The sequence below is a fragment of the Nesoenas mayeri genome (genome assembly GCF_963082525.1).
Source record: "Nesoenas mayeri genome assembly, chromosome: 17".
NCBI classification, from domain to species: domain Eukaryota; kingdom Metazoa; phylum Chordata; class Aves; order Columbiformes; family Columbidae; genus Nesoenas; species Nesoenas mayeri.
In genome coordinates this window covers 13,584,047-13,655,561 of record NC_137565.1, presented here as the reverse complement: position 1 = coordinate 13,655,561, position 71,515 = coordinate 13,584,047, and the positions used below count along the sequence as shown (strand labels likewise).

Sequence of the window (71,515 nt, the reverse complement as noted above, 5' to 3'; positions counted from 1 at the left end):
GCTGAGAACTTGGCGCCATCAATCCAGGGCTGAGTCCCAGGAATCATCCCTGGAATAGATGTGCCAGCAGAGCCTGGTTAACCCCTGTGCCAGCCCAGTGTGCAGGTGCAGACCTCAGACGAGGAGCTGTCTTGCAGGGCCACAGGAGCCCCTGTGGAAACTGCTTTGGGGGCTGGAGGAGAGGGACGGCGGCTCCCACCAGGCAGAGATACTCCGCATAGGGCTAGAGAGGTTCCTTGCTGATGTGGTCCTGGGGATCCGGAAGGTGGTTTTCCGTCTATTTTCTCTCATGTACAAATGCGAACTCCAGCTGAGCAGATCCCGGCCCTGTGCCAGACGAGTTTAGAGTTCCACTGTTTTAAAATATTTATTAATGTGAAGATGTAGTTAGCACTTAAGCTGAGGCAATACAGTAGAAGTCTTTTTGTTGGAATGGAAGTTAGTGATGCTGAAAAGCCATTAAGCTGTAAATATAAACTATATTAAGTGCTCAGTAGCAGCCTTAAATATCCCTTTGTTGGTTGCTTTTCTTCTGCAAGGCAGAGTGTCTGTTGAGGGGATTACTCACTGCTATCGCTCCGCAGCTTGCCCAGCTCTGCTCCAGAGCTTTGAGAGGGTCATGAATGGCTTTGCAGATGAGATTTCCTGAGCAGCACAGCACAGCGCTGGGTTTTCAGCAACTGATTATTGAACAGAGCGATGGCAGAGCAGCTCTGCTGCCCCTGGAGAGGCTGTGCTGGGATGCTGCGGGTGCCTGCAAGGCCTGGGCTCACCAACCACAGACTAGTGCCTCATTTCTCTCTCCTTGGTTCCTGGCATGTTGCAGCAGCTGCTTGCTTGCCCTCCTGTCTGGCAGGTTCCAAGCTTTGGACATGAACTGGCAATGTGCGTTCACAGCCCAAAGACCGATCGCACCCTGGGCTGCATCCCCAGCCCTGTAGGCAGCAGGTTTGGGAAGATCTTGCCGCTCTGCCCCACCCTGGTGAAACCCCCCTGCAGTGCTGGTCCAGCTCTGGGTCCTCAGCACAGGACACACATGGACCTGCTGGAGCCACAGAAATGATCCAAGGCTGGAACAGCTCTGCTGGGGACAGGCTGAGAGAGCTGGGGTGTTCAACTGGAGAAGAGAAGCTCCAGGGAGACCTTAGTATGGCTTTTCAGGACTTAAAAGGGACAGACTTTTCAGCATGGCCTGTTGTGACAGGACAAGGGGTGATGGTTTTAAACTAAAGGAGGGAGATTCAGGCTGGACATGAGGAAGAAGTTGTTGGCCCTGAGGGTGGTGAGAGCCTGGCCCAGGTTGGCCAGAGAGGTGGTGGCTGAACCATCCCTGGAGACATCCCAGGCCAGGCTGGACGGGGCTCTGAGCAACCTGAGCTGGTGCAGATGTCCCTGTCATGGAAGGGGGGGTTGTACTAGGTGAGCTTTTAAGGTTCCTTCCAACCCAAACCATTCTATGATTTTATGATTCTGTGATCCCAGGCTGTGTTCCCACCTTGCCCTGCAGGCACCAACACCAGGACAGGTAAGTCCAGGCAGAAGGAGGGCTCTGAACGAGATCCTGCACTGCCTGGATGAGTGCAGCCCATGGACAGGACTCACATTCAGCCTGTGCTGAGGAGCTTCTTCCCATCCAAATGGGCTCTTTGCCTAGAATGGGATCAGCTGTGATCCTCTCGTCCTTGTGGATAAGTCAGAAGAGATGGGCTTTTCTCAGAAAGTGCTGGCAGAGCTCAATGAGAGTGTCTCTTGTAATCACACTGGCTCTGAGCCTTCCCCTGTCTCCTCCTTCTGTGCAGGCTACGCATGGTGAGAGCAAGAAGGGGAGGAATGGGGTGATGCTGGCCATCCTCGGTGGTCTGTGGGTCATGACTGTGCTCAGCTCTTCTGCTGCTGCATTTTAACCCTCCTGTGTGCCCGGTCCCTGCTGGCATGCCAGCCCAGCTCTGCTGCCTGGAGCTTCACAAACCTCGTAATTTCTGCCTGAGCAGGGACTTGGCTCTTCCTTGGACCTTCATCCCAGTAGCTGGTTTTAACTGTGTTACCCCAGCCAAAAGGGCTGTCTGTGCAGCCTGTTCTGTGTCCTTCACAACCATGGACCTTCTCTGCACCCTTCTCAGCCCTCCCATGGACCCTCTGACAACAGGGCACCCTGTGAAGCAAAGGGAGGCAGCCTGGCTGTGCAGACCCTGCCTGCATCTGCTGTTTGGCCATGTCTTTCTGTGCTCCCAGCCCAACAGTGGCACTTGATTTAGTAAACTCCCTGTACCCGAGAGAGCTTATATTTCAATATTTAAGACCAATCTGAATAAAGATTGCAAAAATAAGAAACCTTCACTCTGGCTGCTGAGAGCACGAAGCTATATGGATTTCTTAGGCAATTAAATTTTACATAATAGTATAACTAGATTGTGCAAATTTAAAGAGCACCTGGAATATACAGGCATATTCTGAAATTTCTAATCCCATATTTCAGCCCTAGACCATTAATCTGTCACATTTCTTGCCTCTATTTCTTTTCTATCCACACTGCTTCAGAGTTGGGCTATTGCTGGTATATGCAGCTTTTCTACATTTACCTTTATCTCCTGTTCTGTCAGGTGCTTCTCCCCTGTGCAGTGGGCATGAGCACCCTCTCTTCAGATCTTGTGCTTGCTATCGTGTTTTGGTTTGTTTTTTTTCAGGAGAATGGAGCATAGCTTCTCAGCATAGCTTGTCACTTTGCGCCTACCTTGCTGGGAAGCAGTTCTGCAGCAGAGCTGGGACAGATGCTTGGGGATGGGAGCACCATTGGCAGGCACAGCACACACCTTCCTGGGAGAGGGGCTGCAGCCTTGTGACACCATCACACATGGAGCTGGTGTGCTGCTGGGGCGCATGGGCTGGATGGGCAATAGAGGGAATAAGCAGGTGAGGGCGGGTAGGTCACAAGAACTCACATCACAGAAACCTCTGACAAAACCCACTTGCTCACTCCCTGTTGTCTCTGCTGCCTGGCTGCTTGGTGGCTGAATGTCACCACCATGCGTGCAACCATATCTCCAATTTGCATACCCTCTCGTGCCCTTCAGAGCTCCCTGAACACCCTCCAGACCTCTGGGTATTGTAAGTAAAGGTGGTTGCTTCCCCTGGTGATTGCAAACACCCAGCTGGGACGTGGTCCATGCAAGGTCTGTGTCCTCCCCTTTGCACCAATCCCTGTGTAGCAGCTGCCACCTGCCAGCAGCACCTGAGCTGGGATGATGCTGCAGAGCCCCGTCATCCCCAGCCCCTGAGCCCAGCCATGACTTCTTCATTCTTCCCATCCCAGCTGTCTGTTCCCTGCCAACCTGGCTGCTGGCTTGCCCTTGGGACATGCCGGAGCGTGTAATCCCCTTTCCATTGCACAGCTAATTCTGGTGTGCTGGCCTATTCCCTGCTGCTCTCATCCCTGTGCTTACCCCTAAGCTGCTTTCCTGGGTCAGGCTGGGAGCAGCAATATTTCTGCTTGTTCAGAAAGAGCTCAGAGCAGGAGGGTGCTCTGTGCCTGTGTGGAGGTCTGTGAGTGTGAGCTGACTCCAGGAACCAGAACTATTGGTTATTCTTGATGATTTAAGGCTTGAGAGGCAGCCAGTGGGATCTGGCCCTTGAGCCTGTGGAGAATTGCGGGAAACATCTGGATGTTTTTTGCCTTCCCCAGCGTGGTGTTAGTGGCTGTGGATGTCTCTCCTTCACGGGGGCCCTTTCCTGCCTGGCATTAAAAATTACTTGTTGGCAAACAGTTCTAAACAGCCCAGCTATATGAATCCTGCTGCTCTGAGGGCTCAACAGGCTGCATGGCCAGTGAGGAGACTGCTTTGGCAGGCTAATACCCCAGGGACAGTCTGCATTTATTTGTGCAGTTGCAGGTTTTCTCCCAACTGTTTCCCTTTTGGGTCAGGCAGATTATTCCCTTTACTCATCACAAGAGTGTCTCTCCAGCTCTCCAAATGGACCCTTGCGATTTTATTTGGTGTTGCAGATGCTCAGATCTGTTGGAAACAGTGGCTGGTGTCGTTTTGTGCATTGCTTGCGGGAAACCAATGTTCAGCAGTAGACTTTTTTCTAGCAAAACAAAGGGCTGAAGTCGTGGTTATAAAGTTGGAGGCTGTTTGACAGAAGATCATAAAACAAACATGAATTGCAGGTCATATCTGTTGTTAAACCTCATCCCTTGTTTCTCCTGTGCCTTGGACAGCTGGCTGCCATGGGAGGTCTTGCCGTGGTAGCAGTGCAGTACAGCTCCTGCCTCCATACCCTCTTCCTGGGATTAATACAGCTGTTTTTGGTGGGAATTGTGTCTGTAGAAGCACTGGACATGATGGGGGCCTGACTTCGTTTTGGTACTCTGGCTGCTTGTAAAATGCTCATGTTATTTAAACGAAGAGACCCTGTCAATGACCAAGGGAATTGAAACCCTGCTCAGCTTCATCTAAAATAGGTCACAGGCTGAAATGATCGTGCAATGTCTCTGCCAGGCATTTCTGGGAAAAGCCTGTGGGGTAGCTCTGAATTAAAGGATCTTCAAAATGCTTTGGCTTTTTTTTCCCTTCTCTGCTGGGGCAGGAGAAGGTGCCAGCCTGGGTTGGCTGCAGCCCCGTCCCCGAGGTGCTTCTGGGGGCTCTGGGGAACAGGGCACATGGGACAGCAGGTCCAGGAGGCCGTGACACACATCCTACGATGCATCCAGATGTCTCTGTGGGCTCAGGGTCTTTCCAGCCCTTTGCAATGAACCTTCATTCAGCTTCAGCTGAAACTGCATCTACCTCTGGGAGCTCATTTGAAATCCAGCTGGAGGGAAAAGGGGAAAAAAATATAATTGACCTGTTTTTGTTTGCCTGTGTGCAGAATCCAGGCTCCTTTGCTGCTTTAAGGTCCTGGCCTAGATTGTAAAAGACAGATTATTTTCACATGCAATTGTTGGGGAATAAAGGCAGGTCTGGGACATTAATTTGCTCTTTGTCATTGGTGAAAGAACCAAGGGGTTTTGGAGCCTAGTCGCTCTGTGAGCAAGACAGGTAGGTTTGTGTTGTTTTATTTTTAAAACAAAGTTGGAGGGATCTACTTTGCAGAGCAAAATGAGAAAGAATGGAAGAAAATATGTGAATGCCGCCTCTGGAGAGCATTAAAAGTCTGAGTACTTCTGAGATGCTTTAGAAATTCAGAGCTGACCTTGCTCACTTTGTTTAAAAAAATAAAAAATAAATAAAATACCCATGTCCCCCCATCTGCAACGTTCTTTGTGTGGACTTCAGAAAGACTCTGAAATGTACTGGCTGCTGAATAAATTATAAACACACTTCCTCTGGTAGCGCACTTGTTTCAGGCTGCACATCCAAAAGAAAATTAAATACTCTTCGGTGTAATTTCAAATGGAGCTGTTTGCTTCATTTTGAAGATTGTGTATTCAAATTATTTATCTTTTTCTCAGGCTGCTCAGGAGGGGGCTATCTCTGGCTGAGAGACTGGATGCAGCGCGGGCTGGAGAGATGAGCAGGTGTGAGATGGTGTGTGCCGAGCAAGGACCGCTCGTCCTGCCTCGGGCTGCTTGTGTTTGGAGAGGGCTCGGGAGGCAAATGTTTAAATCATGCTGCTTTTTAAAGCAAGGAGAGCCCAGGTCCCGTGCTTTCCAGTGCTTCCCTTGCAAGGCAGGGATGCAGCACAGAGATGCTGCTGTGTGTCTCCACAGCACAGGGGTTGTGCTGTAGGGAGCCAGACCTGTTAAACAAGCTCTTCTTGGCTACTGTGCTTTGCAAGAAGCCTGGAAATGGCTCAGCAAAGAATTGGGAAGTTCTTGCCAGAGTGTTCCGTAAGGAACCTCACTGGAGGGATGTGCATTTCACAGCCAAGCACTGCCTCAGTGGGATGGGACACTCAGAAGCAGGACTGACATTGTCCCTGTGCCTCCTCAGGGCCCCAATCTGCCCACAGCTGCACGGAAAGGTGATGCTCCATTTCTGAGTTTGCTGAGCATGGAGGAGCAGTGCTGGACACCTCTGAGCTGTGCGTGAGGCTTTCTGGGAGCCCAGGAGTGTGAAATGCTTGGAGGAAAGTGGGTCCAGGGCTGCTCTAACTGCTCTAATTCTCCACGGGCGACAGGAGAGTCAATAACCGAACATTCATACATTAAATTATGTAAGGATATAATAGCACTTTATGTCATAGAGCAATCCAAACTGCACTTCATCATCCCTTCTGCTGGCCTCCTGCCTGCAGACTGGACGCATGGCATGTCAGTGCCAGCCTGTGTCTGTCCCCAGCATGAGCTATCAGCTCAATTTCAGAAAAGGCTTTAAGTATATTTGAAACATAAAGGGGAACAGAATCCCCTTGTATCTTCCCCATGAGCAGAGTCCAGTCAGAAATATTACAGATTGATCCGTATTTTATCTGAGAAGGAGGATGGCTTCTTAACATCATTAAGTGGTGACCTTTAAAACTCATATTCTCCTGCCAGCCAGATCAGGCAATGGATGGAGCAGAGACGGATGGCGGCGGTGGGGAACAAAATCAATTGTTTGCTGAGATCAGTGCGTGTGTGTTTTCAGTGGCGTGGAGGTCCCTGGGCCACTGTTCGCCGCCTCTTTCTACACATTTCTTTTTTACAGCAGAATAAATTCTGTTTGGTCCCCAAGATGAATTTTCAGAGTCATATGTCATGTTTTACAAGGGGCTGACAGCACAAATTGGGGGAGAATAATGGTGCCCAGCCCTAACTCACCTCAATGACTTTATTAGATTTCTCATCCAGAAGCAGATGAGCAGGCTGGGTTCTTGGGGCTGTTTTCTGTTGGGAAGCTTATCTGCTTAGTTTCAGCTTTAAATTTTGGAATGTGTTAACGCTCTGCCTGGATGTGGCTATGAGACATGCTGTGTGGCAGCACCGGAGCCAGGGGTGAGGCTGCTCGTGGGGAGCACACAGTGGTTTTACGGCTGGCTGCTCCAGCTGTAGATCTGGGTTCTGTCCTCTTCACCCGTTGTGCCACCTGCCTGTAGCTTGGGAAGGAGAAGGTGTCAATCCCATGCGGATCTGGGCAGGCCTGCCTTGAACACTCCAGGTTTATGACAGCCCACAGCAGCACGGCGATGGGAGTCTGCTGTGTTCTGCCCCGCAGGTGGTCATGTGTGTTTTAAGATCATGCACGTACATTGCTGGTGCTGTGAAAATGAGACCTCCTCAAAGCAGAAAGCTGGATCACAGCTGGCAAGTGTTGTGGCAGCGCACGGCAGTGCAGTCCTGCCTGGCACAGGACATTTGTCACCTGAGCACTTGCAGATGATCTGGGAGTCCAGCTGTCTGCTGATGTGTGGGTTGTCACTTGTGCCCGAGTTGTGTTTGCTGCAGCCTTGGAATCCTCATGCAGCCAAGATCTGCATCTCTGCTGGGATAGCAACTTAAGACCCACTGCAGCACAACCCCCTAGGAGTGCCTGCACCCCTCTGCTCCCCCCAGCCCGGTGAGTCCAGCCTTCCAGGAGGGCAAATCAACCTTACATGCCATATGTTTGGAGGGCTCAGTCTGCTGTGTTCCCAGAGACTTGGGCTCATGTAGGCTAAGGTGGGTTCTGTAGAAGTGGGCCTGGCTCTCACGCTTCTGCTCACAGCCTCACACAGCACCTGGCAGCAGGAGAAATGCCCCAAGGGAAGGAAACATGTGAAGTCTCGTGTAGAAGGGGTGTATTGCTGTGAGGGATTTCTGCTGCCCCGGGGCAGTGGGTGACCCGTGGGTTGTGTTCCCATGGGACTCTGGTCAGAAGCGTCACTCCTGCCAGCAGCCTGGAGTGGGATCCAGTGAGCTAAATCCCAGTTTGGTGTCTCTGTTTCCATTTCTGTTGCCTGCAACCCTGGAGGTCCCTGAGCCCTGGAGCATCCATGTGGGCAGCAGGGATTCGGTTTGGGATGTGGGGGTGGAGGGGAGGATGTGACAGGGCAGAGTGAGCTGGGGCAGTGTTGGTGGGGTGAGATTCAGCTGTATGGCCGGATCCTGAGCACCGACACATGAGAGTCACGTCTGGTGGAAGAATAGGCTCTGTGCTAGCCCAGAGCTGCCTCCGCTCCTGCCAAGACACAGTGCAGAGTCACTACAGGGTAACATGCTTCCAAAGATGAGCAGGGAAGTGCTGCATCATTTTTATAGCCCTCTTCTTTGACCTCTGAGAGGTGATAGAGAGGACTTGGTGCTCATTCCCATGCATTTGGTGGAGTGGCAGTTTGTTGTTCCACAATGAGACAGTTGCTCATCCAAACTAGAGGCACAGGTACAGTGGCAGAAAGGAGCTGCATTGAAAGGAAGGCGACAGATCCTAGGGATAGCAGGAGTGGCACAGAGACCAGCTTTGATCTCCCATGTGAGGACAGAAATTGGGGTTCTGCCCAAGCCCTGAGCAAATACAGCCATTGGCAAGGCTGCTCCGTGTCCCTGAGCTGGGATGTGATTGCTCCTGCCCTGGGCCACGATCTACCAGGGCAGTTAGGACAGAGTACTTGCATCTTTGGTGAGGATCTGCCTGACTTTGGGATGTCTTTGCAAAGCTCAGACAGCCCTTAAAGCAGAAGGTTACCCTAATTTATAGTCCCTGAATTTATGGGAGGTATATATCAAGGGAGGCTGTAATAGCTTTCATGTGGCCCATCAGCAGAATGTGGCCCGTCAGACTGTCCTGAAGTCACTAGGAGCAGGGACAGCAGTGGGATCATTTGCCAATGTAGCTGCTTTAACTCTTTCACGTCCGGAGCTGGGAAGAGGCAATCCTGCTGCTGTCTCGCAGTGGCGTTGCAGCTTGCTCCGTGCACTGCTGGTGCGCAGACGTTGGGTCTGTGCTGGGAAGCAGCAGAGGTGGTATCCAAAGCTGCTTGGCTTCTAGCAATGGGTGGGGATCTTAAGAAGTGGAGATTTCCCAAAGCTTCTCCAATGCAGCACGTGGGGCCAGAAGTCTCTGCAATTCCCAACAGACTCCCTGCCCTGACTGGGAGACTTTCTTGCAGATGCCCCATCCCACCCATTCTCTGTGCTCATATCCCCCACCATGGACATGTTTGCCCTTCCTGACTCTCTTTGCATCCATGTGCAGAGCTAGTATTGCTGTTGCTGGGCTCTCTCTGCCTATTGCCCCAGCACTGGGGACATGCCCCAAGTTGTCCCTTCAGCCAGCATCATTTCTTGGTGCTCCTACCTGTGAAAATGGCTTCAGTCTCCCTTGGTTTGTCTGACTTGAACAGAAAGCTGAAACAGCATGTGAGCTCCTGTTTTGCTCCCCACAGCTCTTCTAAGCAGAGGGTGGGAATAAAGCTGTGGGGTTTGATCTGTGCTGCTTTCTGTCCCTGGCGCAGTGCCCCATTGCTCCCACCCAGAGCTGCCACAAGTGATGCCCTGACTGTTGAGGTGACCTAGGCAGAAGAGAGCTGAGCTGCTGGTAGGTTGAATCTGTTTGCTTTATGTAGCAGGAATGGAGGGTCCTGAGTGTCAGCCCCATTTGTAGCATGCACCAGAACATTAATATCTGGAAGTTATCTGGGAGCAGCAGTAGGCAGCCCCGAGCTCAGGGGTGAGAACTGTCTCCTCTGGGTTGTGCCTGGCAGTGCTGGGGCTGGGAGAGCTGCACGGACTGAGCTGAGCTGGAGCAGACTGTATTCCCTGCAGAGAGACCGGCAGAATAACTCCCTTTCTGACTCATTCCTGAGGCTGCAGGCAGGGCCTGAAGCAGCTGTTGGGTGCTGATGCACCGAAAGGAGCGGGGAAGGGTGCGAGTGTCGGGGGGTGTAAGCAGGGTCCCAGACACTGGGTGCTGCATCCATCAGCACTACCAGCCCCACGCAAGGTTGAGAGCACGTGCTCATGCATCCCAAAAAGCATAAGTGGCTGGAGCATCTCAGCTGCCTGAACCTCTGCTCTTATTGTGCAGACTCTTGAAAACAGGAGGAATCACTTGGGTTTTCCTTATGGACAGTGTGAGGCAGCCTGAGTCCTTTGCAATGCAGCTGACCCCACCAGCTGCAGCTGCACTTTTAGGACTGCTTTGCTGTGGGCGTAGGTGGTTATAAAGCTGCTATTCCTGGGGCCCAGGCTCTAGCATCCTTCTTCCTCCTCTGCAGTCCCTGTGTTGCCCATTCTGGAAGCTGGCATTGCTGCTAGAAGATGTTCCGCTTCTTTAGCAGTTCAAGAGCTTCAGCAGTTACAAAAACTTCTCTTTAAAAATTCATGCTGTTCTGTATCATGTTAAATATTTATTCTTAAAGAACAATGCGTTCCCCCCTCCCCCATTCTGCTATGATACCTATTTTGCATATGAGCTGATTAATAATTAAGCATCTACATTTATTTTGACTAACATAAGATGTGCTCCAGCCAATTGGATGCCTATTGTGTTCTGCTGAGCTGTGAATTCACCTTCCTCCTCCAGACTGAGCGATCCTCTCTGGTCGTGTTTTGCAGCACTCCCATGCTGGGAAGCCACTTCAGCCATGGCCAGTCCTGGGCCACCTTCATGTCTATAGTAGTGCAGGGCCCAGGCTCACCTGGCCATGGAGATGGCTGTAGGACTTTCCCTTCCCTTTACACCCAGCAGGAAGCTGAGGTGGTTTCTTCAGCTACAGCTGTGTTTTCTCCCTGCCTTGTAACTTTGCTGTCATCAGGTGAAGACAGTGCATTTTTTCTGATGGAGAGGTTTCCTTTGGGCTTGGACAGGAAAAGATTGGTGCTGCTCTGGCCAGGCAGCCATTGTGGCCCATGGCAGTGGTGAACGTCTGGGTGTAAACTTTAACCTGTGCCGAAGCAGGAAACGAGGGAAGAGAGATGGCATCTGGAATCTTGTGTCCAGTTGTGGCCCCTCAGTTCCAGCAGGACAGGGAACTGCTGCAGAGAGTCCAGCGCAGCCACCAAGATGCTGAAGGGAGTGGAGCATCTCCCGTGTGAGGAAAGGCTGAGGGAGCTGGGGCTCTGGAGCTGGACAAGAGGACACTGAGGGGGACTCATTCCTGGGGATCAATATGGAAAGAGGGAGTGCCAGGAGGATGAAGCCAGGCTCTTCTGGGTGAGAACCAGTGATAGGACAAGGGTCTATGGGTGCAAACTGGAACGCAAGAGGTTCCACTTAAAGTTGAGAAGAAACTTGTTCCCAGTGAGGGTGGCAGAGCCTGGCCCAGGCTGCCCAGGGGGTTGTGGAGTCTCCTTCTCTGCAGACATTCCAACCTGCCTGGACACCTTCCTGTGTAACCTCATCTGGGTGTTTCTGCTCCATGGGGGGTTGCACTGGATGAGCTTTCCAGGTCCCTTCTAATCCCTGACATTCTGTGATTCTGTGAAGATATTGAGCATCCTGGCCCAAAGTCAGCCATGTTCCACGTGGCTCGAGCACATAGCTGCTGCTGAGCCACTGAACATCTCTGTGATGAACATGGGATGGTGGCATGAGGTCTCAGAGGACAGTCTCCTCTGGCACAGCTTTGAGCTCCTGTGACCCCCTCTGGGGAGGGGAAGCCACTGCTGAAACTGAAACCCAAACTCCCTATAAATGTTTCCCCAGCATGGAAGGGGAGACCTGTGTCCTTGAAACAGGGACCTGGTCTGGTCACGGCAACAGGACTGCTTAGTCCCTTACTCCACTGGCTGCACACTCCTTTGGAAGCGCTTGGTGGGTCCATCTCTGTAACTGGAGCCTCCCTGCATAGAATTTTGTGCAAGAGGGATGCATAGTGTCTACAGCTTAGTGTGGCTGGGCACACAGCAACTGGACCTCAGCAAACCTGTGCAGATGGTGGGTATGAGTCCCCCAACAGGAATGGGGCCCTTACCCTGGAAATCCATCTCCAGGAGACAAGGGGTAACTGGAGAAAAAGAACTTTCAGCAACCTGGGACCAGTCCTGCTGCAGGGGCAGCTGCCACTCCGGCACTGCTAAGCTCAGGAACAAGGGTTGAGGGAAGGGCTGACACAAGGGCAAACTGTACCCTAGGATTATGAGGAATTAATTCTGATAAGAAAACTGGATTACTATTCAGGAGAGATGCTGAAAAAAGCAGCATTTGTATCCTGTGGGAGATTTCAGTGTTAGCCCCCTCGTCTCTCCGCCCCAGGTTTCCCAAAGAAGAACAAAAATAACCCTTAATTTTTCCCATGGAAATACAATCCTGGCTGCTTTGCAAACATGGGAATGTCTTGTTTTCTGTAATTCCCAAGTAGAGTAATGTATTCTCTTTCCACCAATAAAAATGAAGCTACAGGATCCATTTTGGAATAGATGTTTGAGTGTTCGGGCAACGAGGATATTAAAGCAAATTGTGTTGAGGTGTTTGTTTGGGGAGCTCTGGCAAAACAGATGTGATTCCTCATCGTGATCCCTTTCAGGAGTGCTGCATTATCTAAATGCTCTGTCAAAAGCATCTCAACTGGGTCAGCCCTTTAGAGTGGAATTACAAAATGAAGAGCCTGTGCAAGACTGAGATTTACTAAAGCACATGGTGCAGATTCACATGAAATCTTTGTCTCAGGCTGAGTTTTAACAGCCTGGGTTGTAAGCGCTGTCATAAAGAGCGAAGATTGCCCAGGGGGCTGTGAACAGTGGGTGGCGATGGGGAATGGCAGAGCTCAGAGTGGGGCGTTGGGGCTGTGCGTGGGGCACGGGGGACGCGCACGGCAATTGGTGTTTCTTATTTAACAGCTTCATTAGCGAACTGGAGGCAGGCACACACAGCATGGTAGTGAAAGGCACAGATGGTGCTAAACCGGGAGGTGTTGCAAACAACAGTTCAGCATGCGACGCAGAGCGCCTGGGAGAGGCTGGAAAATCAGGCACAAAAGGGTGATGCTCAGCTCAGGAACAAGTGGCCCGGGACAAAAATGGCTGACAATGAAACAGCAATGAAGGCCAGGGCAAGAGTGTGCTCAGGTTGGGTGGAAGGTTTCATTTGCCACATGGTGCATATGCTATAGAACCCTCCTTCCCTCCTGGAACAGGGGGAAGCTGTGTGCAACACTTTGTCTCACTGGCCACACTGAGTTCAGGGCACGGTTAAAAGCAAAATCCTGAAAACCTGGGAGCAGAGAGGACAGCAGGCCCTGGGGACAAGTATCTGTGTGCTCTTTGCATTGCTGGGGTTGCTGTGTGCCCCTGCATGAGTGTGCATGTTATAATCTGCTTTTAGGAGGGGAAGGGACCATGAACTCGCTTTGAAAGGGCCAGTTTTGGTGGTGTCAGGCACTGACTGTATGATACAGGGCTGTAGGATCATCTTGAGAACCTGAAGCTGGGGCATCTAATTAAAGAGTCACAAGTGTTAAGTGCAGGCTGGGCCTGCTGTGTTGCAGGGACTGGCTGCCATGTCACTCACATCAGTCAAACGAGGCTGTTTACTGTGGGGCTTTGTTGAAAGAGAGATGCTCATTGGTTTTTAATTATACCGTAAATAATAGTTTCTGCAATATTACATATTTCTAAGTCTATATCCGAAGAAGGTTACTAAGTTTGGGGAATACTTTCAGTGCATTCTGTGTAGTCACTTCTATAACTTCTTCAGCTGGAATTCCTTTAATTTTGGCAATATATTCTGCAACAATGTAAATATTTTTTGGTTCATTTCTCATCTGTTTTTCAGGCCCTGGAGCAGGAGAGTGAGTTTCTAAGTGGGGTCCCTCAGACAGGTGGTGGGAGAACAGGAAATACTTGCAAGGGCAGGTCCAGAGCCTTGTCTGCCTCTATGCCAAGGCTGTGTGTATCAGCAGGAGCTCTGTAAGAGAGCAAGAACTCGTGTTTCCCACTGGTAAGGCTCAGGAGTGATGCACTGCGGGCTGGTACAGGCCTTCGGCCCTGCTATACCTGCAAAATTGAGTGTGGGAATGCAGCTTGTATTCTGGACACTCTGACTTTGAAGGCACCAGTAGGTGGAAGATCTGCTGTTTCCCTCTGCTGTTCGTGGTTGTGGTTAATCACTGTGACTCATTTCTAATTTGAATTCTCTGGCTGTAACCTTAAGCCACTGGATCTTGCTTTGCCGTTCTCTTCTAGATTAAAGAGCCTTTGAGTACCTGGTAGTTTTCTTCCCTGAAAATGCTTGGGTGCTGTTATCAGGTCACTTCCTTGGCTTCCTTTTAGAGGAGACGCAGACTATGTGTCTTCAAGCTCACACCATTTTTCCTGGCTGTTGGTGTTGTTTTAGGGTCTTTGCCACTGCTCCCCCTCTTCACTGAGAGCTGATCCCCCAGCTGTGCCCAGGCTTGTTCCTCTCTCCGACTCACTTGGGATGGTTTTGCACTGGAGCGACACTGCAGTCCTGCCTTCCTTGTGTTGCGATATGGGCCAATTCCCTCCTGGATTTGCAGAGGCCACCGATCTGTGATGACATTTATTGCTGGCATTCAACTCCAGCACTTGTGACGAGCTATGACACTGTCTGAATGCTGCCATTTTGATGAGCAGTTATTGTTTTGGACATGCCCTGGCAAATTTGCAGGACTAGGGAACAGGGAGAGCTGGATCTGGTCTGTTTGGACATGGACAATGAAGTTTTGTTTCACTTTATTCCTCTCTGTGAAAAGCTGTCTGTCCCTGTGCCAGCCGCTCTCCCATCCCACCCTCTGCCTGGACAGCAGCCTCTCTCCCTCCTTCCTCTGCAGTTATCGGCCGCTCAATGCCAGCGCTGGGTGCACAGGATGGAGAAGATTTCAACCCTCTTTCCTCCCAACCTGGAAGGAGGCCATGCCTGCAGCCTCCACTCTCTCACTGGGATTTCAAGGTGTAGCTAATGCCTGGGCCCAGGCCTTAAAAGGAGGTAGTTGAAATGGTTAAAATAGAGCATCTTCCTTATGAAGAAAGGCTGGAGGAGCTAGGTCGCTTTAGCTTGGAGAAGAGGAGACTGAGGGGCAACCTCATTAATATTTATAAATATATAAAGGGTCAGTGTCAGGAGGATAAAGCCAGATTCTACTTGGTGACAACCAATGGTAGGACAAGGGGCAATGGGTGCAAACTGGAACACAGGAGGTTCCACATAAATAGGAGAAGAAACTTGTTTGGGGTGAGGGTGTCAGAGCCTGGCCCAGGCTGCCCAGGGGGGTTGTGGAGTCTCCTTCTGTGCAGACATTCCAACCCGCCTGGACACCTTCCTGTGTAACCTCATCTGGGTGTTCCTGCTCCATGGGGGGATTGCATTGGATGAGCTTTCCAGGGCCCTTCAACCCCTGACACTCTGTGATTCTGTAGTTAAAATAAAGATGAACTGGCTTTAGTCATACACATCCTTTCTCTCCAAAGGGAGGGAAATATTATTCTCCAGAAGAGGTCAGAAAGAAGACATGTCAGGGCCATTGACCTGGTTTTGTTAAAAACAAGTTTCTCTTTTAGTGAATTTGCCTGTCAGCTAAAGCCTTCGTATTAGCTGCATTTTCCTGGAAAACCAGATACATGTTTTGGTAAATATAGCAGTGGAATGCGAAGTTATTGATGACAATGGATGCACCTCTTGCAAGAGGGGCAACGAGAAACAGGTGACCGAGAAACTGACAAACAGAGTAGAACATCCCATTCATGTGAATACCTCATATAAAAGTGTGAGATCACGAGGATCTCATCCCTTTTCCTTGTGGACAACATTAGGAGAGGACCTAGTCGTCCCTGTGAACTGAGGCCAGTGACAGACTGAATCCAGCTCCGGTTGGCTGCAGAGTCCAGTCCAGGACTTTGGGTGCCGGCTCTGCAGTTGCTGGGACTTTCAAGATTGGTTTTGTATATTTTGTATTATTTTCTCTGTTCTTATTAGTAGCATTAGTAAAACATTCTTAATTTTTCTAACTTTCTTCTCCCTGTCCTTCTTTCTCTCCCAATCGCCTGTCCTTAGCGGGAAGTGGGGAGAGGAAGGGGCTGAAGGGGGAAGCGGGGGGGAGAGGAGGTTAACAATACATCTGCCGTGGTTCTCTTGTCACCCCACAATCAAAACCTCGACAGCCATATATCTCCTAAGAGAGCTGGAGACTATGGCCAAACCAGGGGACCAAGCCAGCAAGACAATGACCCTGCACACTGGCACTGTGCATCCCTGACAGTCCTGCTGGGATGCATCTCCTCTTAGTAGCCCAGCGTCTCAGCTTATTTGTCCTGCTGGCAAAGAAAAGCCAACTGAGCCTAGGATAATGAGGATAATAGAATAACATGCCAATGACAAGGGAGAGCAGCACCAAGACTTGGACCAGGACTGACCTGGGACCTGCCTCCAACTTGCAGGGACCAGGGTTTGCCCTGGCATGTGCTCAGCCACCTGCTGCTCCCTCCCAAGCCAGTTGTCACTCCTCAGTTTTGTTCTTGGAGCGTGACTGCCCTTTCCTCTGCCATGTGGACTGCAGGATCAGACTGATGGGTTAGCAGGTCCTCCTGTTTTGTTTCATCACTGGGAGCTCTGGTAGGTGCAGGAGAATTTCCCAGTAGCCTGATGGACATGGTTATCCTGGGATGTTGTTCTAGAACCATGAGTCCTTCACTGGCCCTGCATTCATGGCAGTGACAGTTTGAATTTCCAGTTTTAAGTAGTGGGTGCCTAAATTGCAGAGTCATAGAAGGAACTGCACACATGGCATAAAGCAAAGGCAGATTTACATGTGCACAGAAGTTTGTCCCTCTTCTTTCCCTGCCCTGCAATTCTGTCTCATGGAAATCCCTCTGGTTCTGCTGATTCCTCTTCCTTTGTTCACACTGAGCTCCCTGAGTTCTGCAGAAATGTTCCCTTTCACTGCAAAAACACAGGCAAAGTGAAAAATCAGTATTTTCGTAGCACTAGGGGTGGGGAAGTGGAACATATGAGCAGGGTTGGAGGTGATCAACACCTCTTCTTTGGCTCAGGACAATTTGCTGAGATTTCAGATGCTGTCTGAGGCAAACATCAGTGAGTGGATGACCTACCCTTGGTCTCCCAGGAAGGCCAGGACCCCTTCCTGTTACCTGACCCTCCCTCTGCTGCCATTGTCCTCACTGGCCACCAGTGGACAGGCTGGGCTGCAGTTCCCTGTCTGCAGGGGGCAAGCAGAGGCATGAAGGTGCAGAGGTGATAGCTTTGCAGACATCTGAATGGAGGCAAAACCAGGGCAGCTGGGCAAGTGTTTGATTTTAGACCAAATGGGCTCAGATTATACAAAACCTCCATCCCAGGGGGAATGACACTCACACACCCACGGTCCACCCATAAGAGGTTGGTGCTACTGTCCTTCTATCCTGAGCTTCTTGCTACCTATCTCCTTCCCAAGGCACATGGTGACTCTGAGCTTTACCTGCCCTGCTGTCCATGTCCCTATGTAGATGGTCCCATGTTGAGCTCTTCCCATTGTCCCCATCAGCAAGGGGAGCAGCAGTGAGTAGAGGCACCAACAACATCGTGGCTGGTGCAGAAAGCATCAGTGAACCTGAGCTCAGCTGGAGGGAGCTCAGGTCCATATCTCCCTTCACCAGGAGCTTGTTCCTACTCCAGCTGACAGACACTTGGGTCTGCACAATACCTCCAAGCAGGCACTGCTTGTTCTTCTCCTTTTCAGTACTCAGCAACACTTTCTGCAGAAGTTTACCCCTCCACAGAGTCTGCAACACACATTTCAGACATTTCCATGAGTTTCAGGCAAAGCCAGGCCAGGGCTATGCCAGCAGCAAAGCTCTCCTAGACAATGTATAGGAAGACTAATATAATAACTCCTTCCTCTCCTATTCTCTGCACCAAGCTTGTCTCCTGGGAAAGTCCCCTCTTTAAATAGCAGGCTGAGTGTTTTTAGGTTGCAGAGTGGTTTTGCAAAGAATTACATCAAGGACTCTTAGTGCTCGACCTTTCTCATCTTGCTGCAATTTCTGAGTGTGAGGCTCAGGCTGTGAAATGGCTGGAAACGCCACTGACCCCACACAGCCCATTCTCCTCAGCAGAGACCAGAGACCAGAGCTGCAGCTGCCTCCCAGCAACCTGCCCTGCCGTCCACAACTGGTGCTTGTGATGGGGCTCGTGGAGATCGGGACCAGCCTTTGCATGGGTCGTGCCAGTGAAAAGTGCTGTGCCTCCTGGGAGGGCTGTCAGACCACAGCCTCAACACATGGTTCCTACCATGTTGCTGTGCTTGTGCGGCTTCTACTCTGGGAAGATACCGCATGATGGTGCTGGCTGGGGTGCACTGCTGTTCTAAGGTTTGGGTCTGTATGTTCCTCTGGCTGAAGTCAGCTGAGCCAAGTGGCACCAGGAATGCAGACAGTGTGAGCCAGAGGAGGCAGAAGGCACCCTGAGGGATTCCAAACCAGGGGACAAGGTCACACCAACACCATGAAGGAGATCAGACCTGGGACAGGCTTCCTTCCCGTGGTCATCTTCAGAGGGTCTTGCACAGAGCTGTGGATCCCATGCCCACCATGTCTGCACCAACCCCAGCTCCGATACCTGTCTTTGAGTTGGCTGCCTGCTGGAGTGGCTCACAGCTGCTAAGGCCCACATGGAAGACAACATCTGAGTGAAAAGGGCTCTTCAGGCTGGTTGGAAGAGGCTAGATAAGGGTTGGTGTCAGGAACTGGAGCTAAAGCCCGTCTTGTTTCATAAGAACAGGACCCTCTGTGCCAAGGCGAGTGGCAGGTCTGGTGTTACTGGAGGGTTCAGTGGACAGGTTTTGCATTTCTCTCTTGATCAACTCTGAGCTTGAAACAGAATTAAATCCAGGTAGTATTATTGTCTCTGCAATGCAGGAGATTGAAGAACATGGTTGTCTCCTAGGCCTTTCCAGCCAGTGACTGTGAACTAGGAAGGGATGCTGCCTTGGGGAGGGTTTATTCACCCTTCAGTTCCCTGACCTATCTCCTGCATGGCCAGACCCCTCTGCTCACCCCACAGAATCACAGAATCATTTGGGTTGGAAAAGACCCTCAAGATCATCGAGCCCAACCATTAACCTAACTCTGGCACTAACCCATATCTCTAAGAAACATGACACATGCATTTGCTGAATATCAGTGACCAAGCTTCTGGACTCCATCCCTTGCCCTGCAAAGGATTGCAGGGGACTGCAGGTCTAGAGGAAGAAGATTCTCAGTAAAGGCACGTGAATTGCCCCAAACACTGTTTGTAACCTTGCTGGAGGATCTAGTGGTCCAAACGAGCACAGATCTGCTTCAAACCCAGCTTTGCAGAGGAGGGCCAATGTGTGTGTGAAATGGCAGGGACTGAGCTGTGGCCAGGGGCTGTTATGTGCAGAGAAATCAGGGTAAGCACAAAGCAATTGAGGAAAAAAAAAAAAAGACATTTTTAAAATTTAAATTAGTTTTATTTCTTTTCATGTTGTGGATCTGCGGTTTCTTTTCCTCTTACAGGCTTGTGCTGCTAAAGTGGTTGTTTTGTGCTTGTTTCTTTAATTAGTTTCTCAGCAGTTTCCCAGCTTTTCCATAGAGACTTTCTTCTGAAGAAGTTTATTTTTTAAGGTTAGTCCTTAAAGTGCTCATCCATATTGAAAAGCAGTGCCAAAGCCCAAGGAAAAACTTTGCTGTAGGAATGATACTGACACATTTGCTGAGCAACAAACTCAGCTTTCTGATGCACTGAGGAGTCTCCCAGCGAGAGAGCCAAGGGCCTTTGATTTGACCATATTCCATCATCAGAGTTTGCAGATTTATTGGGACTTTGTCTCCTCAAGCAGTTAAATGCTTTAGAAAAGCCTTCGTAATTCCCTGCGGCTGGGAGCATGAGGCTAATTTTATACCGCTTTGTTTGGAAATGTCAACTTGCGTGTACAAGAATTTTACAGCAACTTTGTTCGTGCATTGAAAACTGAGATCACTTTTTAATGTTAACAAGGAATCAATTTGTTTTGAATGCGCAAAGATTTTATGCCACTAAGAGAGAAGATTTTTTAATATATATGTAATAAGCCCATGGTATTGTCCGTGTTTTGAATAATCCATATCTATCTTGTTGTCCTGCCTCAGAAAAGATGCTGTAGTAAAGGAAAAGCCTGTGCGAAGGGCAGCCAGGATGACCAGAGGTACAAATAGGTCTTGGATGAGGAAGGACCCGTGTAGAGGTTGTTACACTTTTAGAGACCTTTTACACAAAGGTCTCCAAAGCAATGGGTGAGGCAGGGCAGATGGGCAGACAGTAATTAGTCACTATTTTTAACACTGGCAGCACTCAGTAAAATGATGAGTCTGGAGTCTCAGAGCACATCCATCACTTCTGGAAATCTTTGCCCCAGGATGCTGTGGGAGTCAAAAGAAAGTGTGAGTTTAAAGAGAGGAAAGGCAAACTGGATTTCCAGGATCCATTGGTGGCCATAAAGTGGATGGATTTTGGAATTCTCCAAGTCACTGACTATAACCTCTGACAGTGTGTCAGGGGAAGTGTTATCATGTTCCTGCCCTATTCCTCCTACTCTTACTGAAGTGGAGGCTGCTGGCTGTGTCAGAGACAGGATGAAAGCTCTGATGATCTTTGTCCTGGTTCAATATGCCAGGTCTTGTATAAAAAAAAAAAATAAATAAATAAAAAAATATATATATTAAAAAGGGTTCACAGGATCAACTAAGACCCAGCTAAGACCCAGAATCAGAGCTGCTTCAGCATTGCAAGAACAGGGTTTTAACTTTTAGAAACTTGAGATCTTTTATCTGTCTTTTCAATTTTTTTAACAGTTTTCTACAATCACAATAAAGCATCCCATGGTGATTTTTTTTTCTGGTTGGTTTATTCTGTGTTTGTGCCTGTGAAAATCCACAGTACATTGGTGCCAACTGCTTAGTTTTCAAAGACAGACAGACCATGCAGCTGCTTGGTGAAACGTATATAAATCACACAGCGAACATAAGTAGCGTAAAACATTGCAAATATTCTGAAACAGGATGAATTATTTTTAAACAAAAGCTCCCAAATAATAGTTAAATTGGCTTTCCTAGTTTGTTGTGCTCTGATCTATCAGAAGGAAGTTTTGTTGTGAGTGTGATGGGAACGGCAACTCGCTCTGTGTCCAGGCTGCAGGGGCCTGGCTGTCTCCTCCCAAGGACATTTATAGTCACGACATCTGATGTTACCAGTTGACAAACGCCTCTTGGAAGATAGTGACAAGTGTCTGCCCCAGATCCCCAGACTCATTGTGTGTGCTGGGGCAGGAGCTGGTCTGACTGGATCACCAAGTGCCTTTAGCAAGCCACCATCACCATGGGACCGCTTGGCCTGGAGGTCACACCTGCCTCTTGATGGGGGTTAGAAGAATAAAAGTTTGGCTGATTTCACTAAATACAAAGGGATCGTCCTAATGTCAGCCTTCATAATCCCATTACAAAGAGTTAACAGAACATATCACATAGGTGACACCAACCAGCAAACCCAGCTCTGTTTCTCGCTCTCAATCTGGATTAATCCCTCTGGCCTCTGCTCCACCACAACCACCCATCCCAGCATGTCCTTCTGGACACAATGGGAGTGGAGGCACCAGGAGCCTGACTGGGCTGACAAGATCTAAAGATGTCCTGGGGACATCCACACCACAGACATCATATCAAGGATCTTTTTATTCAGCTACTGTTGGAGCTTCCTTATATTGGGGTCTTGACAGTAGCCATTGAGCATCTGCAAGCCCACTAACAAAGTGCTCTTAAACTGATTTGGGAAGAAACCTCTTTGATGAACAAAAAGGGACCCTTAAGTGCTGATTTTCAACCCATTTACCTCTTCTTGCAAGAGGTAATTGAACTTCAGTCATAAGAACATATTGTGACAGTTTGCAGATAACACACCACAGGAGGTCCTTGGTGTCCTCTTGCAGTTTGAACTGGCATTTCCCTCTCCTTACCAACACATCCTGCAACAGGGAGGTTTATGGTACTTCACAAAGAACTTACAATAAGAGTATTTCAGGAATCATTGTTTATTTAATATTCTTGACAACCCTGGAATTCAAATCAAGTTGCAACAAATGAGCACACAAGTGGTTACTGTGTTATTACACAATGTCTAAATTACCTTCCTAGAACTCTTATTTTTCATAGTTTCATAGTCCCCTCATTACAAAGCTCTTGTGTTGTCTTATAGCTCTGTACTTCAACACTCACCCTGTTTTTTATTTCCACATATTTCCTCAGTGCTTCCACCAAGAATGTGTTGTCCCCTCACCTCAACTTGCCACAGTTTAAGCAGGAATGTGGTATGCTGATCTCTCCCAGGTTTCTGACCCAGGTCAGCAAATAGCTTGACATCTCCAGCATCTTGGAGTGCCCCAGGATTTAGCAAGTGGTCTACAACAGCCAGTCAAATCTGTCATTTGGATACAAAGTGTCATGGTCTTTAGGATATGTGTAGATATCTGTATAAGTGATCTCAGCAAATTCTTGGTCTACACATCACCTTCTTAATTTCCTGGCCCAGCAAAGCCTGGTGTGAATGTTGGGCCATTCTCTCACCTCCTTGATCTCCTGTAAGCAGCTACCACCTTGCTACAAGACCTGCAGGATTCTGTTCTCCTTCTTGTCCCCAAACACACCAGGCTGGGCATGAGCCCTTTGTTCAGGGCTTCCTGAGGTGTCACCAGTGGAGATGGCACCCTCTGATGCCAGTGTTTGCATTCTCCAAAACAGTGCTTGCATAATGGTGCTTGTGACTAATACTGGGTTGAGAGGTGTTAGAAGATGCTCACCTACTCTGTCCCTGCAGTTACCTACATGTGCCAGTCCCTTCCAGAGGTCCAACCTATCATTTGCCAAAGCAAAGAGTTAAAGAGCAGATGTGTTTAGCTTAAACTGGGCAGAGAAGAATCTAATGAAATTAAACAAGGGCAAGTGTAAGGTCCTGCACCTGGGGAGGAATAATCCTAGGCACCAGTACAGGCTGGGGTTGACCTGCTGGAAAGCAGCTCTGCAGAGAAGGACTTGGGAGTTCTGGTTGACAACAGGGTGACCATGAGCCACCAGTGTCCCCTTGTGGCCAAGAGGCCAATGGTACCCGGGCTGCATTAGGAAGAGCAGCACGTTCAGTTCCTGCCCCTCTACTCTGTCCTGATGAATCCACATCTGCTGTACTGGGTCCAGTTCTGGGCTCCCCAGTTTAAGAAGAACAAGGAATTACTGGGGGAAATCCAATGGAGAACTACAAAGATGCTAAGGGGTCTGGAGCATCTTTCTGACAAGAACAGACTGAGAGAGCTGGGGTTGTTGAGCTGGAGAAGAGAAGCTGAGAGGGATCTGATCAATGGGATCAATATCTCAGGGTGGGTGTCAGAGGATGGACCAGACTCTGTTCAGTGGTGCCCAGCGCCAGGGTGAGGGGCAACGGGCACAGATTGAAACACAGGAGGCTCCATCTGAACATGAGGAGAAACTTGTTTGCTGGGAAGTGCCAGAGCCTGGCCCAGGCTGCCCAGAGCGCGTGTGGAGTCTCCTTCTCTGAGACATTCAAACCTGCCTGGACACACTCCTGTGTGATCTGCTCTGGTGACCCTTCATTAGCAAGTGGGTTGGACTAGATGATCTCCAAAGGTCCCTTCCAACCCCAAGCGTTCCATGATTATGTGATTCTGTAATCCTTTGAAAAGTAAATCAAGTAAAAGCTGTGTTTATGGCACCAAAACTTTGCTGCCTTCTTCTAGACCACTCTTCTCTGGAAGCTGGAATGGCACACAAACTTAATCAAGATTCAATTCAGCCTGTGACTTGGGCATGATCTCTGTACTTTGTTCTGCAGCCCTTTCCCTTCCCCAGGAGCCAGTGACACTTTTACTACAAGCCATCTGCCACCCCTCTGTGCATCTCAGCATGGGACCAATTCCAGCTAGTTGGATGTGGTGGAGTTGCTGCACAGGCAGGGGCCACGTCTTGGCTATTTTTTATTGCTTGAATATGCTTTTGTTCTATCAGGTGGTGTGGAGAAGTAGCAGCTGTAATGTACCCCTGTCCCCAGTTCCATTGTGCCCTGCTGACCCTGGGAGAGACCCAACCCTTCCCTGTGCTACTGCGGATGATGGGTGCATGGTCTGTCCTGGGTTTGCAATGTGGGTGGAGGTGTCCTGACTAAGAGTTCTGGACACCTCTCTCTGCACTTGCTCAAGCTGGGATAACATTTTAGCAGTCCCCCAAGCTTGCACTTAAATAATTTACAGCAGATTACCAACACATTTATACGTGCTATGGCACCTCCCAAGCACTGCTTGTTTTCTGCCTTGCTGGAGCATTATGCAAAACACACATGACAGCATTTAGGCTGGGGCTGCCACTCTCGGCTGCTGCCAGGGACCCTGTGGTGTCACAGGTTTATCCGTTCCCCTTGCCCTTGAACAAAACCCTTGGGATGCCTGAAGGTTCACCTGCCAGGTGAAAAGCAGCTCTGCAGAGAAGGACTTGGGAGTTCTGGTTGACGACAGGTTGACTGTGAGTCAACAATGTGCCCTTGTGGCCAAGAAGGCCAAGAGTACCCTGCGGTGCATTTAGAAGAGTGTGACCAGCAGGACGAGGAAGGTTGTTCCTCTCCCTCTGCCCTGGTGAGGCCACATCTGGAGTCTGTGTCTAGTTCTGGGATCCCCAGTTTAAGAAGGACAAGGAATTACTGAAGGGAGTCCAGCGGCAGGCTACGAAGATGATTAAGGTCCTAGAGCACCTGTCTTATGAAAAGTGACTGAGAGAGCTGAGTCTGTTCAGCCTGGAGAAGAGAAGCTGAGAGGGGATCTCATCAGTGTTTGTAAGTATGTCAGGGTGAGTGTCAGAGGATGGACCAGACTCTGTTCAGCAGTGCCCAACAACAGGATGAGGGGCAATGGGCACAGGCTGAAGCACAGGAGGTTCTGTCTGAATATGAGGAGAAGCTTCTTTACTTTAGGAGTGCCAGAGCCTGGACCAGGCTGCCCAGAATGGGTGTGGAGTCTCCTTCTCTGGAGACATTCAAACCCGCCTGGACACCTTCCTGTGTGAGCTGCTCTGGTGAACCTGCTTTAGCAGGTGGGTTGGACTGTATGATCTCCAGAGGTCCCTTCCAACCCCAACCTTTCTGTGATTCTGTGATTCACCTCCCTCCCTTGCAGTGTTAGCACTGGGAACACAAGGATGCGGACCCCAGGGATGGTGTGGCAGCCTCTGGTCATGAGGAGATGGAGCTCCCTGGAAGGCAGCAGAAGCCAAAGGGGTGCATTTCCCTCTCTGCTGGTGTACCTCACCATGGAGAAGGTGCTCTCCCCTTGTGCAAACTGGAAAATCCATCTTCCTGGTGCTGAACCTTGTCCTTGGGTGTGAAGGGCTCAATACGATGTGCTGGCATTGCAGCACCCAGCTCTCTGTGTTGACACAGGCTCCTGGGGGAACAGCATCAATACTAGGTGGATATTAATATTAACATGAAGAGACAGAACCATTGTTTACCTTGCTTTTGTTAATCAGTTTGTTTCCATTCGTGATCCCAAAATGAAATTAAAAGGCTCTGTTTACATTGCTGAATTATCATCTGCTTCAGCAGGTAAAGCTCTTTGGCAGAGAATTAATGGAGCCACGGACAGATTTGTGTCAAAAATATGTGCATATTTTCCCACTGAAGGATTTGTTTGAAATGAGCTGGATTCTCATGCCTTTGTGTTTAAATAAAACATCATCCACCAGCTGCCCACACGTGCTGCTGGGATGCTGTGGCCCTGAAACAAGTTCACCTTTAAAACAGCTGAGTTGAAGGCTTTTCCTGTGCTAGATTCAAAGGTGATTTTCCAAAACGAAAGATGGCCTTGGAGGGTGCCTTAAGGATTCAGAATATGCTTGAAGGAAAAAGCCAGTCCTGATGCCAAAGAAAGACAGAAGAATGTGCACAGGGGTTCAGTTTGTCCTCAAGAGCTTGCGCTAAATTGTGCTGGGGGGGAGGATGGGTATTTCTGTCTCAACAGCAAGAGCCAAATTGTCTTCTCTGATGCCGCAGTGCAACCCAGCACAGAATGGGGCCCTTGCACCTGCCTCGGAAGGCTGAAAAATCCAATTCTGATCATTTTTGCTCCAGCAGCACTAAATTTATAACCCAGCACAAGGTAGACAAGATCTAAAAAACAATTTAGCAAAAAATAGCCTCTGCAACTAAAAATTAATGCTTCGAACGGCCTAAATGAAGCTTGAAAATAGCTTTTTTTTCTGCTCCAACCGATGATTCACGTGCCTATTTGCAAACAATTCAAATGCAGTAAATTGAGAGGAAATATAAATCAGGTTCCTAAGTGAAGCTGCATAAATCCAATAAATGATTGATGAGAGAATCCTGTTTTAAGACGCTGCTGTCTGTCTCCAGTGCTGAGGCAGAAGATAATGGGGCCTTTGCTTCTTTGGGCTATGTCAAATGAAGCAAGTTTGCGCTGACCTCTGATCCCCACTCAAGGTCAGATACAGCTTTCTCTCTCCACCTGGCCAAGCTGCCCAAAAAGAGAGCTGCAAAATCAGGCAGTGCTCACCCAGGGACCTGGCAGAGATCCTTACAGCCTCTTCCCCAACGAGGAGGGGAATGGACTCACCAGCTGTGCTGCAGAAAAGCCAGAGCTTGCAGTGCAGCCCTGCAAAAGTGGCCCCAAGGAATTTTGGCCACTGTCATGGACTCAGTCCTACAGTGCAACAAAAGCAGGGCTCAGGCCAGCCAGGAGCCCTGCGTCTCCACCTGGTTTCAGGGCAAAGTTTGGCTCTGCAGTAAGACCATACAACGCTCCTCTGCCCTTATGGCAGTTCTAGGACTGGACGTGCCATGGTGAGAAGCTCTTGGCCCATTTGTGCTTTCTGCTGCTCTCTGCATGCGGGGATGTGTGTCCTGGCACAGGGGAGGTCTCAGCTCTGATCCTGGAGTGCAACTTCTATGACAAGGGAGCCTGAAGGGTGGCTGGAGTTGGCGTGTTCCCAGAGCTGGTGACTGTGGCAGAGAATGGGAGTGCAGAGACCTGAAGACATACCCAAAAATCTACCCGAGAATTACCCAAGTCCAGCCGAGGCTCCTGTGTGCTGCAGGCTATCCCGGGGCTGCTGGTGCAGTGCGGCATCCAAACCTTTGCTTGGAGGAAATAACCCACTGTACATGGGAGCTGTTCATCAGGAAGGGGATTGTGGCCAGAACAGGTTTCTCATAGGAAGTTCTTGTTTTTCATTCCTTGTTTTCCATGCGAGCAGCAGCTCCAGTGACTGTGTGGGGTGCTGGGAGGTGGGTGCTTTTGCCCTGCACTGGTCCTGGCACAGAACCACCCATGCGATGTGCAGGACAGACAGACGGCAGAGCCTGAGACTCCAAGACAGCAGCTCCTGGTCGGGTGACTGTACCAGACTCTTCTCAGTGATGAAACCAAACTCTATTCAGTGGTGCCCAACAGCAGGGTGAGGGCCAACAGGCAGAGACTGAAACACAGGAGGTTCCATCTGAAGATGAGAAATTTCTTTCCTTTGAGGTGCCAGAGCCTGGCCCAGGCTGCCCAGAGCGGGTGTGGAGTCTCCTTCTCTGAGACATTCAAACCTGCCTGGACTGACCCCATGTGATCTGCTCTGTGACCCTGCATGAGCAGGGAATTGGACTAGATGATCTCCAGGGGTCCCTTCCAACCCCAACCATTCTGTGATTGATTCTGTGATTCTGTGATTCTGTGACTGATGTGAGCACTGAACCCATGGTGAGTGATGAGTCTTTAACACACCATCACCTCACTTAGCAAACTCCTGAGGGAAAGTGTCTGAGAAATGGAGGGGTTCAGCGTACACCATCCAGCGTCCAGCGGCCTGCCTCCAGGACAGAGGTGGTGCTAGAGTATTCCGAGTCCCCTGAAGGGCCAGTTGCTTGTCCTGCTTGGATTGAACAGCTCTGCAGGCATTTGCAAACCAAGCTGTGTCACATGCTGCTGATGCAGCCCGGAGGGCTGGCAGTCACGAGCAGCTTTCCCATCCACAGTCTGATGGGTGCATTGGGATAAACCTCATATGAGTTGCTCTGCAGCTCTGGAGTGGAGTATGATACTTCTGGGTGCCATCTTTCCCATCACTTCCAGGGATGGAGAACCTGAGAAACAGCAGGATCCTGAGAACCACAGAGGTCCCCCACTGTTCCTGCTTTGAGTTTTGTCAGCTTGGGTTGTAGCAGAGCAGATCACCCCTGAACAGACTTTACATTTCACCTCAACCATTGCCCTCATCCTGCCCCACCATCAGGCTGTCAAAAATGTGAAGGAAGATGAACGGTTTGCTTAAGGAGGCAGCAGAGCACCCAGCAACATGATGCTCAGGCTGACAAGGTGCTGTGAAGAACTTTCATCAAAAAATAGAGCCACGTGGTTCCCCGCTTTGCACTGGGGTTGGGATGTTCAAGCCCTTTTTTCTGCACCTGACAGGTCAAGACATCTGCCACCAGCTCCTGCTTCCAGGCAGCCTGGTATAAATCTGCATCACGGGAATGAGGTGGCTTGTCTCTGCTCCAGGTTGTTCCTGTTTGGATTTGGCTCTGACACAGTTTTCATGAAAAATTTATTTTGTGAGAAAATGGATTTTCAATCAAACCAGGCATTTCTGCATAAAATACTGTTTGCATTGACATTTTCCAATTTTTTTTTCAATGATACACTTCCCTTCCTTTCTTCTCCCACTCTCTTCCAAAGAGACAGGCACAAAAATAATTCAGAAACGGTGTTAATTTTTCAAGGGAAGTGTCTGGGTTTAGGTAACGGAGGGCTGCTTAGAGAAAATCAAATATTTTTCATCAAAACAGAAGAAAAGTTGGTTTTCAGAAGTGAAACCAACTGCTGATAATGTAGTGGGGAAATTATAACTATCTGATGAATACTTTGCAAAGGGAAATTGGGGTCCATAACTGGCCAGTCTGTGGCACAGCAGGAGGGTGCTGTGTCCCACCCAGGAGAGGTGGGAGGACAACAATGTCAGTGGCTTCAGGTTCCTCCTCTTGCTCATGGCCAAAAGTCCAGGATGAACTTTTCCCTGATGGGACTCACTGTGACCACCCTCTTGCTCTCAGCAGACTCTGCCCAGTTCTGCTTCTGATCGTAATGAGGCTGGATCAGGCACCAAATTAACCTGCTCTGGTGATAAACAATATGTTGTGCACAGGAACAAGGAGGCAGTGCTGGAGTCCTGGGGGACTCCTGTTCTGTAATGGAGCTGATTTCTATGCACCCCACATGAGCTCAGGAGATTTCCAGCCCCCAGTGCCCTGTATTCAGTTTCTTTCTGCCCTATTTCTGCCTGGCCCATTGACGGGCTGAGTAAGGCTCAGCTTTCTAAAAGCTCCATGTGACAAAAGTCAAAGGCTTCATCAAGCCATGATGGACCCACTCTGCATCCACCTGGGCACAAGGGAGCATCGGAGCATCCATCCTTCAGCAGGGGCTGCAGGTCCTGCATCCTTTGGGTGTTTGGCTTGGCTGATGCAGGGCTTGGGACCAGCACCGGGGAGCCCAGTGCCTGGGCTGTGGCCAGAGGGAAAGGTCTTTTGGGGATCCCCAGCTGTCCTTGCTGAAGTTATCTGATGATAATTCATAATCTGTGACCCCACAAGAGCCCTGATCTGGCTCTTCATTCCCACTCCCTGAGGTGGCTCATCCTGGGAGCAAAGGGTGCTGGTGCAAGAGTGGGGCCATAGGTATGTAGGGCAGCTGAAGGTGCCAAGGCACTGTACTCTACTGCATGGATCCTACTGGAGCCCTTCAAAGGAGCAGAGCTACCTCTGGAGGGGCCTAGGTGAGATTCACCCTGCCAGCTGTGGCTGGCAGCTGGCTAGGCACGCAGCCTTGGGAAATTTGTGCCATTTTCCAGCTCTTGCTCTTTTGCAGGACTAGCAGAAATTCTCAGTGTAGAGACATTTGTCAATTTGCATAATTAAAGCACTGCAAACTCATCCAGATTCACAGATCCCTGGGCTGGCTCCCCTGAGACTCACCACTTCTCTCCCATGAATTATTTATTGGCAGCGCTGTTTCAAACAGGCCCCTTTGTCTGCAGCATTTGCTCCAGATTTCATCTCTCCCGGGCGGAGACGATGCTGTGGTGCTTGGAGGCAGAGTGTGGGGAAAGGAACAACTCCATTTGCCACAGCCTTTCCTTTTACTCTGCCCATCATGTGAGAACAAGGGAACTCCTGCAAAACCATGGGGGCTGCCTGTGGAGAGGAGCTGAAGGAAATGACTGTGCAGGCAGCAGAGATTCCCGTGGAGCTGCCTGTAGCAGGGCAGCCACAGCCTATGGCCAGGGCTGGGGTCTCCACACCGCTTCACATCTCTGGGTACATTATCAGCAGGGGCTCAGGGTGCCCAGGTATCCCTTTGTAGGACGTGGGGGCTTTGCGTGGGCTGTGATACCTCTCCAGCCCTGTGTGCTGTGGGGAAGCGAAGGGGCAGCCTGTGAGCAGCTCTCCTGTGTGTTCCCCACCTCCTGGGTCTCTTTGCCTCTAGTGAGAGCATCCATTATCTTGCTTGCTTGCCAGAAACGACATTTCCCCACTTCAGGCACACAAAACACAGCCAACACAAGAGAGAACACCAGAGAGACAGAGGAAGACAGGAGCAAGTGGTAAGTACACAGAGACCTCGCTCATGTTTGCAGGGTTTCCCTGACAGAGCTGAGTGTGTGCTTGTAAATCCCACATCAGAGGAGTACAAATATTTGTGCTGCGGAAACACTTTCAATGAAGTCCTGGAGCTCCTCTTTTCAATTTGTTTTAGCCTTTCAGAGGCCTGTTTGCTTCTTGGTCCATGGGAGCCCTGCAGACAGGAAAGCTAACCCCTGAACACCCGAATGCTGCAGCTCCTTCCTTGTGTTGTGGCTGTGATGGCTCCATCCACAGCACCAGGAGCTCAGTGCTGCCCAGCAAAGATGGGCAAAGATGCAGCTGCTTTCCCTGCATTTCCCAGCAGTGTCTGAAGATCAGAGTGGGGGCCAAAGCAAGAGTAAAATAAAAACATAGCTGTCCCAGTGCTGAGCAAATCAGAATAAGTTCAGGTGTCAGCCTCTGCGTACAGCTTTGCTAAAGTGGTGCAAAATGATCTGAGGAAGAAGCAGGAGAACATGGGATGGTGCTGGGGCGAGGACTGGTCCAGCGAGACCAGAGCTGTGCTCTCCAGTCTGATACGCTGGACGGACGTTACACCCGGGACCCGGTGAGGGAGTTTGAAGTTGCAAATTCAGCCCTAAAAAGTTGCAGTCTGCCAAAATTATAGATGCTTGTGCAGCTCCCATCCTCTCCCCACCCATGAATATGTATGTATAGCGACGTGGCTTTTAATAACATAAGCACTTGCTATTTGATCTCCTGGAGCTGTGCCAAACCCGAGGCTGCCCAGGGAGGGAAAGGCAGTAGTGGGGATGAGCTGGAGGTGCGGAGGTTGGGTTCAGGTGGGAGATTTGTGGTGCTTTGCCATCACGGGCCCTTTCACCACCCACCGGGTAGGGCTGGGGAGGCTCCTGGTGATGCTGGTGGTGGCTTCACTGGATGTACAGCGGGAGGGTTTGAACTGGGAGGCTGGAGCGTTTATTCTGGAGAGGCAGCGCTCATCAAAAGGTGTGATCACGCCTGCAGCAGCAAGGCCCGCATGTGTAATTTTCAGCTCCTATCCTCTTCGTTAAATCAGACGAGGTGAGAAATGGTACAATACAGTTGGGGGCTATTGTGAAAAACCTCTGCAAAGGATTTTCACAGTGTGATGGAAGCTAGAATATTCATCTGGGCTTCTTAGTTTTTATTTTTATTTATTTATTTATTTATTTTCCTGAAGACTGCTGTTGCTGATGTATTATTTATACAGCAGGAAATTAGACTCTGAGGACTCAAGTATTCTTCAAATAAGCTTCCTAATTCTGTCAATTAAGAATGCACAGGCTGCTGGGTCTCTGGCTTTGGAAGAGATGCAGAGGAGTGAAAGCTGCCCCTGGTCATTACTCTGATGTTCCTCATTGACAGCACACTACCGATATTTGCGCTGGAGGAAAAAGATCTTGGTCCCAAAATCAAACAGATGAGATGCCAGGAGCATTATGTACAGCAGCTCTTCCTGATTTCAGTGGGACAAATAACTTCCCTGTGCTCTGGCAGGGGAATACTGGAGCCCTGAATGTGCGCTCTTTCGTTGTTGTGTTCTGTAATGAAATCTGGTGCTTTTCATTGCTGTTAACAAATGGCTGCCAAAGCTCGGAGACCACTGTTAAGAGTTAGGGGTCATTTGCTCTCTAATTAATGCAGTAATTCTTCATGTGCTCCCGGTGTAGTTCTAGAGCAAATGACTTGACATGTAATTAATACATGAAAGAATACCTTCCCTCCTTTACAGCCTTCCCTTAACAATGGGCATTTGTAAATGGATTTGGAAGTCCATTCCTGCACCAGGGCATGGGGATTTATTCCAGTCATCGATGAGGTCTTGGGCACAGGGCTGCAGGACAGGCTGTTCTCACCTCCCAGGGGAAAGGGGATGCCATGGGGCAGAGGAACGGAGGGAGCAGCCCGTCCCCAAAATGCAGCTGGGCACAGGGCCACACCATGAGCTGCTGGCACCAAGCTGGGAAACAGTGTTCTTTTCTACCTGCAAAATGCTCAACCCTGATCTGTGACTGAAGATGTTCATTTTGTAGCCAGGAAAAAGCAACGGGGGGTTGAGGTGATGCTTGCCAGCACATTTACAAATGCTTTGGTGCATTTTCTGCACAGGGATGTCAGGCGCAGGAAGAGCTAAATGCTTGTTCTCCCTGCAGTGTAGAGAGACCTCTCAGAGGACAATCCCTTTGCTCCCTCTTGTCTCTTATGGGCTGGACAACATCCCTTCTACTGCCCCACAAGCACTGTGTGCTCTCCGGCTGAGGGAAGGAGGTTTATGGCTGCAGCACAGTTTTTCTTTTTTTTCTTTGCTACAATTTTAATGTCCACCGCAAATGCAGATCTCTCCATCTGGAGGAGGAATAAATGCCTGCACTGTTTGCTCTGCATAGATGTGATAACTCATTCTGGAGGACAGGGACACATCGCTCTGTGCAGCTCTCGCAGGAGTCGTGCTGAAGGGTTCTGGGGACAGGACTGTCACTGCAGTGAACACTGTCACTGCTGCGGGTCAGGGCCGGACGGGTGACCCCTCTGCTCCTGGGCTGCTCTTCAGTGCTGCCTGCCAAGGACCAGTCCAGAAATGAATTGATTCCTATGTGCCCCAGGAGCATGTGCCTGGCCTCTGTGCAGGCAGAGATGCCACCACCACCCTCCAGCTCTTCCCAGTCCCCAAAGCCTTGCAGATGGTACCAGCGTGACAGACCTGCACACAGCCTGTGTGAAGTGAGCTCTGGATCTCTGGTAACAGAGACGAAGATAAATAATTTCTCTTGCTTTCTGTAACCCTTATGTCTTACTCTTCTTTGTCAGTTAAACAAGTTTTCTCTCACAGCCCTCTGTAACACCACCTCTTTGTTGAAAACCTTAGCTCCTGGCAGCGTGGGTTTAATTTGTAAAGTGGTTTATAGTCGTGATGGCCATGGAAAAATATTAAATAATTCACCCATTTGGATTCACACAGCAGAACCACAAATCAGTGGATCCACAACACTGATTAGCTGTGAGAAATGTTGTATGCAGTTTTAGTGCTTGTGCATCACATGGACTTGTCCATGGGGAGCTGGATGTGGGAAGTGTCCTTTGCACCGATTTCCATGCAGCCAGAGCCCAAAACGCTTATGTCCCTGTGCAAGCAGCTTCACATGAGAAACAGGGATACTGAAGGGTGAGTGTGGCCCCTGTGCTACTTTCGTGGTTGCTGTAGGATGGTAGAACATTGATGATCCACTCTCAGCTTCCCTGGTAGCACAGAGCATGACTGCCATCAGGCAGATTGGTGCAGAGCGGAGCTGAGAATAGCTTTGATGATGAGGGTGTCCCACCCTTCTTAACCCCGGGGCTTTGGCAATGCCCAACCCTTCCCCAGGTGCTTTCCAGAATTTGGCTATTAATTCCATGTGTCCCTGGCACTTGCTTTCTGTTTTCCTGCCTGCCTTTGGGTGCAGTGCTCTTGGATATGTCCAATCTCATGTCCTCTGGCTGCCACACTGTCTCATCCTTCCATGCCTGCTTTTTGAGGTTACGGTGCCTTCAATTCAGTTTTTCCCTTGTGCTGGTTTCTGCCTCCCCTTCTCAGCAATTCACGTGGGCCAAGAGCAGCAGATCCTTCCTCTGTGCACAGCATGTCCCACCACTGACCCTTGGATGCTGCATGAAACCAACAAACCGATAAATAGGGAGCAAGACTCAGCTCTGAATCGTGAAGGTTTTAACTCATGCATTGAGTTAGAGAGAGAAAAGCTGCCAGCAGGCACTCACTAGCAGACTATTTCTGCTTTGAAGAAGCTCATGAAATATAAACCACACATGGCATTAGATTTCTCCCTGTCCTTTATGCTTATGGGGGAATAAATGCTTTTCTTTTCAGCTCCAGTGAATGCAGGGCTGAGCCTCTCCATCTGAAAATGCTGGGTTTGCTATGGAAACCAGTCCCTGTTATGACAGCTCTCCAGTCCTCATCCAGGGAGGAATCAGAGACAAGGCTCCTGAGTTGGAAACAATGAACATGAGAGAGGCACCGATCCTCTTCTGCACCTCGCTGAGCAAGCGTGCAATAGCATGGCTGGTCTTGCTCTCAGTTCGGGAACACAGTGATGGGGAAGGGGACTCACTGTGGGGAAGGAAGCACAGCAGAAAGCTCCCCATTCTGCTCATTTCTAGACTGGTCCTTTTCTTCTCTTGCTATTTCTATCCTCTGTTCTTCTTCTTTTTCAGTCCTTCCAGATAGGAACATGTAGAAATTTAAGCCACAGTGTTTTAAAGGGGCAGCACACTTACAAAACAAGGATATACGTGGTCAAGAGTTTGCACTCTGTTGGATTTTTCCCACTTTTCTACATTTTGCCAGGAGACAGAGCATTGCAGGGGCCTGCCAGCTGACTCCTGGGGATGACTGTGTGCTGTGGGTGAACACAAAGAGCAGGACAGCCCTGCAGGGCACTTGCCTCTCATTCTGGGACATCTCTATCGCAGGCACGATGCTCAGCTGAGATGCTGTGCAGTGATCAGGAATGAAGCATGGAAGCCATCGGGGGTTTTCCTGCACATATTACTCAGACCCTGCCTCTGCTTCCAAGGCTGCCCGTAGCCAAGCAGCTATCTGCAGACCAGGAGACATCCGGGAGGAGGGAACATAAAGTAGAACATATGTCCTGAGGAAAGATGCACCATGTTCAGGGTCCACAAAAGCTCTCACTTGAAGGCCCTTGCAGGAGGTGTCACTTCAAAAAAGATGGTTCATTCAAATATGGATGAGTACATCTGATCTGGTCATCCAGTGACATTTATTGACCAAATTGAATGTCTTCATCTAAGAAAGTCATCTTTGTGTTCTTTACAGTCAACAGAGTCCAGAGAATGATAATTCTCTTTCTAAACAACTGTACTTGCTCAGCTGAATTGTGCCCCAGAGTCTGTTGCCCAGACTGATCAGATCCCCTCCCCTAAATCAGAGCAGTGAAACACAACTGCAAATGTCATCTAACCTCTGGGGTCTGTGGTACACAGCAAAGCCATACTTGAATTGGAGCTGGGCCTTAAAGAGGGAGGGAAACCAGAATCTTGTAAGATTTATGGCTGCCACGGATCATCTCCAGGCAATTTTTGGGAGGGTCTCTTGCCTCACATTCTCCACAATAACCTTCCAGCCAGTCCCAGCATCGCTGTGCGGGCAGGAGAGCCACTGCTGCTTCTGCAACTGACACCAGGTCTGTAAATCACTGCAGCCCCTCCTGCCTGCCTGGCCTCCCCAGGAGTGCTTAAATCAACTCTAAATGAGCTCTTTTAAGGAAATGTAGGCAATCAGTGTTGAATTATTGTAAGGCACAAGGGTTTTCTTAAAAGCGATGAGCAACTTATTGGCCCTCTAGACCCCAGAAGGCACAGCCTATTAAATCAAAACCCGCAGGTTGGACGAAGCATCGGCTCTGCCGCGCTTCCTCAAGCAGAGGCTGCACCGGTGGGTTATTCGCATCTTCCTCCCTCCCTGCTGTCCTTTCTAACCATCCTCTTTAATATTATCCCTGTGGGCTCTGCTCCATCCTTTCAAACTGATTTTTGCTAACTGGTTTTCGGTCTGAGGCTTTGGCTGGTTTTGAGACCTTTGAGCTCTTTCAAAACTACCCTGGTTGGAACTACAGGAGGACAGCTAAAATCAGGAGAATCCTGGAAAAGTGTACCCTGTTGATGAGGAAAAGGGCATCACTTTCTTCAGGAGGGTGCCACGATTCCTAAGGCTTCCATTGATCCTTTCCTCATTCACCATGTTTGCAAACAGCAGCTACAAACCTCAGCTTTGAATAGGGAAGGAAATTCTCAGAAACACACAGCTTGGGACATTTCGTTCACCTCCTTCTTTCTGAGGTTTGGGGAGATAGATGAATTACCATTTTAATCTTCTTTGCTAGGAAAAAAAAATAATTAGCATTAGAAAGAAAGCTGTGATGAACTCCTGAATCTAAAAGCTAGGACTTCAAAAAAATTGCTAAATATCTTAAGATCAGTGTTCAAATCCTGAACCTTAGCAAGACCTGCAGCACGTGAGCACCCCCATGTCTCCCTGCATTTGGCAGCACGTCTGAGGCTCAGGATGGGCTCCTGCCCCTTTACTGAGCTGTACAAGTGAGAGCGGCAATGAGATCAGAGCAGCCGGCGTTTAATGTGAAGGCAAGACATTCATCATGAGTCTCATCCACTAATTTCCATGTTGTGCAGTGGCAGTGAGTGACAGCTCTATAATCTCACTTGGGGAAGTCCTTGTATGGGTCATATTCTGCCAAGGAAACCACAGGTAATGTTTTGAACTCCTTCTTTGAATTCCCCTGGTTTAAAAGCATTTCAGAGTTCCCTCTTGGCTTGTCTGTAATGTTGGTGTCAAGGGAGTCCTGATAAAGTGTCATCCCCCAAAATATCTTACCTGCAGATGAGAGCTGTTTCGATTTCTGAGAGAGTCTGGGGCATTTTTAGGTGCAGAAGGGACTGGAGCTCAGCACGGAGAAGAGGATGCAGTAGCCATCACGGTGCACAGTTTGGCAACTGTTTGGAAAATGATGTCTTGGGAGAAAGGATGGCAAGCCATGGATGACCTCCTTCTCTCTCTGTAGCCTGATGTCTTTTTAATCAAGCATTTATTAATTATTTCTCAACATGAAACCTGCCCTATTTGGTGTCTAACCTTGCAGACACTTCTCTGGCACTGGTTTCTCTACCAACACCAGCTCCCTCGCCTGCAGTGTGCTGAGCAATATGATCCCGCTGTGTAACAGGACAGAGCAGTTATCCCTGCTGTTTAGAGGATGTGGCATCCACATGCTGCAGTGTTAGAGCTTCTTAGGTACTCAGTGGACATGAAAAGTCCTGAAGTTAGTGAATCTTACAACTTTCCTCAGTCTGGGGTGTGGGAGATGTGTTCCCACGGGACAGTGACATGGGGGCTGCAACACCCAGCCTGCCATTGGGTACTCCATGCATTTTTGTGCAGGATGTTCCTCTCCCCTACAGCTCTAACTGTGAGAGCAGCCATAATCTTCATCGCCTGTGTCAATCCCACTGGCACCCACCTGCTGCTGCGGATTTGGGATACCTCTTAAAATCAGACCAGCAAAGAATGAACTCCAAATAACTGATGGTAGCTTGAGGGTGAAGGTTGCCTATGCTTCTGCCATCAAGGATGACAGAGAGGTTTAGGAGCCAAGACTGAGACAGAAAGCCCCTTGGTCCATGCTGCCTGGCCTCCTGGCTTTCAACAGCCACCCCTAAGTGATGTACTGTCGCTGAGGGAGGGGAGCGCTGCTCTGCAGGTTTTGCTTATGCACCCAGATGCAGCCAGCAGTGCCAGGATCCCAGGGGACCAAACAGAGGACAGCATGATCTTATTGCCCGAGCACACAGCAGGAGAGCCCTATTTCCTTATCCCTCCTCAGCGGAGCATTACTGGTGTTTAATTCCCAGATGTGTCACGTCAAATACAAAAGCAGCCCTCCGAGCAGGGACTGAAATAGACCTTTTCACTTCTGCTTTCTGTCCTGGTCTCAGGTTCATCTCCTGCCTCTTTCTTTGTAAGCTTTCGTTGTATTTGTCATGGCAGACCCATGCTCAATACATTTCATTTTTCAGTCCTTCCTGCTAAGGTTACTGATCCAGCCCTTCAGCGTGTTCATCGGTTCCTCTTGAATCCACTTGGATGTGGTTATGATCTGGAGAGTTCAGATGGCTGAAGCTGCCCCCCTTTCTCTGGATTCTCCCACCAGCCATTGAGATGCTGCTTGGTGATGCACAAGTATAGCTTAAAGATTGTGAATTTGCCAGTGAGGTGCAGGTAGACACTTTCAAGTTGCACAGGGCAACAGGTCTATGAAGGAGCCTCTCCTTGTGCTGTGATGCTCCTACATCACCATCGTTATTATGAATTGGTGTCTTTTGCTGGAAATTTGTTATTTATAACCTGCATATGAGACCTGCTGCCAGAATGTATGTGACTTGGACCAGCCCTGAGTAGCTCCTGAGGAATGGGTCTACTCTCTGGACAGGTGTGCAGGGCCACCACTTTGCTCTGAGACCTCACCAATTTTCATTGCCTGTTTAGACAGTCTGTGTGAAAAGCATCATCTTGTGACATTGTAATGAGAGCTTTACCTGTATATGTCGTGAGATGACGTGGAGAATGCAAAATTGCCGGCAGGACCTCTTTGAGCACGACGGGCGGGCCGGCGAGAGTAAAGAATCTAATTCAATATGAATTTACCATCAATACCCTTTAATGAACTCTTAACAACACTGAATATCAATGTCCCCGAGACCACGTTTTTCCAACCCTTATATAGTCTATACCCAAAAGGCCATGCGGCAAGCACAGGCTACGATTGGTTACACATGCAGTCATTCTTCCCCCCCACGATGGTGATTGGCTGCAGGGCACCGTCCACATGCGCAGCGACCACGACGGCGCCCTCCTGCAGCCTGGGCCGAGGGCAGACCAGCTTCTGTATATCTCCGCATGGTCTTAGTGCACCACAGCCACAACAAGCCCTGGCTTGTTCACAGCATACAGCCCAAAACTCTCCACATGGTTATCTTAAGAGGGACATTCTTGGTTGTTAAAAACACACGATTGAAACAGGGGGGCTTTGCTTTCCACCTTTTTAAGTAGTCTTTCCATTTCCCTAGGATCTCTCTCATGTTCTGTCCACCAACTCAGTGTTGTTAAAGGTGTCTAAAAATATATAGTACTCCTTCTATGCAAGAATATCTCAATTCACTTCTTCATTTTTGCTTAGTTAGGCAGGCCATCAACATCTGCTTTTGCTTGGAAAGTGCTGCGTTTGGCCACCCTCTCTAATTCATTTCTTCCAGAGTCCAGCCTGGCATACGAGTGCTGTGAACGTGACTGGGATGGCACTGGGAGCAGTGACTTGGTTGTTTCCAGTCAGACTGGATTTCTGTAGCCAACGTGTACTCTTATTGTAATCTAAAGTTGTTTTCTCTTTCTAATGTCAGAGTCACTGGAGGGGCCATGCTCTAAAATGTCAGACTATTTGTACTTTCTTTTGAGGATAACAGGTCAGTGACTTCATCTCAAGTTCAGCTCAGATCATTTCTCTTAAAGGTTGATCCGTCTTGATGTCACATCAGTGCACTCATTAGTTCAAATTTCATGCAAATATGATTTGAAATATTCTCAATGCTCTTAGACAAAGCTATGACACCTTTTCTCGACTTTGCATGCTATTTCAGATAGTCCACAGAAGCAGGGTGATGGATAGCAAATTTACACCAGGGTCCAGCTGACCTCTTACAAGAAGGGTGGGTGAGGAAAATGCAGAAGAGCCAGAGGTGATGATGTGCCCCTTTAGGAGTCATGTCACTGGGGTGGAAGGTGGGGTGGGATCTTCTGCTCCATCAAAGCAAATTCAATATGTTCTTTAAAGTACCACACATTCAAAAATGCTGATTTCATGCCTCCTGTGTATCATTTGTCTCCTCTGCTGAATTGCTTGTGTCTGGATGTGATCTGATCAGTAGTTACACAATCTGTATTCAAATGAGTGGTCAGTAGCTGACAAGTATTTATTTGTCTATCTATCTATCTATCTATCTGTCTGTCTGTCTATCTATCTATCTAATTTTTTTTTTCCTAAATCAGGACCTTACATCAGCCATTTACTAATTTCTGCAAGGCTCTGCAATTCTCAGATGCACCAAAGCTTAGAAGTATCTTAACAGAATCTTAAAAGTCCCTTGTTGCAAGTGCTTTTCAATTCTTTCTCTTTCTCATTTAGATTTTCTTCCCAGTCTCTTGTAAATGTCTTTCAGCCATGGGCCTCCCCGGTATTGTGATTATCAAGAATGGCTGAACTCCCCTCCAGGCATGAGGGCTCCTGGGGTTCTGGCAGCTGTGAGTCTGCTCCACCCAACATGCAGAAATTATTTTGCCAGCATTAGAGAAATTGCTTTGGTTTTGTGCATTAATGCTACTATCAAGTGTCAACATTTTTTTCAGAGATCATCATTTTGCCTTGTCTCTGTTCTTCAGTAGCTGTTTTAAGTAACCAGACTTCCACATTTGCCTTGAATATCTTCTCCCTCTTTTTTGAAGTTGCTCCCTTTAGAAATGGTTTTAAGGACACTTAGTCTCCCTCTTTCTCGAAGAGTTTTATCTCACATTTGCTTCTACTCTGGAGAGGAATTTCTCGTGTGTCAGGGGACCTGACTTTCACAGACCACTCACTGCAGCTGTGTTAAATTTGCAGATTTCACTGGAGTTCTGACTTGCGTGTGAAGCAGAGATGGGGGGGAACATTTATTACCATCTGTTGTGACCTGGGAGTAGTTATATCTCTGAAAGGTGATATTTTGATGTCCCTCTTTTTGCAAACATTTATTGGATCTCCTGAAAAATCTCTTTTTGTGGAGAACCCAATATCCTTCCCTTGTCTGGCATAAGGATGACAAAAAGGAGGCCAAATAGCACTGACCTCTAGTGATGACTTTATATCCAGATGCTCTGCTCCAACCTAATGCAGAATTTGAGTTGGGGCTATTTTATCCAGAAAGATTTTTGTTTTATTTTTCTTCCAGCTCTCTGCAAACAACCTGCCTAGGATTGACCTGGCATGTGTTTGGTTCACTGGCTCTCTGCAGCTCTGTCTTCTTGCGGGTGCTAGCCTGACTACATGGGGTAGCCTGCCATTGCACAGCTCATTTCTGAGGTTCAGATTTCAAATACAGAGGATGGACAACATGTTTTCCCCTGCGGTCTTTCCATATCTATTTGTTGATGAATCTCACTATAGAGCCTGATATGACAGTTGCTCTTCCTTCTGCTCAGTTGATTTGCTGTATTTTTCCAGGATTCTTCAGCCCTTAGGACACACAATTAAGACATTTCAGCCTATGCACAGAGCTGGTCCTCCAAGTTCACCTGTGGGTAATGCTCTTTCTCTCATCTCTTCCATAAGTTTCTTGGTATTTTGGTTAAGCAAGAACATCAGACCCTAAGAGCTGTTGTAACGGCGATCAATAATAACAATTGTATTCTTTCTGATAGTCTCTGGGAGCCCCAGGCAAGAACTAACATTTGGCAATGCAAGCACAGAGCAAAAATTCACTCCCAAGTAAACCACCTTCCCTGCACTCATTATCAGCCATCATCTTGCAGCTCTCTGGCAGCTCCTCAGATATGGCTCTTTTATCTATAGCCTTTCCCCTTCACACTGATTAATTGGAAGGCTGATCATTTTCTCCAGAAGTAGCTACATTTTTCTAGCCTATATCAATCTGCTATTTTTTTCCACAACCCTCCCTGTCATTTATCTATCACCACTAATACTGAAAGATTCTCCAGCTCAGTAGGGGCAAATTTAATTAACCTTCTATTTTCTCCCATTCTCATCTAGATCATTAATGAGAGTGTCTAATGAGTCTGGGCCTAATGGTGGTCCCCATGGCCTATCACAGCACATGTCTTCCTGTTGGTGTATCAACCAGTTAACATTAAGCTTCAATTGGGATCTTTCATTGAGTGGTAGTCATTCTTCCAATCCAGTATGAATTGCTGGATTCCAATCCAGTATGAAGTGTCATGTCAGGTGTTAGCTAATTGATGCTGTGGTGTGTGTCACCCATCAGCCCGCTTTGCCCAGCCAACAGGAGATGAAGGTGCAAGTATCTGCCTCAGGTCAGGCATTGAGACAATAATGACAACCAGGTCTCTCACCACACTGGGCTTCTAGATGAAATGGTTATACACTAACGGGCCCCCCTGCAAGACTCTCCATGCTCAGTTGGCCAAGCGAACACCTGCATGCTGAGGTCTGTCAACACATGGAGGTGGATGCATGTACACTTGTGCTCACAAGTGGCACAAAAATCCATGTGCCGTCAGCTTCACAGGCAGCTGAATTGGAGAACTGCTGTTGCATTTTTGGTGCTGACAGCTCTTGGAGAGATTTGCCACTGCAACATGTACCCTTGTCCCAGAGACCGGCCACTGTTGGTGTTTCACAGAATCACAGAATCCCAGAATGTCAGGGGTTGGAAGGGACCTCAAAAGCTCATCCAGTGCAATCCCCCCATGGAGCAGGAACACCCAGATGAGGTTACACAGGAAGGTGTCCAGGCGGGTTTGAATGTCTCCAGAGTAGGGGACTCCACAACCTCCCTGGGCAGCCTGGTTCAGTGTTCTGTTATCCTTACTGACAAGAAGTTTCTTCTCAGATTTAAGTGGAACCTCTTGTGTTCCAGTTTGAACCCATTACCCCTTGTCCTGTCCCTGGTTGTCACCAGCAGAGCCTGGCTCCATCCTCCTGACACTGCCCCTTTCCATATTGATCCCTAGGAATGAGTCTCCCCTCAGTGTCCTCTTGTCCAGCTCCAGAGCCCCAGCTCCCTCAGCCTTTCCTCACACGGGAGATGCTCCACTCCCTTCAACATCTTGGTGGCTGCGTTGGACTCTCTCCAGCAGTTCCCTGTCCTGCTGGAACTGAGGGGCCACAACTGGACACAAGATTCCAGGTGTGGTCTCCCCAGGCAGAGTAGAGGGGAAGGAGAACCTCTCTGACCTACTGACCACCCCCCTTCTAATACACCCACCTTGCTGCTCTCCAACCAGAGAGGAGAGGATGCTGTGCTCTGGGAACCAGCCAGAGTCCCTGGGAAGATGAACGGAAGGACATTGAACTTATTTGATTTCAATTCACGAGGTGATTTTCAAAAAATGCCGTCATCAGACACCCCCACCCTCTAGCCCGTCACAGGAAAACCCCAAAGGGACATTCCAAATCTAGGATTAGCTGGTTCCCTGATAATAGCCTCTGGGCACCAGCAGCTAACACGAGGGCTAAGAGGCATGCGTCACCTTCAGCAGGATTTAAACACGTAAGAAGAGAAAGAAATAGCTGCTGGATTTTAACATTAGCAAATGTCAAACCATACATTAGGGAATGGGGAAAAAAATGTAAGGTGACCTCTAGAGTGCCAAGAAAAGAGCTGGAATATTTTCATAATAAAGGGGATTTAGGGATTCAGAAAGCATTATCTTAAGGATGGGTAGCGCATGGTGGCTTCTGCAAAGGGGGCTGTCTGCTGGGAAGAATAAAGATCCAGAGGGTGCTTTATCAATGCAAGACCCGTGTGAAGCCACTAGCTGAAGCCACCAGCTAAACCCAGCAACATGCACACCTGGAGATAGGGGGAGTGTGGATGGCTATGGGGCAGGACAGGGACCTCCCCAGCAGCTGCGCCCTGCAGAAGTGCAGAATGGTGAGCAAAGGGGAGCGCGAAGCTTGGCGCAGGGCAGAGGAAGACTCGGGTTTGTGGCAGTATGAAGAAGAAAGGCTGCTTTGTGTTGACGGCTTGGAGAGGGATGCAGGCAGGAGACGCTGTGTATACACATCAGCAGAGATCAAGTGATGTGAAGTCAAGAAGAGGTTGCCCTCCTTTGGAAAATGCATAGGTTGAGTCCTCAAAGCACTGGGAGGACACCCTTCCCTGAGGTGACATTTTATCTGTCAGTGCAGATTTTTTCTGAAGTTTCCTCTGTTCTCACCCAGACTTGTTTTGTGTGCTTTCCCCAGTTGCTTGGTGTGTTGAGCTGCTGCTGCTTGTTGCACGATGCTACCACATTGTGCCTGTTTAACCAAGCTGTCCAACCAGGGAAGCTGGTTTGGACTGTTTTCTTAGCAAAAGATGGAGGTGAAGAGGATGTCACCCCGAATGACATCTTAGAAGGAAAATAGCAAGGCAGAGGCCAAGGGTGTTGAAGCAGAAATGGCAGCATCTAAATCCTGGGTGGAAGAAGGTTTTCACGAGGATGTAAGTAGTAAAGCAGGAGCCTTTCTGGCTCTCTGTAATCAAGGTCAGATTGTCTGAGTTTCCTTAATGCTACATCTCTGAAAAACTCCCTAGGGGAGGGAAGACACAGGCAGAAGCAGTGGAAGAAAAGGATAATCTGAAATTCCTAAATTTGTTCTGAAATATTCATGGTTTCCCTGTGTGATATCCCTGATCTGATTCCCTGCACGGGGCTGGAGTTTGCTGGGCTGAGCTGGTTTGCAGAGCAGTTTTTTGTGGAGTTCTGGTTTTGGGAGGTGAAAGCACTGAAGGGGTTTGTAGGCCAAGGCTGGCACAAAACACGCTTTTTGGAAACATGTTGTCTGGATGGTGCCCGCTGGAGCTGGCAGGATTTGTTTTCCTTGTCCTTGCTCCTGTCAGAAGTAGCACAAGCTATTTTTCATGGAAAAGGAAGAGTTTGCTTCCACTTTAACAGGGAAAAGAGAGCAGAGGAAATTGAGGAGTCATTTTTCTCTGTGTTCAGATCTGCAAGTTTTGCCTTTCCTTGGTTTGCATCAGGTGTCAGAAATCCTGAAGAAAGTAACAATGAATATGGTGGGTTGAGATCTTTCTAGGCTGGAAGAGGTGGGATATTCTGCTTGTAGATGTGTATGTTTCCTATGAAGTGCCATTTTGATACTTGATATTATTGCTCTTAACCTCAGGGGTATCCTGCAGGTTTGAGTTTCCTAGGTGCATTTTTGTGATTCTGATGTAATTTCTATTCACAATTTGACCAATTTCTTCCTTTTTTTCACTTTGGTTAATTCCTTTGATGACATGACACACATTTCCTCCAAATCAGCAGTTAGTCCTTGGTCCCCTCCCAGTGATGAGGGAGGTAAATTAAAAAAATAAAGATGGCAAATGAAATGGGAAAAAAGTTCACTTAGTATCATGAAAAATTAATAGCCACTTAGTATTAGGGGAAATTAGCCCGGTTGCATGAAAACTACTCTGCATGGAGTGACTGAACTGCAGGGTGTGAAGTCTGTGTCCCTGTGGAGATTTGCAGATCCTGGCTATAGGATGAAGATTGCCTTCAATAAGCTTGGTGGTTTGATTCTTTTAATTAAGTAATATGCTTCAGGGGCTGAAGCAAAATGTGTTGCTGCAACATCCCTTTCTCAGACAAGGCCAGCGGTGGGACAGCAATATCTTGGCTGCTCTGGAAGACTAAGGAAAGGTTATTGGTTTGACAGGAGGGTGGTAGAGTGGTGTAACTATCCAATCCTGGAGAAAAATGAGTCTCACAGAGCCAGTGCTAATGAAATCCTTTGTTTTCTCTGAAATGATCTTGAGTGCTAAAGCAACTTGCCTACAGAGGCTGTGAAGTAGCATCTCTGGAGAGGGATGCCCAGCTGAGGTGAGACACCATCCAGCAGGAGCGGTTTATGGACAGTGACAGTAATCCGGCTGTGGATGGATGTGCAAGCCTCTTCCTTTGGAGTGTGCACGGGAGCACTGTCAAAATTAGCTGACAAGGTCTCAGTTTCCTAAAAATATCAGAAAAACAGGGGGTCCCAGAGACAGGAACAGCCAGTGCCCACCACTGGTAGAAAGAGCAAGAGGGAAAGCCCAGGAGGTAAGGAGAGGTTTGTCTGTTCAATCTCAGTGCTGCTGGAGAAAAAGGAAATGTTAACATAGCTAAAGATCAAAGGCATAAAAATATAATTTCAATCAGTACATTTCCCAGAAAGTATTCTTAAACCAAGTCAAGTTCTAAATTTTTTCTGATTTTGTTTTTAAAGATATTGCTGTCACTATTATTTATTAATTATATTGCTACAACGAGAACAAACCCCAGGCATAGATTAATGTCCTGGTGTATTAGATGTGGACAAAAAAACCCTCAGTCTCCACTCATGTATCTGGATTTTCATAATATATTTAAACTTATGTCAGGCACTTGATTTTCTTGGTTGAAAATACACTCTCTGTTGAATCAATGGACAGTTATAAAATGGATTAAGAAACAGGCAGCTGAAAGCTCTCAAAATGTGATTGTTGTTGGAGGATCACTGGTGGACAAGCTGCTTGCATAGTACCTTTGCAGGATTCAGCTTTTACCTCAGTGTATTGCACTGTTTTCATGAATGATCCAGAAAGTATATATAAATTAGTTGCCTGTAAAGTTTGCAGCTGGCTCAAATTTTGCCATGATAAATAATGGTGAAGGCAAGTCTCTAATGCAGAGCAATTGCAATTGCTTGGTAGACTGGCAACAGTGAAACAACATGAATTTTAATACAGCTAAATGCTTGGTCATCCATCTCAGAGCGCAGAATGTAGGCCACTCCGTCAGACTGGGAGACTGCCTGCTCGAGGGCAGCGACTCTAAAATTGATTTAAGGGCCATATTGGATAACAGGTGATTATGAACATTTAATGCCCTGTAGTGGTGAAATGGATGAACATGATCTCTGGATGAAGAGAGGGAAGCCAAAGTCTGAACAGGGATTTTTTATCCACTTTGATTAAAAAGCAGGAAGGTACTGCAATCTGCTGTAGCTGTAATGAGACCCAAAGGCTGGAAACTGAACTGAGGGCTTTCAGCATGGAAATTTGCAAACCTGGGGACAGACTTTTCAGCAGGGCATCTTGTGACACCACAAGGGGTGATGATTTTAAATAGAGGAGAGATTCAGTCTAGACATGAGGAAGGAATTTTTACAGTGGGGGTGGTGAGAGCCTGGCCCAGGTTGGCCAGAGAGGTGGTGGCTGAACCATCCCTGGAGACATCCCAGGCCAGGCTGGACGGGGCTCTGAACAACCTGAGCTGGTGCAGATGTCCCTGCTCATGGCAGGGGGGGCACTAGGGGGCTGGGAAGGTCCCTTCAACACAAACTATTCTGTGATTCTATGAAATTCCTGGTGGTATAGTATGTGGTCTCTGATTTCAGGGGGCATATCTGTTGTCAGCAGCTGCTGCCATCAGTGGGGTTCAAGCCTCACCTTGGCTGTAGGCTGGGATCCTTTCCCCATTGCTCGCTTCCTGGTTTCCAAGAAAACAGGAAGGTGTATCATTAACGTCCTATTGTATTCTTGTTTAACTTGACTTCACAGTCTGCACATCTCGGAGAAATATGTTTATAGACTTGTGGGTGTTGCGTTTCTTATCTGGCGAGAGTGGATGAGAGAGCTGCAGAAGGGCAAGCAAGCATGTCTAATGCTGAAACTGTGAAGGAGACAAAGCCGACACCCGATAAAGACAGCGGCGGTTGAATTTACACACTTATTAAAAATCAGTCCCAGCTTTTATCTGGGAATGAAAGAACGAGCATGTGAACGAGGCGGGGATGCGTGCCAGGGAGCTGGGAGGGATGCCAAGGGAGACGGGGAAAGAAGGTGGGGGGACATGGTCAGACTGGGCTTCTGTCCCACCACATGGATGGGGGGTCCAGGTGTCAAGGGAGTGCCAGAAATGCCCTGTGTCTGCACCACAGAGCTTGCTGTATATGGCAGCTTCGTGGTAGAGACTTGACATTTCATTGCATGGCTCTGCTACTCTACCATCTCCATCCATGGGGTGGTGTGGAGGGCTCTGATCATCCAGGCTCAGAAAGAAGAACATTAAGTTGTGAGCAGGGCAGAGAAATATCATCTTCAGTCACACACAAGCATCTGCTCTCATGTTTTCATTTCTAGTTGCTCTTTGAAGAAGTGGTTGTGCCTAAAGTTGAAATTAAAACGCTCTACCTCTCCACTTGTGTTGCCCAGGATGTTATCTCCTGAGCTGTTTCTTCAGCTGCAAGGTTGTCTGTGTCCATGCAGACAACAAAAACAAGGTCCTGGGACGTTTTTGGAGCAACTTTTCTTTCCAGGTTCTTTCCTAGACTTCATTCCTCCACTTCACATTATCTGCAGATGCTGGGTCTGTGAGCAAAAGCTGATATAAGTGTCATTTTAGAAGAAAACCAAGAAAAATGCTGCCTAGTGCAGTGGGGCACTTCCAGTGCTGAAGAAGTGGGGGTGGGATTCGCAGCTGCCAGGTGGGGTGCAGTCCCAGATGGCTGGGGGGAGCAGGTGTAAATGCCATCTGGAGCTTTACCTCTCCTTTCTGTGAGTCACTCGCACGCAGAGCTGTCACCAGTGCCAGGTTTGGATATGCAGAAAACTCTGCTTCTTAGTAATGATGTTTTGAAACATTCCTGAGATAACTTTGGGTTCCCTGGGAGAGCTAAGGCATCTCAGGAACCAGAGTTTACTTCCTTTGGACACCTGTTTGTCCCTGATTTTTTACAAATATGGCACAGCTAATAGTAACTTCTGTAGGAGCTAGTTGTGATTCACAATGTATATTTTCTCACTTCATTCTTCACAATGTGAGGATTGAATGGTGGCAATGTCATAGATGATCCTGTTTATGCAATGTGCTGGGTGCATCCCACCCAGATAAGATGGAAATGAGGATTGTGACTACATATGATGCTCTCACCCACTGTGCTGGGGACCAGTCGCAGCTTCTTTCAGCCTCCTTTCTCAAGCAACCTGGGATCTGCCAGGATTTACTGGACTAGGTATGGATTTTAGTCATATGACACTTTGCAAAAGGCAATGAGGCAGGGACAGCTGTGATAATACCGACCATCAGTGGCCATGACTTGGAAAAAAGACAGATGTGACATTTCTCCCCAGGTGTGAGGAAGGAGCATCCTCTCTGGGCACTGTGCTCTGTCTGGCCAAACTCAGCATTGTACTGTTGCAGCTTTGTGTGGTGGATTAGGATCACGACAGTTATCCAGAGTGGCTGTCCAAGGTGAATTAGTGACAGGTGGATTTGGAGAGTTCAACTTGTACCTGCAGGCTCTCCTGGATGTCTGCATACCCTTGTTCTGCTGGCTCTCCTGCAGAAAACCTACAGCTTTCCCGCCCATATTCTTCCTTCTCCCTGCTCATTCCTGCTCACTGTCCCCAGGGTGGTGCTCCAAATGCTCGTTCCAGGCCAATTGCTTTCACTTTCCCTTTGGGCACTGGGCATTTTCTGCCCAGATCTCTTGCCTCTCATCTGATTTCCACATCAGATAACTGCCTTGGACTTCTGGCTTTGTCACATACAGTCCCCTGCATTGAATATCTGCATGAGATTTTTGCCTCTCCTCCAGCTCTTGCCATTGTATTTGGTAAAGGGCACGGTATTGTGTCAAACCCACCTGCTCAGAGCCAGATCCCTACAACTCAGTTCCAGAAGGACAGGGAACTGCTGGAGAGAGTCCAGCGCAGCCACCAAGATGCTGAAGGGAGTGGAGCATCTCCCGTGTGAGGAAAGGCTGTGGGAGCTGGGGCTCTGGAGCTGGACAAGAGGACACTGAGGGGGGACTCATTCCTGGGGATCAATATGGAAAGGGGCAGTGCCAGGAGGATGGAGCCAGGCTCTTCTGGTGACAACCAGTGACAGGACAAGGGGCAGTGGGTGCAAACTGGAACACAGGAGGTTCCACTGAAATGTGAGAAGAAACTTCTTCTCAGTAAGGGTAACAGAACACTGGAATAGGCTGACCAGGAAGGTTGTGGAGTCTTCTTCCCTGCAGACATTCAAACCCACCGGGACACCTTCCTGTGTAACCTCATCTGGGTATTCCTGCTCCGTGGGGGGATTGCACTGGATGAGCTTTCCAGGTCCATTCCAACCCCTGGCACTCTGTGATTCTGTGAACTACCACGGTGCAGAGGGTGCAGAGGCTGATGCTGAGATTGGCCTGGGGAAGGGACCTTTGTGGTGTCACACTGGTGGAGGGACCACTAGAGAGGGCCAGGAGCAAGGCAAAACCAAGACTGCATTATGTCTTTAGGAGAGCTGAACATGACCGTGGCTATTCCAGCACTAACTAACCACATATTATCACATCCTGAAAGGGGACACATTTGTGCATACAGTGGGGAAACCTGCTTGCCTCTGAGGAATGAAAAAGGGATATTGTGAGAGCTTGCATGGGCCAGCAACATCTGGGACCTGCACTATCTGCATGGAAAGGACCAGGGCTGAACACTATCAGGGCTTAGACTGAATGGTATAAAGCCACATAAGAAGCTTTTTCTATGGTTCTCCATTATTTTACTTTAAGGTCATAAACTTTTCCCTTTAAAAGGTCATGAGCTTTTGCCTTTCAGATCTGGGATAAATAGTTGGAAATAGGACAGATGGAAAACATATAGATTTATTATGTCTTACATCAGAATAACTGAAAATTCTGCCTCTGCTGATAGAATTGGCAGAGATGTAGTCCCACCAGGTGAGACGGCAGAGCAGAGCTGGCAAGAGCACTCATTGAAGAATGGCCTAGGATATCCACAGGATTTTACTATGCCTGTGCATAGGAGCAGTGATAACTAGGTCAGCTTTTTAATGCCTGAGAGAATAACCTCATATCAAAGACGCAAGGAAAGTTTATTCCTCTTTTTATGTAAACCATTTTAAGGAACATCTTTAACCTGTGTTGACAGGTAGGGATTACCACGTCCTTATTCCTGTGAACTACTGCTGCATCTTGGCTTGCTGGATCAGGAAGATGTCACTGCTACAACCAGCTTACATTTTAAGATTTGGGCACAACAGTGAACTATGATAATATTTCTGCTTGAAGGAAAGTGGATATTTGTGCCCATGATTTGTTACAGCATGGGGTTTCACGATAAAATTCATAACCACAGACTAGATGGCAGATGCAATTCAGCATTTATAAATACAAAGTAATGTACACTGGCAAACAGCCCAGACCCTTACCTAAACAAACATAATGATGGGCTCTAAATGAGCTATTGCCACTCAGGAAAGTGATCATAGGGACTTTGAGGAGGGCTCTCTCAAGCTCAGCTTGATGCTGAACCATGGCAGGTAGAGCACAGGAGCAGAGACACCTGAACCTCTGCAGAGTCCATAATTCCGATGCATCCCGGCTATTGTCCTCCCACCCCAACAGTGAAGTGGACCTGGAAAAGATGCAGATAAGTACAGCAAAAATGTCTGCAGTAGCGTTCATAGGACTCGGAGAAAACCTGAGAGAGTGGAAAGGAGGTTTCATAGCCTGTTAAGGAGACAGGGAAATTCTGCCTCAGGCAGGCCCTGGGCCACTGTTTGCCTGGAGCCTGGAGAGGATGCCAAGGCACCGCTCACACTGTTTAGGATTGCCTTTCCATACATGTCTGCTCCTGACCACTGTGTCCGCCCAGCCCAAATGGGCCCCATCTCACTCAGGGCAGCTCTTATGTTCTTGTTTAATAACAAGGGCTTTTCTCTTCATCATTTCCCGTCCTCACAGGGCATTACTAGGTTATAATAATTGATATTAGTGTTATTGTTATACATGAACCTAATGACTCCCCTATTTAAATCCCTTGATAATTTCCCCTATGAAGGTTTCTTGTGACCTTTTCTTTGAGACTCTTTCACACCTCCATGGCTTGCAGCAAGCCTTTGAAATTCAGCAGGAGGAAAACCCTCTGGCTAGAGAAGACTTTTTTCTTTTTCGTTTTTTTTTTTTTTTTTTGCTTCTCATCAAATTAATATTCAAATTGGCTGAAATATAAACTGTTAACTGTCACCTTTTCCTTTATCTCTCTGATGTTGCTGAGGCAAGTGCTGGCAAACCACCAAAAGTATAACCCTGCCCAAATGTTGTTAGGCTAAACCGATGCTGCTGTCAAAATTCTGGGTGTGCTGGAGAGCCCCTGTCAGGGATGGGGAGCAGCGCTGTCCGGGAGCTGCTTTGGCACATCCCAGTGAATGGATGGAGCTGCCCTGGTTAAGGTTTGTGCTGCACTCAGCTCACGTAATGAGTCATGTATTTCAGCCCTAAGCGATGCTGAAGAATCAGCACGCAAACCTCTCTGGAGATTTGTGAGGATGGATTCTAAGAATTGCACATGATATAACTCGTTTTCACCTTCTTCCCTTAAAAATATCCCTGCAATATTAAGTCCAAAAATCACATTAAGGGACTATGATTTAGGTGGAAAAGATGAACACCTAGAAGTTAGGAAATGGCACATCGATTGCCTCCATCCCCTGCCTGGATGCATTACGGAAATGACCTTTCATTTCTGACTGCATATGGTATTTTTCCTGCTGAAATCTTGTCTCGTTCAGGGTTGGATGTACCAAAGAGCTGGACTGAGGCTGTACTGTTAAAGGGAATAAAGAGCACCGCAGTCCCAAAGGTTAATGGATCTGGGTGCAGTCCAGAGCACGTGGGGTCAGAGACTGTACCTATAGAAGTTAGGGGTGGGGTTCAGGTGCCTAAATATTGCTGCCTGCTGCCATTTTTATGGCACCCAGCTCCAGCTGCTGGAAGAGCAGACGTGTCCTAGAGGAGCTGTGTCAAACCTGCCAGCACTCATTTTGGTGTCTCAGACCTTCAAGTGTGTATAAAGGAGAATTAGCCACATATTTTTAGGCAGACGGTATCTGGCACTGGCACAAGATGTGGGTGTTTTGGTGTGAGCTGGAACCCTGAGCTCCAGCAGCAGCTGTGGAGATGGAGCTGACCCAGTCAGCCGAGCATCCCAGAGCAGGCACAGAGCTGTGGTCAGCTTGCTCGCTCCCATGACCCCACTGACTGTTCACCTGGAGAATGGTATCTGACACCCAAATATCCCCATGGAGCTGCAGATATGCCACAAGACCCGCAGCAGCCCCAAATTTTTCTTCTGCAGCTGTCTGCCAGGTGAATGCCCAAGGTTGTTTGCATGGCAGTGAGCACCTGTGTGCCGAGACCTGCTCTGTTTGTACCTGCTCCAGGTCCTCAGTTCTCCAGAGCTGAAACACTGGATGCTTCTACCGGTGCTTGTGTGGTGGAAGAGCATCACTCCTCTCTTCTCATCCTAAAGCTGCACCATCATGAACCAGCCTTCCTCTCTACAGCAGAGGGAGGAGGCAGCAGAGGGGAGGGAGACTCCCACCTGTGGTGAGACTAGTCCAAACCAATTCTCCTTCCTCATTCACCTCTCAACTCACCTTCAACTTGAAATGCATAAAAGTGCTGCCCTCTTCCTTTTGGCAAACACAGGCTCACACATACAGTCCCCGCTTTGGCCACAGGGCAAAGCAGGAGACACTGAAGCTGCTTTGCAGAATGTCTCTCAAAGCCATGTGCTGAATTTCAAACAATATCAGTTCAGAATAGGGAATTAAGCAGCTATCATGTTTCCATACTATAAACAAAGACAAAATGCTGTGTGCATCAGCAAAAGGCTTTGTATTGTAAAGTACTCCCTTTATGTCCAACCAGGAGAGAATTCAAATGATTATTGACCCTTCACTGTAGGAAAGCCGCATTATAATATCTCCAAATCAATAGAGACAAGTGCAGAGCGGCAGAGAAAGGCCATGGCTCTGCAAACTGCAGAAAATTGCATTTTGCTTTGCCCTCTTAAAAAGTTTGCAAAGCATCTATTAGAGGCCCCCAGAGCCTTTTCTTTCTAATTGCTGTGTTTGACAATGCGATCGCACAGGGGACTAGCGGAAAGATGGATAATGGACCCACTTTAATTGCTTCCCAGTTCCATGAGTCATAACACTTCTGAGATGGCAAAGGGGAAGTGCAGCAGTTTGACTGAAGGAGGTTTCTGGCTTTTAAGAAAGCTCTGGAGGAACAAATGCAAAACTCAAAGCCAAAGTCTTGAAGGGACTGAAGGTTCCAGGTACTGGATTTTCTTTCATCTTTCGCTTTTGACTGGAACTACCCAGTTAAGTTTTAATCATGTTCTGGAAGGGGTAGGAATGGCTTTCGTCTAAGAAATGAGGGAACGGATGTCACTTCCAAGACCCATTTTCTCAGGAATAGGCACTAAGGTTGAGTCCTGCAGATGGAAGAGTCCATCAGGTGATGATGGGTCTGTCATCAGTCGGTCGGCAGTGGTGGTGGGAGCATGCTGTGTATGCAGAGCTCCACATGGAGTTATCTGGCATGTCAAGGGAGGGAGGCTGTAGGTCCCCACTGGGGGATGAGCTTGGCATGTATTTCTGGGAAAAGGTACACAGTGGACCTCCTGACCTAATTCCTGTGACACCAGTGAATATCTCCTGTATTTCTAGCTTAAGGGCAGGGTGTGTTTCTCCTGGAAAATAAAGGAGCCTGCAGCCAAACCTGGAGCCAGTGCTCCAGGAGAACAAGAGATGGTGTTTGCCTGCACAAAGAGGCTGCAGAGTAGCTGGGCTCTGCCTGCACGGGTCCTCTGGATTCTTGTGTTCATCTGCACTCAACCAAGTCTTTGACCTTTCTGCTCAGGTCATCACCCACTGGGACCCCTCAGCATCACAGATCCCTGGTGCCTCCTAAGAGGAGCAGGAGCAGGAGCCACGACACTTACACTAATCCTGTCAAGTTTTAAGCTGTGTCTGAGATATTTTTCTGGCCACCCTCTGGTGTGACTTATCCTTCCCCTCTGCTTTGTGCCAAGGGAAACAAGCTGCAGTGTGTGTTCAGGACAGTGTACAGGCTCTGGGAGCTGCCAAGTTGTGTCCCAGGCTCTCTGGGGGTGGACTGGTTTGCCTGGGTGCTGCCTTCACCTCAGCTGGACAAGCCCTGGGACGTGGTGGTTGTGAAGGAAGGCGGGAAAGTGGAAAAGACAAAGTCATCAAAAAGGGGGAGGAACAAGGGCAGGTGACCATAAGGATAGAAGAATGTGGAGAGCGGGTTTGGTGCCAGAGTGCCTGACTGATGAGTGTTGGGGTTACATTATGGCCCCAGCTCTGGGCAGGAGCACAGGGCTCAATGTGGTGATGCTGCACACCACACTGCAGTGCTTGGCTCAGCGTAAAGGAGTTTGGCCCCAAAATAGGTGTCTGTTCCCAACCGATGGGCTCCAACCCCAGGGACACAGGGCAGTGATACCATTGTCCCGTCTCGATCTTGCAGGACTTGGTAAGTAAGAGATTACCTGAAAATACAGGGATGTATTCCAGGCAGACAGGAACAAACTGTGCTGTGCTTCAAACCATCCTAAATCTGTGCAGCTGTGTTAAGGTGGCTTGATGCCAGGTCTTAGAAACCTTCTTGTCCCAGGACACTACCTTGTTCTCAGGCCTGTCCTAAAGTGGCCACTTGGCACCTGGTCAGAAAAAGCAAGGTAATATTTGCCTGGAATTGTACGGATGAAACTATCCTGGTACAAGGTCTGGGTAGCTTGTGGCCCTTGGTGGTCACTGTGCTCTGAGACACTCTGCGCACAAGGCACAGTTACAAGTTGAACACCAGTGATGGAGAAGCTCCTTGGAGGAGCAGGGGAAGGCCAAGGCATGGTCGCTCCAGTCTCTGCCACACTGTGGCCCCGTCTGACTTGGGAAGAAAGTGTCTGCAGCATCACTGTGACTTCTCAAGGCTGCCTGTGGACTGCACCCACTCCTGTACTTGCTTCAGACTCTCTGGTGGCTGCTGAATGCTGAGCTTTGTCATTGATTGGTCAGGACATGGTTGAGCTGCACGGCAGGAAACTAACTGGAAAAAAGCTTTGGGGGATGATTGACAGTAACTGTCTCTGGTGGAGCTAATCTGAGCAGCTCATAAACACCAGGTCCCTAATTAAAGCACACAGGCTATCCCTGCCTGTAATTAATTTCCCTGTGCTGCTCCACTGTCAGCTGTCTCTCTGTGCCATGGGCTCACTGTTCCCGGCAGCCTCAGGGGCATCGGCAGCAGGAGAAGAAAAGCCCAGGTCCAGAGAGGAGCAGGATCTGCCCATTCCCTTCTGCTCCTCTCTGCTGGGGAGAAGCTGAGGTGCCTCCAGCTCTGCAGACACCCAGGGTCTGGGACGGGACCGTGCTGCCCAGCCCCTGCAGCTCTGTCCGCAGCAAAGGGCTGGTGCGTGCTTGGGGCACAAGCGATAGAGCAATCCAGAGGTTCAGGAACAAGGCTATCAGGATGGGGTAGCACAGGGCAGGGTGGTATTTCCTATGCAAGGCTTGTTCTCTGCAGGCTGCTTCTTGTTCTCTCTTTCTCTTCCTGTGTATACATATATTTATTACGCACTTGCCTCCCCTGGATGGAGCTGGAACAGGAGTGTCGTCGTGATTTCTCTCCCATAGAAATGGTTCTTCATTATCACTCTGCTGTGAGCATGTCACATATTTATAAGGCATGTGGGATGCATCTGGACTGTGGCTGTATTTTCTGAGTTGGCTGTAGACCTGCAGTGTTGCCAGCAGCTGGGAAGAGCCATGGAGCCCACAGCGTTGTCTGCAGTCTGAGCACTGTGTAGTGAGGTGAATCCCGCTGCTCCGGTGCCACCCTGGCCCCCACCATCTGAATCATGGAACTGAAGAAAGAGGCTCCAGAAAGTCATATTTCTCTGAGTTCAGGTTTTCATTATCAGCTGGAGATGAATCGTGCTGGTCAGAGAGTTGCCAGCATTGTTTTAATTTCCCAGGAGGCTCCTTTTGGTGTGACATGTCTGCAGGAGGAGATTTCAGTTGTCTCGTGTTTCTTTGCTCCATACAATGGGACGTGATATGTCAAAACATGACAAGCCAGCCAGAATGTGTCATAATACTGCACTCAACACACTGCCTTCCAGGGATGCTCAGCAGCTAATAATATCAGGCTCAAATTATCTCTGCATGCTGAGCTGTTATTTTTTATCCCATGTGGACTGTGATGTATAGGACTCTTCTTCCTATATTGGACTGTTGGATCACCACAGATATATTTAGCTTCACAGAGTGAATTATTTTGTCTAGAGTGAAACTTAGGCCTGAGATCCCAGCCTGTTATTGCAGAAGAGAGCAACTTTCCCGCCTTGTCTTCTCCAATATCTTTGTTATTGCTTCAGTAAACAGTTTGGTGAGATTTCCGTATGATTTCCTCTTTTATTGTTGGCGTTTTGAAGTTGCTACTTTGACGCAGAGATTATGTGATTCCATTAGCTCCATGATTGCCTTTCAGGCTTTTCTGTGAGATGCAGCTGCTGTCTCCAGGATTTGGCCCCGCGGGAGCTGGTGTCGCTGCATTGTGCATGCGTGGCTGGAAGCCACCAGGAGCTCTCCCGTCTCCTCACTTTGCCCCAGTCTACGTCACTGCCTCTTTCTGCTTGACTTTTTGAACTCTGCTATTTTACCTTAAGGTGTAATGAGGCATCAACACTCCTGAACAGCACTTTCAGTCTTTCAAGGAAGGAAAAAACCTCCCACAACAGCAAAGAGGGAAAGCTGATGTTGTGCCTGGGCTGGGGATCCCAGCGATGGGGACAAACGTGTCTTTTTGCCAGAGGTGCTGTGATGAGCTGGGAGGGAGACACACGTGTCCCTGTTCACATGTAGAGCCTCCCCCTGCTACAGTTACTGCCCGCTCATTTTCACTACCATATGTGGTTTAGAGGAAGCAATCTAATTACTTGCTGTTAATTACTGGTAAAGGATTGCTGAAACTGCCTCTCCTTCCCCACCATGGGTAGGAAACAGCAGGTCTCTCTGCAGGTCTCTCAGCTGGAGGTTCAGTCCGGTGTACCCTCCCAGGTCCCCTTTCAGAAGATGGTGCTGGCTCTGCCCATCCCTGCCCACCTTATGGGTCCTTTCCTAGCAGCCCAGCTGGTGAATTTAGTGAATCAAAAGGCTTCCTTGTGACTCCTGTGCTGTCCAGCTCCTGGGGAAGCAGGTGATCATCTCTGTGAACAAGTGTTCTTCTCAGAGGGTCTTCAACCCTGTTGGGCTGCCTGCATGCTTAGGACACACAAAACCTACCTATACCTTGCAGACTTTGAGGAATCCCTGAATCACGCATTGCATATGATTTCCTCCAACAACAGTACTGGTCTCTGTGGAAAAACTTATCATTTTCTGCCCTTCCTCAGTGACTGCATGGATTCAAAGGGGAAAAAGGGGAGAGAGAAAGGGAAGCAAGAACATGTGGTTTAAAGGTTTAACTGAGAGAAGGAAAGGATCCTCTTGGTCCTAAGACTTCCACAGGCAGGTCTGACCTGTAAGTTATTCTGGGAATCCATCAGAGTTATTCCTTACAGGAAGACCAAATCAGTCAGAAATTGCTCATAGAAACTGACAAAAGTGTCTTAAATTTTGAGTGCAACCTGTGAATCCCTGCTTGTTTTGGAGAGTCGTTTAATGATCCTGAGTAGCAGGGAGCTGGTGGCACTGCTAGAGTGGGGTGCAGGGTTGCCTTGTATAGTCCTGTGGCTGGAGGCATCAGCCACAGCTGGGCAGATGCTTTCCCATGGGTTGAACTGTGCTAAATGTGCCTGTGGCAAAGACAAATGCCCCCAGGGAGACACCTCCTTTGCTCGTTGGTAAGTTCCTTGGAACAGGTCTTGTGTTAGATGTGCATCCAGGGCCCTCAACGCGAATACGTAATGATGATCTGAAGTCATAGTCAGAGGCCTCCCAAGTGTGAAAGGATGAGGAATTGCTCAAACTTTGTCACTACAAGTGCATATTGATTTTAGCAATTGTGCTGAGTTGTTGAGCATTTTTTAATTCTGCATTTTAATTGTCTGGCTTCCCTGGCATATTTTGTTTGTGGTTAGTGGCAACACACTTAGAAGGGTGATTTTCAGGCTCATCTATTAGTTGCAAAGAAAAGTGCTCTCCCATGACCCTGGCTAATTTGCATACTATTTTTGTTATCCTTTAGGAAGCAAACTGCTGATTTTGGTGCTTTGCTTGAACATCCAGTCAGAAGTGGAGTCTTGCCCTGGGGTGTGTGTATGCTACAGCGAACCGAAGATTACAATAAGTTGTCAGCAGCAAGGACTGACAGCAATCCCCGTTGAGATACCCATCCAGAGCCAGCGCATCTTCTTGCATAACAACAAGATAACCCTTGTGAGGTCCACCAGCTTCACCTCCTGTCGCAACATGACAATTCTTTGGATTCACTCCAACAACATCAGCCTCATTGAGCCTGGAGCCTTCTATGGGCTCAACAAACTGGAGGAGTTAGATCTCAGTGACAACACGAACCTGAAATCTATCAACCCTATCACTTTCCGGGGTCTTGTTCACCTCCACACCTTACACCTGGATCGCTGTGGGCTCCTAGAGCTCTCCACAGGGCTTTTTCGAGGATTGTTCTCATTGCAATATCTCTACCTTCAGGATAATAATTTGCAGAACCTGCTGGATGACACCTTCATAGATCTCGCAAACCTCACCTACCTGTTTTTGCATGGTAACAAAATCAAGAGCTTGTCAGAGAACGTCTTTCGTGGGCTAATCAACCTTGATCGGCTGCTTCTGCACCAGAACAGAGTCAGCGTGGTTCACCGCCGATCTTTTCACGACCTTGGGAAAGTGATGACCTTGTATCTGTTTAACAACAACCTGACCGTGCTCACAGGGGAGACCATGGCTCCCCTGGTGTCCCTCCAGTATCTGCGCTTGAATGGCAACCAGTGGATCTGTGACTGCCAGGCTCGGTCTCTCTGGAATTGGTTTAAGCAGTTTAAAGGATCGTCTTCAGAGCTGGAGTGCCATCTTCCCCCTCGCCTGGCAGGGAAAGACCTCAAAAGGCTGCAGAGTGCTGACTTGGAAGGATGCATCGACTCTTTCAACCAGATACGAACAAGTGTTTTTAGCACTAAGACCAGATCTGGTAAACTGCCAACCGGCATGCCCCCTTTCGGTTCGCACGATGGTTCCTCCAAGTGCTGCCAGCCAGAAACAGATAAATCTTTTATTTATGAAGCTAAAGGCAAAGCAGGTCCTTCTTCCCACAGCAGCCGGCCATCCTCCAACAACCCTCTCAAGGACAAGGAGAACATGTCCAAAACCAAGTATGTTGAGACAGACCCTTCCAAAAATGGCAGCAACAAGCAGATAAACGATTCCCCATTTGGGACCTTCCCCAGCATTGTAGACCCTCCACTGACCAAGTTGAAACCAGAATTTATAGAGCCTATCGAACCTTCCACAGTCCCAACCAAAAAGAGGCAGGGCTGCTCAAAAAAGAACAGATCAAAGGCCCAGTGCCGCCTCACCCAGCAAGGAAACAGCTCCACGTTACAGCTCAGCCTAAGCCTTTTGATCCCCTCCTTGGTGTGGAGCTTACTGTTATTCTGCTAAAATTAACTCTTTTCCTGGGTTGATGACACTTTAATACTAGACTTTTGCTGACCTCCGTAAATGTTGCAAACAAAGCAAAACTACCATCCACCCTGAGAAAGCTTTGTTACACAAAACTTAACTGGATGCCTTTATAAAAAAACAAAAACAGACAAAAACAAAAACAAAAAAAACCCCAACAAACAAAAAAGACAAACACCAAGATGTACATAATTTATTTGTCCTGAAACCTGTGAATTATACCTTTGGTCTTCGGAACTGCACTTGCTCACAAAGCAGCTTTTGCTACAGCAGATGGTAAAGAAATATGGTTTATTTACAGGAAAAAAAAAAAAAAACAACGTGTAAGAAATGCTCCGAAAAGAATGTCTAAAATCTGTTTGTAACTCGACATCACACTGAAAAATATTGCAGGTTCCCATTTGCAGAGGTAATGAATTTGATGCTGTTTTAATCCTATGTTTTTGAATATTGCAGTTTTTCTGTATTCATTCCATCACACTATGTTTACGGGCAGCATTTGTTAAAGAATGCTACCTTTCCTTCACAAGATTGCAGTATATATAGATATGCATTTTATTTTACTTGTGTACAAGTATACAAAAAAATATAAAATAAAGATTTCTTTTTCCTAAATGGTTGTCATCTGCAAGGGGTGAAGTATGCTGACCAGCTAAAATGCTGAAAAATTAAAAGTGTGTTGAGTAATCCCTGAACTGAAGGGAGGTAGAGCGTTTAACATGACAGTAATAAATAAGATATAGTCGGCAGGGTTATGCAATCTTTAACTACTGGCAACAAAGGGTTTCCTTGCACGAAACATGTTCTGTTAATGCTCCCATTTCCATTCGAACTGTCCCATCCACTTGCTCAACATCATTCATATTTCAGGATGCTCAGAACAGCAGGAAATATTAGCCCAGCCCCTTGGAGCTGTGAATCCAGGTCGCACGTAGAGGAATGTTAGCGAGCAATACCAAGAAGATGGGCAGGGCCACTTTTCTTCTGATATGAATATAAAACTGGACTCAGCTCCGTGATTAATGGACCAGAAGGTAATTCCAGAGTGGAGCAGCGTTCAGGCTCAGATTTATGAAAGTGGGTATATCTCCCCAAGGACACAACCCCTGGCCTTGCAGCTCAGGCTGGCTGTGCTGGAAACCTGGTGTCCATCCCTGGCTGTGCCACCAGTGCTTCATGGAGTCACTGTGCATGTGACTTTGTCTTCTATATGACCCCCTTCTTTGACCTTGAGATGCTATGAAAATAAAACCAATGTTGTCTGGGGGACCCTCTAGCACACAGTGGGCCATGAAACACCTGCCCTGATCTGGCTGTGTACTCCTTGTACCACAAACAGCCCCACTGTGATTCTGGATGTGCTCTGGGTTATGGCAGGATTGCACAGAGAGTTTGCCTGGAGGTTGCTTTTCCTTATTAAACTATAGATTTTCTTCTGTGCTGCTCTCTTTAGGAAGACTGCTGAGGTACTGAGGTCTCTGGGTGCAAAGCCAGCTTGTCACAGGAAGGTGTCATATGGTGTAGGACAGAGAAGAATAAGAGCAGTGTCATGGGTGTACCAAGGTGCTGGGAAAATGCAGCAGAAGACTATGTGTGCAAGTCAGGCTGAGGGTGTCCAAGCTGCACCAGCACCATTGGGGTTCACAACACTGGTTCCGGAGCTCAGCTTCACAGAACAAGCACACATGAAGATGGGAGGGACCTCAACAAGCCAGGAGTGAAGGACATCAGCAGTGCCATGAATGCCAGCCCTGCTCTGGGCTTGATGGTTGACGAGGAGGGAACAGCGGCCACGGGAAGGAGCAGGGAAGAATGCTTGGAAGGCTCATGTCCTAGAACGACCTTGATGCTGCAAGTTGGGCAACCAGCACGGCAGTATCTGAAACCCACCTGCAACAACTTCATGGGGTACTTTCTACCTCTGCCATAGTCAGTTTCCACCCATGTAAATGACATGTAGGACAATGCCCAAACTGTTCCATTTGTGGTCTGTCTCCTCCAAATCCATCACCAGGGCTGCAAAAAGGATGTGGCATAGACTGGTACTGGTGAGCAGCTCAGTCTTGGCGCTGAGATGAGACTGATCTGCCAGTACCAGCTGTGTTGCTGGGCAGGAGATGCTGTGCAGCAGGGCCCTGGGATCCCAGCAGATCTGACTGCTGACATCCCAGGTCCAGGACCAGCATCAGCCTCTGCAGAGAAGCCATGTGTGTTTCTGTGCAAATACACTGTCTGGCCCAAAAGACAAAGCAAAAAGTGCTAGGAGTGCTAACTGCCTCGGTAAGCCAGACATAGCCTTGAGAATCCTGATAGGCATCAGGGTGTGTGTGTCCAGTTTGTGCGCATGATAATCCACACAGACAGGTGAATGATCAGTACATTATCAGCTGCTTTCTGCCATACTGACCAGGACTAACTCTTCATGTCAGTGCTGAGGGATTTTCTGAGGTCCAGCATGCTGCAGGCTAGCTCTGCTACTCAAACAAAAGCATCATTCATGGTCTTGACGGATTCAAATTGAATCTACACCTGAAGCTGGAGCACAGTAGCAGGGAGCAACTTAGCCTGCCGTGGGGTCAGCACCACTCCAAAGCTCATAGAACAGCCAGAGGAGGAATTGTTGGATGCTGTGATAGGATGCCATGGAAAGCCTCTTTTTGGTCATAGTCTCAAGGCACACTGCGTGTCTCCCTTGTGCAGTAGTTAGTGAATCTTGTGGTAAAAAGTTTTGGACCAATGGTCACAAGTCTATGGGCATGAGGAAACCAGACAAAGTGGCAAAAAACAGCATGAGCTTGAGGAAAAAAAAAAAAAAAGAAAAAAGAAAGAAAAAAAAATATAGGACAACAACTGTGTGTTGTGGAATTTCCTCACAGCAACTAAATTGGCCCTGAACAGAGCTGAGATCTGGGCTTGTCCACGATCAAATCAGTATCACGGGGAGTTTGGCTTTGATGGTCCCTGTGGGTAACACAAAGCAGACCAGCGCATTACTGTCACTTATCCTGGATGGACTAGAAGTCACTTTATGCCAACCCAGTGACACTCTTCCTGCTTTCTAGAGCTTGACTCTGCTGTGTTTTCAGTGGCTCCTAGGACTATATATTGGCCACAAGCCCAGAAGAGTCTCTTGTGCTAATTTCCTAGATTTCCTGCTGTCCAGATGCCAATTTCTGTATTTACAGGCACTAGAAGGCCATTTGAATGACAAATTATTGAAAAGGGCGATGCAGGGGACAGCAGGAACACCTGCAGGAGATTGGAAGAGGCAGAGTAAGCTCTGGTATTGGGGAGGGTAGAGAGGGTTTGAAGACTTAAAAGGGAGGCAGTTTCTCTTCTGCTTTGTGCTTTGCCAGGGCTGACACAAGTTTTCCAGATATTCCTAGACCTATTTTACACTTAGATGTCACTGAGTTAAACGGGATTTACCCAGCAGTGCTCAGGACCTTGTTGACTGTTACCCATCTCATGGTACTTTTCCTCTCTTCCTTTCTCACTGTTCAAGTCAAAGACAATTTTCTGCTCACGTCCTTGATGCCAAGAGTGAAATCAAATAAACAAAGTAAACAACAAGGAGCCAGAACTGGCTGGATGAAGGATGCAGCCCAGACTGTCCTTGGAAGAATGAACTCCCCACCACAGAGCGCACTACTGCACTACTCAGCGCGTTGTGTCCCCTGACCCTTGTCACCGTGCAGACCCTTGATAATGCAGTGCACCCTATTGAAGATGCAGTATAAACAGAGACCTCCAGGCAGTGGTGGAAAGACATTGTGTTCGTGCCCTTCTCTGACAGTATTTGCCTCCACAGACCCACACTTATCCTTTGCTGCCAGACCACACCTGTCCTTGTAACAAGCAGGAACAGAACCAATAGAGAAACACTTTTTCCAAGTTTTCAGGTCTACCTGTAAGCACCGCCAAGCTCCAAGGTAGCCAAGGAGGCAATTCTGCCCCCACTTTGTCATGGTGACATGTGAAATGTATTTATCCTCTTCCTCCTCTCTCTTCCCATCCTCATGCAGAGGGCAGAGAGACTGGTCTGCATCTCTGCCTGTGGATGAGAAAGTGGAGTCCAAAAGCGTGTGTCCCTAGGTGGTGATTTGTCCCATCTCAAATGAGGTGCTTGACACAGATATGACGAGCCTCACTCCAGAGGAGCCGATCTCTCTAACATGCTGCCAAGTTTCGACATCTGAGATGGACATATTTTATATAAAAGTGATTTCATTAAACTGGTCTTGAAAGCTTTCTTTTTCAATGGATAACTCTGATTCATTGAGATCAAAACTTTATACAGGGGTACTGTGGCTTTGACGCCATTTCCATCAGCAAGACCTGTTTAGTCAGACCCGGGGAGGAATAGAGGGGTAATTCAGTGTGAAAGAAACACCACTAACGGCCTGGTTCATAAGAAATCCTAGATATTGGTTCTAAAGGACTTAGCTGCTCTATCACATGCAGCTCAGGCAGTTCTAGTGTAAGCTGTGGTGTCCTGAGGATTCATCACCTTCCCCATCCAGAGCCTTTCCAAACCCTCAAAAGATTAACTTGCTTGGGTTTGTGCATTTGAAGTCTCTCACAGATGAGGTCTGTAACTCATTGCTACAGCTGCTGAATCAGCCTGGCTGGAAATACATCACCAGGTCATCAGGAAAGGCTGCAAGCAGGACAAGACCAGCCAAAATTGACCATGTCCAGGCACTGGACCTGGTATCTTTGTTCTCTGTCTGCTGTGCACAGCAGATCGTGTTCCCAATGGTGTTTCAGGAAATCAATTTGCTGTGTGCAAGGGGTGTAGGAGAAGAGCATTACCCATAGGGAGACAAGCTCAAGCAGAGCTAGTGGCCTGTCTTGGCTTCAGACTTCAGGAAACTACAGTTGCTTCAAATATGTTTGTGGCAGCTTCTTTCCTCCTGTCTTGCCCCTCTTTTACTGGATATGAAATGACACACAAGTTGCCTTTGCCTCTGCTGCCCTTCCCCTGGGACAGGGGACTCCCATTTCTAAGCTCCAGACAGAATCACTGTGACTGCTAAAAACCATTACTCAGGGTCCCAAACTGAGATTGGCTAACACACATACCTCTTCTTAATGAAGCTTATCTGGGTTCTGCTTACCTGCAGGCTTGGAGACTACGTTTCCAAGCTTTTCTCATCTGAGGCTGAAATTTCCCCACTCCTCCTCTGGGTCGGGGAACCTCAGAGGAAACACCAAATCTCAGAAGACTCAGGACAGTGCTGTGAGAGTTGTGTCAGGGACTGGAACCTGCTTCTGCCAGCAGTGCCTGTGAGGACAAGTACCTGCCGGTAACCCTGGCCCTGGGCTGCAGGCATCTCTGTCCCATCCTTCCCCAACAGCTCACCGAAGATCATGGGGCAAATGCCCACAGGCCTGAGATCTCTGCTCCTACATAGGACCTCCTAAACCTCGTGGGGAAAGTGGTGTTTCTCCATCTCTCTGCTCTGACATGGAAAAGATTAACTGAGCTCCTGGGTTTTGCTGTGATGCATGGAAATAACAAAGCCTGGAAGGTTTTCTAACTGCAAGCTGTGTTTCTGGATTAGGTCCATATCATTAGATTTGAGAGATGGGGGTGGGCAGAAGAACAGGGGAAGGCAGAAGAGGGAAAGGTTTCTTGGGGGTGGTATCAGACCATGGTGACACAATTGCTGATGGGAAGCTCTGGAGATACCATGAACTTCAGACACAATCATGGTGAGGGCAAGGAGTCTGTGAAATTATGTGGAGATCTTCCCTATAAAGCCAAGTCCAAACATTTGAATCCGGCTAGGGAAAGAAACACTAATTAGAGACCCCTTGATTTGTGCTGTAACTAGGGCACTGCATGGGAAAATGCTGAGGCAGATGAGACTTAATGGAATTGCTTCCCAGGGCATCTATAAATAGGGAAAATGGAGACTTGGCAAAGGACAGGCACGATGAAAATAAAGATCTACACTGCCCACTCACTGAACGATGAGGCACTTCAAATCTTGAAATGACCCACCTTCAGCGCAGTTTGAGAGACTTGTTCTAGGTCAGCAGGTACCAAAAAGGCCCAGCTGTCATCAAGCATAAAAACAGTAACACCTTTTGGGATTAAATCATAGCTTTTGATAGGCTGCCACACTCCGCATGGCACCAACACAGGCGCGCTAGCTGGGATGAGTCACGGGTTGGGCTTCTTCACAGTGTTTCGGTTGTGGGTGTTTCCATCTGCAGTGGTTTACTTGTGTCAGAGTCCATCTGCAGTGGTTTATTTGTGGGTCGGATCTGCTGGCAGCGGTTTGCTCGTGGCTCAGCTCCTTTGTGGTGGTGCGGTTGCACCTGGCTCCAACTTATATTTGTTGTTCTGTGGCTGGTTTTGAGTATTGTCACTTGGATTTAATGCAGAAAGGGAAAGATTGCAAAATCTGGTTTGAAGAGGGAGTGCTGGACTTTGCCATGTGGGTAGTTAGCAAGCACTTTATGTCAGTGTAGCTGCATGTATTGGCTGGTTCTGGTCAGTGCACTTTAACCCGGCACTCCTGCAACTCACTGCATGCGTGTCTGCTGCTGCCTGAGCTGTGAGATGCTGCTCTGCTTTCTGAACATGCTTCTCTACTGCAGTTGGATTCAGCACCTCTAGAGAAGGACCAGGAGCTTCATGACGTGGACGGCTGATGTGGTCCTGCCTGTCCCTGGGGCAGGCTACCAGGAGCATGGCAGCATCTCTCACCAGGTCTGCTGTATTATACCTCCCATCATCCCAATGGGATGGGCATCACGATCGTCCCTGCTGCCCATGAGCAGAAAAACACATTATGCACCAGCGTGTCCATGTCTGGGAGGAGCAGTGTGACATCTTTCTTTAACAGCACCCACCATGAACAGTCCACAAATAAACATGCAAATGCCTCCCCCAGACCCCCAGATATCAGCCTCTCCGTCACTTCCTTGCTCTGCTTGAGGACCTCTGTGTTTAGCCTCTGAGCCTTGGGGTAAAGCAACAGAAACGGCTCTGGCTGAGCTGCAATTTCCAGCAATATCACCAACACGATATGAGACGTCGGGTGAGTCACTTAACCTCTTTCCCAGCGCCCATCTGGGTGTGGAGGGGCTGGTGGTAGGACACTGTGCTGGGTCTTCACACACATCCAGGCTTCTCTGTCAGCAGGTGAAGAGCAGGATGCTCAGCTGCTTTTTGTTTTTACTGGAGTGGGCTGACTGAGGACTCTCATTTAGCTGCATGCTTGCTAAACAAGGGCAGAGCTGCTCTTTTCTCCCACAGTATTTCCATTCAAACCACAGCAACTGTGGCAGCAGGAGCAGCTGATCTCATGGAATATTTATAAGCTGTTTGCAGAAATGTCAAGAAGAGCCAGTGGTTGTATTAACTCACTCTCAGAGCAGCAGTCTCAGAAAGTTATCTTATGTGATTCTTAGTCAAAGTGCTTTATGTAATAGTTATAAGTGCTTACAAATCCCAGTGACGTTTTCTTGTTTCTTGACAAACAGCCATTCAGTGTCCTGACATTGAGACAGGAATCAATCACTTTTACTCATTCATTAACTGTCACCATCCTCCTGCCCGCCCCACAGTGAAATTAACACCAAGTTACGTGGAAGGTTCAGTCCCTTCCTGCATGACAATTAGAGACCGAGATCAAACATGGTGCAGCAAGGCTGGATAACAGGCGTGCTCCTCACCCAGCTATGTCATGTGAATTTCAAGTTGACTCCCAGATACTGGGACTAAATGTTCCCATTTGCTTTGGGTAGTAAAAGTTGAAATTTCAGCAACGTTTCCAAGCAATAATATTAAATTCTATATTTTGCTAAATCCTTTTTTTTTTTTCTTTCCCCACTAACCCTCCCTTGGTGTCAGACTGACCTTGCCAGGACAACAGAGATGAGGCCGGTGGGGATGAGGCTCATGGGGATGAAGTGTGTTGAAGGGAAAGCAACTTGAAGTCTTCCAAACAAGGAGTTTTGGGAATGTCTTGGTATGCAGACCTAAATTCTGTGAGTTAGGGGTGGGAATGAAAAGTACACTGGGATGTTTGATTTCATATGTTTTGAGGTCATGTGTCACTTTCATTAGTGTTTCCAGCAATGGCAGCTCACTGGTGGGGTTCAATATCAAGGTCCTCTGGACTGCATGCGGAGTGGTGTTGTGTCTGGTTGGACCTAGAAGGTGCTTTGATCTTTGACCAGATTGTTCTTGGCCAACTTTTGTCACCTGGAGATGTCAGGAACACTTAGGTGCAGTGAGAGGAGAATTTGGCTTCTGATTTTTTTCCACCCTTGGAATATATTGCTTATTTCCACAAGAGTTGGGGTCATTAAACAATTTCAGAGATTATTTCCAACCACCGGGTGAAACAGGGGTCATTCCAGAAGGAATAGGTGTTTGTGGGGAAAAAAAGCAGTTTTCTCCTTCCATAGAAGGGAAATCCTGGGAAGGATTTCTCTTGTGACACACAGGCATCCCATTTTCCTTTCTGTGTTTCTATAACACCGGTGCAACTCAGGGTGCTGTGTTATTTAGCAGCCATTTACAGTCCTCACTAGGCTTGTTTGAGGTCTCCATCCAAACTGTGGGCCTTGGATCTCTATTTATGTTCAGCCTTGTGCTTCAGTCCCCGTTGGAGCCATGCTGGAGGAGCACTAGTCTATAGCTCAGCCATAGCCATGTTCCTGCCTGGCTATGGAGCCTGCTCTCTGGAACCCAGGTATGGGCTGATTTCATGGCTTGACGTTGGACCTGTCTTAACACTATGGGCCAGCCTGGTGATCACTGGACCTGGTCCTGACCTCTGGATTGACTTCTTGGCTTCATCTTGGACCTGCCTTCTTGCTGTGACATTGTCTTATGATGTGGACTCTTGATTGGATGTGGCCACCTGCTCCTCATCTTGTTTCCCCACTCAGGTCCTGTGGCTGGTGGGGCCCCTTCCAGCCATGGAAGGATCCCACTCAGCTACTGGATTGCCTTCCCTGGGGGAGCAGCCCTGATCTTGCTGCTCCCTGACACACCTCATGAAATTGTAAGCCTTACAGATACCAGCTGTATGACGACAAGGGCCCAGCAGAACAAAGGGCAACCCGTATGGCCTGAAGCTTGTCTAAGATATGACCCCAGCCTTCTCCAGAGTCACTACATTTTGCTGCTTGCAAAACCTTTTGTGGGGCTGGAACAAAGCATATATGTATAAGGGGTGTCTAGTCAAGCTTTATACTTTCCAGGTTCTTTCTGGTTTGCTTGAAAAAAATGAGGAGGAGGGTGGGCTTCAAACCATGTACCAAAGACTGAAAAGAAAGCATCTGGTGTGCCCAGGGGTTGTCATAGTGAAGCTGAGTGACACATAATAACGATGAATTCAGAAACTTTCACCTTGATTTCCCTGCCTATTTGAGCTTTGAAGTGAGCCTCTAATATTATGTTAGCAGTTTATTGTGTGTGCTTCATTAAAAATACATCACAGACTTTTTTGAGCTAGAAGGGACGTAAATTAGGTCATCGAGTCCAGCCTCCCGCTGTTCTGCCAGGACTCTGATCTTGCTAATGACTCCAGCCCAGCCCTGACAGGTGCTCGTCTGGCTGCCAATCGAAGCTCTTGGCTGACAGGAGGGAAACAGGCTCCATCTGAGATTATTTCACTTTTTAAAAAGTTTCCAGCTTCTTGTTAAAAGGGTTTTTATTTCATGTTCCAGTACACCAGCCTGGCTGGTGCTTGAACTGCAGGGAAAGCAGCTTTGTCTCCTCTGATGTGTTGGAGCTCCCCTCTGTGCTTTGAGCCAGGCAGATTCAGCCACCGCTGTCACCGTGGAGCAATGCAGGCGTAGGCAGGTGCAACACAGGAGCTGCTCACCACTGGGAGCTCTTCTCGAATGTGTCTCCACAGTTGAGGCCATGCTGGTGGAAAGGAAAAGATGCAACACAGACAGGATGGCTCCAGGACTCTGGTTGCAGTGGTCTTTTCTTCATGGTCTGTCCCCAGCCCCTTCCAAGCTTTGTTTTCCCCCATGTCAGTCCCCTGTAGTTCCCTTGGCCTCTCCTTTGGGATGGTGGTGCAGGCAAGACCTGAGGGAACAGCAGGAAAATGTGCCAAGGGAGGTTTAGGTTGAATATTAGGAAAAGGTTCCTCACCCAGAGGGTGCTGAAGCACTCGAACAGGCTCCCCAGGGAGGTGTCACTGCCCCAAGCCTGACACTATTCAAGAAAAGCCTAGACAACACCTTCAGACACATGGTGTGAATTTAGGGGTTGTCCTGTGCAAGGACAAGAGTTGGACTCAATGATCCTTGTGGGCCCCTTCCAACTCAGGACATTCTATGATACTATAAGATGGAAGCCTCAGCACTACTCAGGAAAGAAGAATCCTCTTGCATTGAGATCTTCAGTGTTAGAAATGTAGGGTTTGCCTCAAACTCTTCGTCAACCTAAGCTGCAGGACATATGATCTGAGAAACATTGGGGCAGACTTACATGAACATACTGGTAGGCTAACATCTTATTGTCTCGTTGGGCTGACTATGGATTGGTGCATCTCTTGAGGTTTGGTGGGACCTTGGAATCACACAGTTTACTTCCAGGTTGCTGTGATTGAGCCCCATGCAGCCTTGTGTCTTCCTGCCAAGGAAAGACTCAACAAAGCTGAGCTAAATGCTCACCACTGGGGGCTAATGTGGACAGCCAAGGAGGTTGGCCCCCATATGAACTCAACAACTAGCTCACCTAACACTATAGGTATGTGCATGGAAGAGCAATGAGATCCATCAACTCTATCCACTCTCCTGTGGACAGCCCAGGAACTCTGTGCACCAACTTCTGCAAAACTGAGACAAACTGCAGCTGCCAGGTGCTCCATGGTGTGCATCTGTGCCAACTCTCAACAACTTGGGAAATGCATCTGAGATGTCTCCAAGTGAAGAAGAGTCTGACCCAGCATTTGCTGCTCCTAGAACAAGTGGTTTGGCCAGAGTCGGCATGATGCTGGGTGGATCTGGGGAAGAGACAGCATGAAAAATGCAGGGGAGGGACCAGTTGTTTTTGGCCTGAAAGACCATCATGCCACAGCATTGTTGTGCCTTGAATTGAGGTCTACAAGCAAAGTTTCTTCTTATGGGGAGATATCTGAGCACATGCCTCTTCTGGGAGCCT

General features: G+C 48.4%; 1 protein-coding gene across 1 annotated transcript; it reads left to right on the top strand.

The window, feature by feature from the left end:
- Positions 1-16,156: 16,156 nt before the first annotated feature.
- RTN4R (reticulon 4 receptor) lies at positions 16,157-60,832 on the top strand (the record flags this gene model as incomplete). The annotated part of the gene is given in 3 exon segments (XM_080355561.1): positions 16,157-16,328; positions 16,331-16,357; positions 58,916-60,832. Coding segments are annotated over 3 exon segments (1,629 nt in total). The 3' UTR covers positions 60,346-60,832.
- Positions 60,833-71,515: the final 10,683 nt, after the last annotated feature.